Genomic DNA, 72,089 nt, shown 5'->3' with positions numbered 1-72,089 from the left:
ACATAAGATTGGAATGCGTCGTCTCCGAGATAGCAAATAAAGCTTTCATCAGGGGGAGTATAATACACGTTGTACTCTTTTTTCCTTAACCATGATTTTGTCCCAATTGGGTTTTCCTGATAAGGTTTTTAATGAGGCAACACTCAATGCGTATTACAAGATATGTGTACTCTTTTTCCTTCACTAGGCTTTTTCCCACTGGGTTTTCCTAATAAGGTTTTAACGAGGCACATTATCTGTTATGAATACATTGAATTTGTGAATGTCCAACAACTCATCCATGAACCATTTTAGATATACACGAATATGTTTATTACATTCATTTAATATCCTGTAACTCTCAAGTAAATTATACACTATATATACGGTATTTCTAATTCTACAAAAGACATCAATAAGATAGACTTGAATACAACTTGATAGAAGAAAAATTTTATCTATATTTCTTGGCTTATATTACTATAATTTTATAATATTAATCGATAACTATATGATTCGTTTTCTTTAGTTTCACTTTTGTTATTGAGTTTATTGCACTGAGACACAAGTTGGAACTTTGTTAAAGCAATATGTATGATCTAATGTGTTTAAAAAGCCAGATCACAATTTGACGTGACTAATATTTTTTTTTTCTCCATTAGTGTTCCAAATAGATGAGGGTGATATAAATTGTCCTTTAATCACGTTTGTTGCTTTTCACAAATTGCAGAGTATTTCTTGCAAACAAGTATAGTTCTTTCAGCTTTTGTCGATATCCTGGAGGAAGAAAGAATTGGAAAGACAATTGTAAATCTTTGATGATTTAGTGGAGATTCGTCTTCTAATGCTATTTATTAGAAACATATGAATGAAAGAAGAAATGGACTTTACTTATGTCGAGTGTCCTCTACACGTTTCACTGTTTTGATGGGAAGATACATCTTTTTCCATTGGATATATATTCTATCAGAGCTATTCTTTGATATCGAATAGGCTCCATGTGCCACCAACAGCTTTTGTGGTTACAAGATTCTTAGCAAACTCTAGCCTTCAATAGAGCATACTATAATCAGGTTATTCTTATCCAATTTAACCCCTGATAATTGAGGTACTTGAAAACTCTAATGATGATAATTCAGGTAAGTTCGCCGATTTATTTGATCAACTAATGTAGAAGCATACTTTCAGTCCTTATGGATTTGTAGGAGTATTTTTTGGTCTCTCTTTAATTTCCTTTTTGTTGTTAGGTACGTTGGACGACTTTTTGTAAAAGGAAGGACATGATCTTACTGTTACTACTTCTTATTGGACTTATTAATATCTCTGTTACATTTTCTTGATGATGATTTCAATACTTGAATACTTCATTTGGATAACCATTTTTGTAAAAATAATAAACATCTCAACTTGTAGGCTTAAAATCGAAAATCTAAAATATCCAAATGACTAGTCCAAAACCAAACTTAAAAAACCCGATCAAATCCGACATTATTTGGATAATGTTATTTTGTGGCTTGAATTATTTCCTTGTATTTTTAGGAAACTCATAATCCTTATAGGTTTAAGAAAACTCATTATCCTAAGAGATTTGGGAAAGAAAAACCTATAGTGCTTGTCAAATTGGGAAACATAACATAACTCTGCATACATTAAAACATAATGTAGTCACTGTTTAAAGAGCCTCTCTTTCTAGTTAACTGATTGATTCTATATATCATGATCTAAGAAAGAAGAATACCACATATATATAAATCTGCAAGATATGTTGAAATAAAAATGTACTCACTGTTAGCAAAAATTTCATGCAAAAAGCTTCCTTTTTGTACAGATTGTTCAATATTACAGAAAATATAAACACAAAATTGTTTTTGTTTAATACAAGGGGCTGCACCTGATCTCTCTTTTTTTCACAGGTTGCCTACGTACCCCAACTAATCTCCTATGGGGATCAAGCCCGAACGTAGTTCTTTACATTTGTATAATCATTCTAATCAAAATTGATAATTAGCATCCTTCTAGTAGCTTTCTTCTCTTGTTGGATCTGCAATTCAACAGCTTCATTGGTTTCAGCTTTGTACTACTGCAAAAATCATCAATTAATGGATCATTTTTTCCTGCAATTTCTATAAACAAAAGCGGGTTGAGTTCCTTTATCCTTGTTTGCTCACGAACAACAACATTATCATCAGATGAAAGAAATGGATGCTTTAATAGCATATCAGCAGTACATCGCGATCAAGTGACTTACTTATGCTTCATTACAGCTTCATTACATCTCTCCTTTTGCTTATCTATTGTACAGTATCTCAACATAGTTCCAACTAGAAACAAATACATAATGTCCCATTTTCTCATTCATAAGAAATCATCTAACCATGAAAAATGAAAACATGAAAGATGGGAAAAGTAGTTGAAGTAAAGTTTTGGGAAGAACCAAGGGATAAATTGATGATATTTTGATGCCTAGTTGTGAATACTTGTCGACGAATTTTAGGCCTTTGCAGCTACTGGTGCTGCAGCTTTGCTAGCAACGATTTGCTCGTAAAGGTCTCTGATCTTTAATCCGACGATTGTCTGGAAAAAACCTGTTCCATTGTTGCTGCCAGGGAAATCAGCATGTTTCAACATTTGTTGAGTAACTTCACCATAGAATTTGGTGGAGAGACTGCTCAAATGGCTTTCGACATAGATGAGTTCATCTAGTCTGTCAAATTGGCCATCCATTTCCAAGACAGATACCTATTTAACAACAAAAAACAGACAGTGAGAACATGTACTGAGTAATGAAACAGACAATTTTCAGGTTTACAGAAAGGTAACATTCTAGTTGTCTTTGAAGAACCATATTATATGATTGAGGGGTGACAAAAAACAAGCCTTGAGTCGTTGTCTAATTTCACATATGATCGCTGGTAAAAGTCACAATTTTTTTATTATATTAAAGTAACTGAATTTTACTCACTAACCCGAACTTTCACCTAATTGAGGGTTCGATTCATGTAAAGTCATCTTGATGAGGTTTTACCGTTATAGTGGGTAAATTTATTGTTATAGTAGGTAACATTAAGTTACTTTAATGTGAAAATAATAGTTGTGATTTTATTGTTACAACGAGTAAAGTTTAGCGACCTTAATAATATAGTAAAAACGTTTAGTTACTTTAATGTGACAAGAAAATTTTACGACTTTATTGTTATAGTGAATAAATTCAGTGACTATACATGAAACTAACCCCTTTTGATGATCTAGACATATTAAGTGAATCATTAATCTTTCAAGCAAAACTCAAACCTTGTTGCATTTTTTTTTTGTCTTCTTGATATTATACATTATAATCAAGCATTGGGAGGTATATGGCTTGAATCCTTTAAAAATGCCACCCACCCATGTCGAGTCGAATTCTCCAATAATGCATCATATTTGGAAGACTCAACACACAGCCGACAATAATTTTTGAGGATCCGAGCAACACAAAAGGGAGCTAGATAGAGCAACATACCTCATTGCCAAAGTAGGTATCAGGACCATAGGAAAACTTGATGCCAGGGTAAGAACAAGTCAATTTCCTACCACATGGAATCCATGAAATAGTAGAGCCTTCATCAAATAAATAAACTGGATTAAAATACTTCACTCCTTCTTTCATTATCAGTCTAACTCTCAAAACTTTGCCTTCATTATCATCAGGAATTAACTGAGTTGGGAGTACTTCAATAACTGCATCTGCATATTGCTTTTGTGGATCTGCATAACAAATATAACAAAAAATTAATTACCCTTTAATTTACTACGTATTACTCCCTCCGATCCACTTTAATTGACTTTTTAGCTTTTTCTTGTAGTCTACAATATTCGAATTTTTCATATATCAAAAAAGAATTAACTTCTTTTTTCTTAAGTTGTCCTTAAAATAATTGTATCTATTATATTTCCAATGAACAAACTAAAGTTAATATGGTTAACGTTATTGTTAATTAATATTAAAAGGTGAATTCTTTAATATGTGTGAAAACAGCTAAAATATCAATTAAAGTGGATCGGAGAGAGCATGTATTAATCTTCATTCACCAAATAGGTAAATTTAAAATTCAATTTTAAGGGAAATTATGATATACCAATGTAAGCATCAAAATCTGGCTTTCTTGCTTCAATACTAGCCTTAATGCTTTCAAGACTGTGTCCTCTTTCAGCCATATCCCTCTGCATTAATTTACAAGAAACAATTAGATCAAAGGGAGATTACCTCTTTTATTTATTTTTTGAAGCATGTATTCTTGTTGACCCTAAACCTAAACCTTCCCTCAACAAGCTAACAAATCAAACAAATCATTTCACGTACTTGGAGGCGGAGTCAGAATTTGAAGGTTATGATTTCTAATCTTGTTGCCGAATCTTAGCTCATTTTAGTTACTGGGTTCACAATTAAATATTTTTATAAATTTAATAATTTTCTAATACAAATACAGAGTTTAAGCAAAAGCTATTGGATTCATCTGACCCGTAACTACTACACTACCTCCACCCTGTATATGGTTACAGTGGCGGACGCACGTAATGACAAGCGGGTTCAACTAAACCCGCTTCATCAAAAAATAATATTGTGTATATGTATAAATTAGGATTAAAGTTGCGTAAATTTTGTATAAATATTTTATTTGAAACTACTTGATAACTACTATTTTACAACTAAAGTTATGTACTTCTAAGATTGAACCTGCTTGCACAAAATCCTGGGTCCGCCACTGTATGGTTACTGATTTTTAGCCCCTATCACAACGAAGTTACAAAAATATTTATTGTCGGATTAAAGTAACTTGAACTTTACTCACTAAATTATTAAATTATAGAATTATTTTTTGACATGTTAAAGTAATTGAATTATGTGAATTTCTCAAAAATTACGAAACGATTGAAAGGTCAAATTTCCAGCAGCAGATAATTTTTTTTTTGGTGGGGTGGGGTGTTTGGGGGGGGTAATTTAAATACCTATATGAGCCCAAAATTTTGTCACAACAGAAATTGGAGGAAGTGCACGGTTAGCCACTAATTAGAGATATTTTTACTTTTTAGCCACCGTTTAAAATGTATTTATTCTTTAGCCAGTGCTTAATAATTATTTACTCACCCGGACGAAATTATCCTTGTGCTAGACAAGAGTGATGTGTAAATATTAAGGACATGGTGTCCTTAACTTTATGAATGGTGTGTAAATACTAAGGACAAAGTGTCTTATATCTGCACTTTCCGTTAAACTTTAGGACATCATGTCCTTAACTTCATATGTGCAGTGTAAATATTAAGGACGTCATGTCTTTAATATTTACACAACACTCATGAAGAAAGGATAAAAATGTCTTTTCGCATTAAATTTTAATAGAGTAGTGGCTATTTTTGCTCAGCAATAAAAATACTGATAAAAACTAAATACCATGTTAAAAATGGCTATCCCACGCCATTTCTACACAGAAATTGAAGATTCCAAACATGAAGTTACCTGAATCTTCCAAGCAAACTTAACCTCATTGCTGATGTCCAAATAAATACTGAAGTCCAACAGCTCTCTCACTCGCTCGTCAAACCTAATATAAACACCCAAAAAAACAAAGAAAAAGGAATGGATTTATTAATTTTAGCTATAACTTTAACTAGACAAGAAGGAAAATTATGGTTGGCTGATTCTCCAATGCTTAATTGAGGTATTCCAAACCAAACAGCTCTTCACTTTCCAATCAAAGATACTATACGATATTTATCTACTACAATTTTTTTTTTTATTACAAGTTATTTTGGTTCATTAATGAAATGGTTACACTTTCATGCAAAAGCAATGTAATACCACCAAACATTCAAAAATCTATATATTATTATAATGCAGGGCCATAAAAGTCTGACGTGGCACTTTGATCGAGCAGCATTCTCATTTATCTTTTGTTTCAAATAATTGACCATGCTTTTCATTTTAACCTGCGGGAAAAAAGTACCTAACCGTCACGTTTATAATTTTACAAAGATGAAAAGTCACGTCTTTATTTTTGTTAATTGCCCTCCGTCTCTTCTTCTTCCTTTTCCCGGCCAACATTGGTTTTGCTATTTTTTTGTTACCTCACGATACAAATTCATGGTTATCCCTGAGGCAGAGCACAAAAAATAAAAATATATCTAGGCCACTTCTCCGCTCCTGAAGCAGTGTAGCCCGGTGTTCGATTCTTCACTCCCTTTCAATTCTTTGATTTTTTTAAATGTGAACATCTTTGTAAGAGTGACACGATTAGTAGACTGCAATTTATGGAAATTTGAATCCAACATCTTTTTCAAATTGACATGACGAATGCTTACTCCGGCGGCTTGATACAGTCGACATCTCTTCCCCTTATCGCTGCAAAACACCTTAGGCCTGAATGTGGTACCTATATCTACTAAATGCTCTCTTTGAAGTGATTAAATTTAGTGAATTCATCTTACGTCGTTCTCTTCTGAATTAGCAAAAGCTACGGTTTGTTCTTTTACTCTGTACAAAACTTATGTATTTATTTGTTTATCTTTACACAATTATTGGATGTACCAGTCATCTCTACCCTTCATCAATTGAGCAGTTTTGGGTGGGCAAGAATCACCCCCGAGTGATTTCTAACAGAATTTGGGGGCAGTTGAAACTCCAAATTATTGATTTTGCAATGAATAGGTTTGAAGGATTCATTATTTCTGACATATATGACCTATCTATAAAGTAGCTCTTTTGTCCTATTTTTTCCTTTCTATTTAAAATGTCAGTAGCAACTGATAGCTATTCCTCAACAATATAGTAATATTTTCAAACCAAAGTATAACATACGGTTTATTGCAATGTGTTCATGGTATGGTTTGCTTCAGTTCTGATTATATTTGTGGAATATTCATTAAATAATTTAGTTGTGTTGTTATATGCTCCTAGGATTCTACTTTCTTGGTATATATTGAGTGTGATAGACGCTGCCTGCCTATAAATTTTATGCTTGAAATTCTTCTGCGTAACAGATATTAAAAGCAATTGTTGTTGAATTCATAACATTTGGTTCTTTAGAAAACAAAACTTTTATTGTTACCACTATGATCTGTATGTAGTACATGGTTACTGCTACTAAGCATTTTTCACTATAGGGGAGTAGAATTCAAACATGTTAAGCTTCTTATCTTATTAGGTTTCTCCCTCAAGTGTTTCATTCCTCAAAGTATCCTTATCTATGTTTCTTGAAGCTTGATCTTTTAGTGCACTTCATATTAAATCTTGTAATTATTGAATTCTTCTTTTGCTTTTCATGTTCAATCTTTTTTAACTCTGTTATCAAGCTCAACAAGCATAATTCAAAACTTTTCTCTTTTTGTTCCTTTCTTTGTTTTGCTTGGTATTATTTTTAGCAACTACCTTGTGGGCTATGACATATCTAATACTATATCTGACAATACACAAGAAATATAGCAGATATGTTAATACGGAAGCCAATGTTGAAGTGTGTTAAGAGGGACCAAGACAGATACCTCTATTGCTTGCCGCAATTAATAAAATTTTGATAGATTATTCTGATTAATTTCTCTCAGGTACAGGCAATTTGAATGACATTGCCTCATCTCTAGAATATTAAAGACACTTACTCCACTTCTTTCTGTAAGAAGTGGACTAATTTGCCATATTTTCGTCCTCTTTTTATTGGCATAATTAGAAATCCAGTTCTCTTGAAACTAACCGACGTTGCATAACGCATTGGCCAAGAATACCTCTCTTTTCTTTTGGCTTCTTTCGATTCAATTTGTTAACTACATATATTTTCCTATTCCCCATGCCATTTGTCTTTGTTTTGTTAACTGCTTCTTCTTTTCATTAATATTGCGTATTTTCCCTACTCTTTTAACTGTTAAATAGTTATTACTTTCATTTTTGTTAATTATCGTATGTAGTTTTCTCCAATTAATTAATCTGCTTATCCTTTTCAGTATCTAATATTCTCTAATAAAAATGAGTAATCGATGTGTACTAAACTACTAATCCCTATGTCCACGAGAAGATTCATTACTATGTTTTTATACCCTATATATAGACTATAGAGCTTAAGTAACCTGAGCAAGCATGTTGTAAAATCATGAAGCCGCATTACTAATAAGTAATAACAAAGGGTCAAAGCCAGTGCCATCCAAATGTTTCATCAATATCTTAAACGAAAAACGGTTATTCTTTTAGATTATTGCATGATTTCTTAACTATGGCTACTCCTTAACTAGGTAACAGGACTAGCATAATACAGTCAACTTCAGGATATGCTCTCACAGAGTTGTTCGATTTCCACTATCTAATTTTAATTACCATAATTTGTAAACTGAAAAAGATGTTATTTATTTATCTGCAGGTTTTATAGAAAATAATGAATCAAAGCCAAAAAAAGCAAAAGCAAGCCTCATAAAAAAAGAATAGTGCTAAATACGCTACAGAGGCAAAGGAACATGATAAGAAGTGATGCAACATGCAGCCGGAGGGGATGGAAAGCAAAAATAAAAATAAAGATAATTAGAAGCCTACAGAGCCACCATAGGATTATATTCATGAGAGCAAGAAGGGGCCACACTACAGATCCTATAGTCCTGCTCAGGGGCGTATGTACCATAACGGTATGTGTTCAGCCGAATCAATAGCTTTTGTCCAATCTTTATATTTGTCTTCAAAATTCAATGCAGTAACTTCAAAGGGGTATAATCCAAAACCTATAAATTTTAAATTTTGGATTTGTCTCCTGTCTTGCTGAAAAAGGTATGATTAATTTTTTTAAATTTTATTTTGATGTATTTCGATCGAGTTACACTGCTTTTTTACTCATTCTTTTGATTGGACATGTCAAAACAGAGAAAATTAGTGAATGAATGAAGCTTCCCCAAGATCTTCTACCACTTTGCAATAAAGCAAGAGAATACTTCTTTATGTGCTCTATTAATTTTAAGAGAAAGTATACTGAATTCTGATATGGTAAGCTTATTGTGTTTTATAAGTTATTAGAAAAATTGTGATGCTTGATGAGATATTAACAATGTGCAATCCTTCCACAGCCAAGATGAGCTAAATTACTTAGATGGTTTATTTTAGAATTTGCAAAAACTAACTTTGCAAACTTAATTAGTGTTCGAGTTTTTGGAAAGGTGTTTGTTTGATCTGTTTTTGCAAACTTTTTTTAAAAAAATATCTCCAACCTTAGTTTTTGAAATCTTTCAAAATAATTAGCATGAGATGAAGTTTATATTCCCAATGATGGGGAGTTAAACATTAGCGAGATGGCTGAATTCTATTGTGTACATTCAGGTAGCTCCTCTCAGCGAAGTTAGTTATTTTGAAGCAATAAATGGACTTCAACATGGAATGGAATGTCTTCTCTCCGTGGATCTAAGTCGGTCAAACTTATGGTATCACTCATATTGTTTTGGCTTCTTGGATATAATTGTTTGAGAATTGTTTGACACTTCATATGATTCAATACATTCGATCGTTGCGTTATACGAACAAACGTGTAGCTTTATAGTTTGGATTTTTAGAATTATGAAGCCGGCTTAGAGAAAGTTCATCTAAATCAGTTGAGGGAAGTAAAAGCCAAAAAACTCTTTGTACAAACCCTATTGCTATATCAACTTGAAATAGCCGTTTTCTTGTGGCATAATGACTTATTACCTCCTTTGCAATAGCATTATAATATACGCTTCATCATCCTGCTTCTTTTCTGTTGTAGCATGTCATATTCGTATTTTTCTTCTTCATAACTATTCTGTTTAATATGGTTTGCTTTCATATCTGTTCTTTTTTCTACATTTTTCTTAATTTACCTAATGCTAGAATGATTGGTGATTTAGAGTATAGCTATCGCATTTTTAATTGTTATCTTAGTCATGCTTATACATTTTTTCATTGGTGATTGGGACTATCAATAAGACCTATTTAAGTGCTATCAATTTGACTCATGCTTTATGCCCTTGTGCTATATCTTCATCTCCAGCCTTTGTCACCTTTTTTTTACTTATCTTAACCGTTACAAATGGACCACAATTCTATTAATATGAGCCTTTGTTAAATGAATGTAATACACGATCGATTGATAGAACTGACTACAAAATACTAAGCAGCAAAGAGCTTCTTGCAATTAACCAGAGTAAAAGTTTTATATTACATGAACAAGTTCCATTCTAAGCTGATAATACTGCTTGCTGGTGGGATGCCTTCTTGATTGATCAATTATTGTTTTATGCACGAGACTTAGATGGATGATTCCTTCTTTTGATTTGTATTCTGTCAACTTTAAATTTCTTTACTTTTCACTTCATCAGCATGTTTTTTGAATAAATAAAAAATTTTAACAAACAAATATTCTATTATCTAACGCAATAAATATATCAAAATACTTAAATGCCAGTATTAATAACATGTACATAAAAGATTCATGTTAGGCTTCACATGCCTACATATTTATCTTTTGTAAATATGCTAACAAGAAATGCAATTCTACTTCTAATAGAATTATTTATATCTGTGATATGATCAAATATATAAAATATACAATAAAATTTAATCTATTATATTTTAAATAAATTTACAACTACATGAATAGATATAAATTTACTAATTTCATTTACAATCGCGCGAAGCGCGAGTTATATCACTAGTATAGGTATAAAAAAGAGTTTAACAAAGAGTTTAACGTCTATAATTGACTGGTAAAGAGTATTTTATGGTATCAATTCACTTAAAAAGATACCTAGTCGGATACTTGTTTGTTACAATCGCAAAACCATATTGATATTGTAAGAAAAATTTATCTTACGGAAATGTACCCAAAAAAGATACTACTACTATTTATCAACAACTAGCCATTTTAGTTATATTACCAAAAAATAGCCAAAAAAATTATCAATGATATACAACATTCAAAAAACGTAGGCAAAAAAGATTTTTTTCCAATGGGTACTGTTGTGATTCGTTGAAAAAATATAGATAAGATAATATGCAAAATTTAAGGAAGTTTGAAGATGAATTAGACTTGTTTGTGGTCAGAATACATTACCAATAATATATAATATTAAAAACAATTAGGCAATTTTTTAAAATGGGTGTGGTTGGGATTCGTTGAAAATTTATAGATGATGCAATATTCAAAATTTGAACAAGATTGGAGGTGAATTGGACTGGTTTGGTATCAAAATTCGTAATTAAAATCGAGTTAAAAAAATTCTTTTGCGACACATGTATCAAACATTTATCACGCATATATCACACACACAAGTGTGTATATATATATATATATATATATATATATATATATATATATATGTGTGTGTGTGTGTGTGTGTGTGTGTGTGTGTGTGTGTGTGTGTGTGGATATACATGTGATACACATATGATACATAGGTGATACACAAATGATATACAATGTGATACACATATCATCTTTTTTTATGTCCATCTTCTACTTTGAATTTTCAATTCAAACCACCTCAAAACTAGATATACCAAATCATCTCATCCCAAAATTAAGATTCAAACTCCTTAAGATTTATACAATCTATTCCAATAACACTCACTCAAAAGAAAGCAAAAAATTTGAGTCATTTTTTGCTACAAATAGCTAATTGGCTAATATTGGTAGCATTTGACTTATATTGATAATATTTTACGAATTGACTAATTTTTATACTAATTTGCTTATGGGCAGACATAAATGGTAATTTTTCTAAATTAAATTATCAAGAAAATATTTAAGGGCCCAAATGATTGTGGGGGCCCATTATGAGAATGACACAATATTGTTAACTCCATCCTTAAACCATACAACGAGATTGCAAAATATCATTATATCCTTTGACTGATGGAGCATTTATTATATATCTAAATGTGGCGGCTATAGCCACTGGCTTCATCTTTCTTCTAACCTTAATACAACATGGTTAAATCTAACTAACTGGAATATTCACTTTTACTGATCCTTTCTCTTGGTCTAATACAAAGAAGCTTTACGTGTCAATATCATACGAGGATTTAATTTATATACTCGGATAGTTTAGATAACTTTTATAATATCAATGTATCAATAACATGTTGGAGCAGCTAACTCGCTATATTTTTAAGTTGTTAGTCTGTAGTTATCTTTTAAATGATCTTTCACTACTGTAAGAAAATTCTTTTACATTGATGAATTTAATTTATATACACTAAACGTATAAAGAATTTTCATAATGTTAGTGTAGTTTAACTTGTTGTAACAAATAATCTGTCTTATTTTTCAAGTTACTAATATCATTATTTATGTAAAGTTACGTGTAATTATCTTTTTAACTGAGTTTGCACTATCATCAACATATATGAGTTAAATCTATCATGAATTTACCTTATATACCCCCTTATATATACTAACAACACAAAGTACTTTAATCTCATTTCAACATTGCATTATCATTTCCCTTTTTGGGGAAGAGGGAAATGATAATAGAACCTATCATGTAAGGTTGCGTACAATTGAATTTAGTGGTCTGGCTCTTCCTTGGATCCTGCGCATAGCTGAAACTTAGTGCATCAGACTACTTTTTTTTTCTAATGTGTGAATTGTGTGCATGAGTGTGTGCATGTATGATAGAAAATTCCACCTTGAATTATCAACCAAAATCTCAAGAATTTAATAAGTACTTAATTACATGGGGTGTAATCCTTCAATGACAAGAATCTTTGGTGGTTTAATGAGCTCTGGAGGATCAAGAAGACCACTAACATGATTATAAATAGGTTTTTCCACAGCAATTCCACTCTTTAAAGCCTTAACTTGTTCATACATAAGATCAAAATCATTAGCTTTAGGATCAAGAGCAGTGACACCTCTCTCCTTTCTTCCAGTTCTATCAAGTGAGTGATAATCATCTAAACAAATCACAGTTGTCATATCAGAAATTAATGTGTTTGAATCTGGATTTCCACCTTTTGGTGGTTCAGCTGCTCCTCCAAAAACACTTGTTAATCTTCTCATAAATGTACTTTTACCACAGCCAGAATCAGCTGCTAAACCAATGACTACAGTCTTGGTTTCATCAGCTGATGAGCATGTTATAAAAGTGTTGAATTTTCTTGTAGAGTACTTTTTGGTACTTGTTGTGTAGAAAATAACTTGTTTTTGGTGAAATCCTAAGTTGGTTTTTGTTGATGTAGAGATTGAACAAGTTGAATTCAAGGATTGAATTTTGTATACTGTGCTAACTGCCATTTTTCTTTTCTGTTTTTTCTATGTTCTTCTCTTGGTTTCTTGAGAGTTTCCCAAGAGAGATAGAATGGAGTGGACTGTCTGAGTTCAAGTTAAGGTGATATGTAATGAATGAATGGACTTTGATTTTTATGTCTTTGTATTAAGAAAAAGTGTGAGGTACACAAAATGAAAGAAGAAAAGTTCATGGTTATGGTTAGAGAAAGAGATGGAAGTTTTGTTTTGGATAGGAAAGTGTTTTGATTTGATGAGGAAAAGGCTGATGTGTCACTTTTTGTTGCTGTCTATGATCACTATTTACACCCAGTGCACAAAGCATCCTTCATTCACGTAGGGTCCGGTAAAGTGCCACATCTCAAGGGAGTGTGATGTAGGCAGTCTACCCTAATATAAGTATCAGTGGCTAATTCCACGGTTCGAACACGTGACCTAAATGTCAATCAGAGACAACTTTACTATTGCTTCAAGGCTTCCCTTCAATATATAAGTGTAAAACAAGTATATTTCATGCACAAATTTATTATTTCACTATTGTTAAGTGATGTGTATTCTCAATTTATGTTTTAACTATTACGGTTAACTTCTTGTTTGATGTAAATATTGGATGAAGATAAGCTTTTATTGCATGTGACTAGTGACTACCCTTGGTTTTGGACAAGTTTGGAGGTAATTCTCAGGGTGGGAAGTAGAATTTTTCAACATTTTAAAGTATATTATGGTAAATGAAACTTAATCCTCGACAAAAGTTCTTGATTTGTTTTCTTTCTTTTTTTTTCTGTAAAAATGAAGAAATTAATGGTCAGGAGCATGTTATAAAAAAATGTTGCTTCTTTTGCTAGAGTACTTTTTGGTATTAGTGGTGTAGAAAACAATTTGTTTTTGGTGAAATCCTAAGAAGGTTTTTGTTGATGTGGAGATTGAACAAGTTTAATTCAAGGACTGAATGTGTGTGGTACACAACATTTTAAGGCTTAGATTAGTGGTGAAAGCATACCCCATGATAATATGAATTAAGTCTACAACATGAGTTTGAACTCTATTACATACAATTCAGATATTTAAATTGAGAAGGATAAAGAGACGAGCTAATTATCTACCGAATTTTAAATCATACGCCAACTGAGGGTAGGAGATTTCTCTATTACATAAAGAAAAGTGTGAGGCATACAAACTGAAAGATTTCTTGATACTTTATTTTCTTTTTTCCTGTTATAAATTGAAAATTTTAATGGTGACGAGATTGATAGTTTTGTGATAAATAAAGGAATGGAGAAGCTTTGGTTGTGAATTCCTACAATTTGGATATCTGCTATGACAGGTGGCAGCAGGATGATGGCTTGAGGTATGGGAGATATGGACATTGATAAGTAATCTCTGGCACTATATTGGACTATTTGTTTTTTAATTTACTAAAAGAAAATTACAAAACAAATATCACACGGAGATCAGTGTACCCAACTGCATGGCTGTCGTCAGCTCGTGTCATGAGATATTTGGTAGATTATCAGATTGTGTGCACTTTAACTGGATCATTGGATATCTGCTATCATCTATAAGTAAAAATACATCAAATAACTTTTATCTCTATGAGAATTTAAACTCGAGTCGCTATTTGTACTTTTTTCTATCTGTAAATTTAATAAGTCTAATGAAATTCATTTTTAAGGACCAAGAAACTTGTGTTCTTAAAACTATTTATGAAACAAGGAAAGGACTATTAGAATCATAATTGGAAGCAGAAAAAAAAGGTACCCTTGATTCAAGTATTTACCAACTTATATGATGCTTGTCCCTCAAAATTTGGGCAGATTAATAAAAAGCGATTGATTACTCGAATTGGTTCTCGCATCCATGTGCCCAAAGGATGGACGAGTTCAGTTTGAGAAAAAAAAAATTGATACAAGCTCAACATAATGCTAATTGCCAAGCAGAATTCAACCCCAAAGACTACAATACATGCTCAATAAGGCAGAGTAAGTTGATAGAATGCAATGGCAATTACATACATGGGCAATATTATGATATAACAAGAGTTCAAAAGAAATGAAAGTACTTATATCTCTCTCAATTGGAGTAACAATTTGTATGATCCTACAAAACATACAACTCTATCCCGCATACCACAACTCAGCCAAACAATATTTCCAGAGGTAAAGACACAAGCTTAGGTTCCTCGAGGGAAAAAAAACGAAAAAAATGCAGCTGAATTGAGGTCTTGAATCCAAAATCATGCTCACTTGTGCCCGCGAAAGTACAGGTAGACTTTCTGCAGTGACAGTACAGAAACATTGTGAGAAGCAAATGAAATTAACAAAGAAATAGTCAACAGCCAACAACATTTTTCCCCCTTCTAATCAATTGTCAAAGGACATAACTGCACATAATTGCATTGGGATTGGTAACAATTCATACGAGTATGAGCTATTGAACTAAGTTGGAAGCAGATCATTGACAATGTATGCTGGACTTGCACCTATATGAAGAACTTCGATTTGTATTCATGTTGTTTCGAAAAACAATGATGCACAAGTTGCCTGCTGCTGCAGAGAACTACAAATATTGAGTTTTTTTATAAGGACCTACAACTACAAATATTGAGTTTTTAAAGCAAACATCAGAATATGTAATTAAACATTACCAATTCTTGACACTAAGTTTCTTTTTACCCCCAGTTATTGTTGTATAGCAAATTAACTGGAACTAGCATCGTATCACTTTTCATTGTTATCAAGCATCTATAATGTCTAATTATCTAATACATTCAACAAGAGTTCAACAAAAGCCCCACCCTGCCATTTGCTATCTTGAGTTTCTGGATACATTAAACTCCTATACAAGTCGGGGCTTCCACTCCGTCCTAAGACTGATCAAAGAAGAGTGAGGAACCTCTCATTCGTTTTTGGAATTCGACAACAGAAAGGGATTTTACACCAACGACCGACGCCAACCACACACACACCAAAAAGAAGAGATGACCTCTTAATCATAGAAAGAACTCCCAAGAAAACCAACCTTCTCCATCCAGAGGAAATCGACTAGAATATGTTTAATGTGAAACTCTTTTTTCTTTATACTTCCAGATTGAAGTAAATTCCAAGAAACTTTTGGAATCAAACCCACAAGCCAAAGAAAGTTAGCAAGTGAAAAAGAAAAAAAGGTAAAAAGAAAGAAGGCCACTCGGAACAAACACAAAAAGAAGATTGTGGTCAAAGTTTACGAAGTTGATGTGCAGACAGTTGATTTGCAAAATAAGAATGCCAATTCTGTAAATGCTAACCTGCAATACCCACAAGCTTAGCAAAACTTCCAAGCAAAAAAGGCCAAATCCAATCAGATAAAAGATCTGCAAGAAAAGGAGAAGTGAGAACAACATCTTATAAAGAGAAGATCAGAAGCTTGATAAAAAGATATTATCACATAATCATATTTTTCTGTAGTTTCGAGTTTCAGTTATCTATAGAGAGTTCTACCCCTTTTAAATCAGTAAATACAACTACTGCGCGGTACATTACAAGTTAAAATCACTTTAAGGTTCAAGAAATGAAAGGCAGTAAAGTTGAAATCTATTTCAACCTGCTAAACTGATGATCAATGAGAAACCATAGGAAGAATTGCTCCATTTCCCAGTCATTTCCAAATACACAGGAACCAATTACCTTAATTTTGAGAATAAGCATAAAAAGATTGTCAAGCTGGCAAAACGATGAGGTGCTTTGAAGGCTGGTATGTGTTAAAGGAGTGGCAAGACCAAGGGCAAAATGTACATATACAAAGAGGAATAAGAACAAATGACAGGAATTGGTGAGGATCAGAAACAGCAGACTTAGAGGAGCCACTTGGTAATCAAACAGTGACTTGCCTTAAGTGGAATAATATACTTTTACCCTATTTGTTAGCATTTTAAACTGGACTAAATTAATGCTAATTTCTACCTATGTATGTAACTAGAGGCGACTGGCGAGGGATCATATAAGCCTTACAAGGTTTTATCATTTCATAAACATCCCTATATCAAGAAGTAGCAGCATGAGACTGATTCTCATGAAAAATATAATCAAAGAAGCACATAGAAATGTCAATAAATTGGTTCAATCTTTTAATCTCCCCCCCACCCCACCCCCCACCCAAAAAAAAAACAGAGAAGTAGATAACTTACCCCAACCAAGAGATGGTCAGAGAAGACATCAATTGCTGCAAGTATGCCCCTGGAATGAGTTAAAGAGGGAGCAGATATAAATGTCAATGATAATCCAAGAACGTTAAAACTGCTAGCACACCACATTGATTAGGATGCACCAATACTTCACATTTTCCATTTTCACGAACAGAGAAGAGCATCTCTACAATATGAATTTTAGACGAGAAAACAAGATAAACAAGAGAACCAAGAGTTACGTGTGTATGTATACAAGCAAGTGAATTCTACTAATTCCATATCAAGAACACATCTAAAGGAAGGGCAACCAGCAATCTAAGGGACCAGTGTTATAACATCCATCAAATGCAGGATCCATTAGTCATAAAAGTAAGCATGCTCTTCCTTTCAGAGCAGGCAGAGGTTTTTGGGTTTCATATTTCATTATTTATAAGTTTTACAGCACACACACTTCACCATGATAAGAACTCTAAACTTCAACTTTAGATGCCAGTATAATTTTCAACACTTATGTAAAATTTTAAAAATATTGTTGTGGGAAAGGTATATTCATAAAGGTACTAGCTAAGAATTATAACCTCATATACGAAACAGCTTACTAAAAGAAACACATTGACTAAGACTGTTGCATTTCATAGTACATAGTTCATCTCACTAAGAATCATAAAAGCAAAACTTACGTTAAGGATCTTCCATGAAAGAAAATGGGAGGAGCAATAGCAGCAAGTATGCAAAATCCGATGTGGAGCTACACATAAAAATAAATTTTACAGAAACTTAATCCTGGGATATAATTAGAAAACATATTATCACTTTGTCAGCATAACATACCATGTAGAACATGAAAAACCAACCAAATTTTAGTGCACTCTCCGTCCTGCAAATCCGAACATACGTGAGCACAAAATGAATCATCAAAATAGAGCATTGAAAATAGAATAGAACAATAAGAGAAGGAATCCTTTTATACTGTAAGAGGGGACGAATTGACAATAAAAGATTGTATACCTCATCGCATTATAAAGGGGTCTATACCACAAAACATACGAAAGGGGACATCCAAGTAAAGCATATATTACAGCAAGCAAAAAGATTTTGACACCTAGAGAAAGCAAAAACTAAATAAGGTCAGAAGCAACATAATGAACTAAAACAACTAAAAGACAATGTCATAGAAAATGAAACTTACCACCATCTCTTATCCAACAAACAGTGACAGCAATTACATTGAACACAAGGCAAAGCACGATACCTGTAGAAAAGTTCATTACAAAGTACGGAGATGATGAAAGATGAAGACTTGTCCATATAGCACTTGAAAGAAAATGTTACAAGTAGGACAAAGGACAAAAGATAAAGTCTTATGGCCACGAGAAAAGACTTTTCTCCTATCTTTTCCACCAAAGATATAAAAACCTCTTCATAAAACAAAAAATCACGGTTGCCCAATTTGATAAGACCCTTGGCAATAATCACCCCGCACTATCAATTAAAGGAAAAAAGAGCCGAAATTGGTGTAAGATCTTCATGTTAAAAGTCCAATGTTGTGCCAAATAAAAGGACATCGAAAAATGCGAACATTTGCAACACTAATTAAACCCTAAAAAACAAGAATAAGTAACTTCCTAACATACAAACAAACAGTCCTCTACAAGATAAAGTGAACAAAAGTGAAGAGGTGCAAAGAAGAACACCTAGCCAACTTGCAAAAGCCAAATACTGCATCCTTCGAGCATGAACTGGTATTTCATTTGCTATATCGTGATGAATAATTGGAAAAAAGGGCGGCCAGTTCTTATCATTGATCGGAACACCAGCTAAATTGAAGCATAGCAAAAAAATAATAATATCAGCATGTAAGAGAGAAAATGTGCAAGATAATTTCAGCACTCTCCCACAAGTCATATTTACCGCTAGCAACAGCATCTTCTCTTCGTTTTATCTCCTGCAAAACCAGCAGTTCATGAGCGCATGCATAAGCCACAAGATAATATGCAAAGCAAAATAGACTAGAGAATACTAGATAGGTTGAGGGAATTTGCCATGCTTTGAAAAACATGCAGAAAATAAGTAACTCAAACAGGATTTTCAAGAGCATTTCCATACTTAGGAATAGTACATCATTGGGAAACAAAAGGAAATAAAATTCACAAGATTTACATTGCACACAACAATTTTGGCTCAGAATTCAGAATCCAACCGTTTCTCTTCTTTCCAGATCTACTGCCCAAGCTGCTAGTTCCTTTTGCTTTTTCTTGGGATCCTGGTTCACAATTCATGAGAACTGAATCAGAAAATCCAATGCTTCTATGGTGAAATGCAAAGGTATAGCTATAAAATCATTACTTTCATTGAATCCAACGGAATATCAACAGTGGCATCATTTTTTTGGCCAAAACCAAGAGTGCTAGCAATCATTTGAGGAAAGCGTGATTTAGTTGCAGAAGCAGATCCACCATTCTGCAAGAAGAAACAAATGAGAAATGGGAGGAATTTCCTATTTCATTACCATACTGAAAGTCACCAGTCTGTGCATAAGTATAAGTGTGTAACAAATGCACAAATTAAACATGCAAGCGATGCATTCCTAGGCTCAATTAGCTATAAACCAATGTTACAGTTTTATGCACCATAAAGCAATTGGCAGTTCTATGGTAGTCCTACGAAAGATACATTCAATTGCTGTCCTCATATGGAAGCAGGGAGAGAGTAATCCAAAGGAGATTAAAGTCAACCAGACAAGGTAGGGTAATGGCTTTTTTATTAAGTGCATGATAGATGAGATACAAGAAAGTTAGTATCAGATGTTAGGATCAGAGCTAAGGATTAAAGTAAGAAAAAAGGCTAAGCTATTTTTAGATAAAAGTATCCAATGTTAGAAATGTATGAACTAGCACGCCTGAGATAGGAGAGGGCTAAGGACAGGTTAAGTGTATTACGGATAATTCACAACACATGCTGAGAGGAGATAATGAGATCAACGAGACATGGAATGTATGAACTAACACGCCTGAGATAGGAGAGGGCTAAGGACAGGTTAAGTGTATTACGGATAATTCACAGCACATGCTGAGAGGAGATAATGAGATCAACGAGAATGGAGATATTATCTTGATCAAATGTTCAACTCCAATAACGAGGGTAACGTTATATACCTATGTACTTGTGCACAATAGAAATTTAAATACACCAATAGAATTAGACTTGTAAAGTTAAAAATGCCATGAAAAATATGAGGACTAGAAAACTTGTGGTCCCGATGGTATCTCCATGGAAGTTTGGAGGTGCCTTGGAGAGGTTGGAGCAGATAAGCTATTTAATGTTATACTAAAGAGTAGAAGGATGCCAAACGAGTGGGGAAGAAGTATCCTGATTCCAAAATATAAGAAGAAAGGAGATACTCAAAGTCGTGCGAACTATAGTGGCATCAAGCTTATGATTCAAAAAGCTTCTTGCTTTAAAGAACCCCTCATTTACCTTAGAAAAAAATACTTTAGTATTAAAATGAAATGGAGTCCAAGAGCGGAATGGATATGGAGAATGTATAGTCGATCCCAACTAGTTTAGATGGAAGCTGATTGCTATGGAAGCTGATTGCTTGACTAAACTAAGAATTAATTACAAAAAATAAATGACTTTATAAATGAGATTTTTCTATTTTAATGCTTTCTTGAAATATAGATATCCACTTCAATCATTATTAAAATTAATTAAATATAAAGCTAGAATCACTTTGCAATGTATTTAATGTATTCACATAATATTTCACCTCATCCAAACTTAAAATTTGCTGCAATGCAATATAATCTTTACAAAAATGAGAAATATACAGACAAGGATATCCTAATTTGCCATTCCCATGAACGTAGGTAGGACTCAAGGAACAAAAAAAAGAGGATCTTTACGGAAATAGTCGGCCGGATAAACTATTTATTTTTCTAGCCGGTATACACAAATTATACTCTGTTTATACATGATTATACACATATTATACGTATAGTATACGTTTGCTGGCTATTTTTAATTTAACCGATTAAATAGGCAGCTATTTACGCTAATTCTTCACACGCAAAAAATTACTCAAAACAAGAATGCTGCTTTATAACTAAAATTATATTTTTAAACTTGAATTGCACAGATCTAGATCAGGACAAAGGCCTAAACTTAATACCCCACATTGAACACGTACCAAATAAACACCAAAAATTACGCAAAAATAAAAATAGAGAGACTGAAAGATAGTTAGATCCGATCCAATGAGGAAAATGAGGGATTACCGAAAATGGATTAATTTGTGGTTCCTCTTCATCGAAGGGATTTGGATCATTTCCTCTACTCATTGTCTCTTTTACTCTCTACCTTTCAATGCCCATAAAATTTGCAGATAATATTTCCGAAATTGAAGCAAGAATTGTAAAATCCGTATCTGATTCTGTAAATATATATAGTAGTTGTAAAAGAGAGTAAAAGGTGTGGAAAGATAGTGACAGAAGTGTTCAGTAGAGCAGCAATCCCACACGTGTGTTTTCTGATACTTCACCTTTCTCTCCGACTCTTTGTGGGCCAAGGGAGATACTCAATGTGGCATTCTTTGATTGGTCAAGAAATTTTTAAAAGAAAATAAATTTACAATTGTAGTCTAAGTGGGCGTTTGGACATAAGAACGGTAAAAGTGGGAAAAAAATTAAGTAAAAATGGTATTTGAATATTAGAGTTGTGTGTGGATATAAATATAATTTTGGGCTATTTATGAATTTTTATAAGTGATCTGAAGTGAAAAATTTTGAAAAATAATTTTTTGGAGTTTTTCAAATTTTCAAGAAATTCTGAAATTCATCTTCAAGTGAAACAACAACAACAACAACCCAGTATAATCTCACTAGTGGGCTCTGGAGAGGGTAGTTTGTACGCAGACCTTACCTCTACCCTAGGGTAGAAAGGTTATTTCCGATAGACCATCGGCTCCCTCCCTGAACTCTCCACCTTTGCTCTTGGGGTGACTCGAACTCGCAACTTCTTGGTTGGAAGTGGAGGGTGCTTACCACTAGAGCAACTCACTCTTGTCTCATCTTCAAATGAAAATTGAACTGATTTCGAAATAGAGTGAAAAAAATTCAAAATAATATGAATCATTTATGAAAAAATGACACTGTATAGCCGCTGTAAAAATAATAGGCGAAAAAATATATACATTTTGTATATTTTTTGTATATATATACATTATGTATGTTATATACGAAAATCATACAAGTTTTATATACTTTTTCGGCTACCAGATGTAAATAGTTTATGGCGTAGGGATGTTCAAAATCGAACTGAAACCGTTAACTGAACTGAACCGATGGCTTATTGGCTTATTGGTATCAAATTATTGGGGTAATGGATGGTGAACGGATTGAAATTTTATAATTAACGGCTTAACGGTTTGGGGACGGATTACTCAATTTTCTAATCGGGTAAACAGTTAACCCGTTAAGAATTTTCATATTTATACTTTTACCCCTATGTATATAAAGTACTATTGAAATCCTAAATGGCTAAATCTCTAATTTTTATTTTCTAATTCTCAATTATCTGCAGCCACCAGAGGAAGAGAAGTCGTCAGTCTCGTCTCTCTCTTGAACTGAGAAGTCGATAAATCGAAATTTGAATGATTAATACGTGTATTTTGTATGAGTAGTCTTGATGTTATTAAAAATTTGGTTAATACGTGTATGGCAGTATAAGTAGTCTTGAAGACTCTTCAATTCAAAAATACCGTTTGGTTAGATCTTAGATGGTATTAAAATTTTGGTATTTGATTCGAAACTATTTGGTATTGATTAAATGATTGTTCAAAAAATTTCTATTTGGTTTAACCGACAAGCCGCACGATAATCGTCCGATAATTGTTAATCTGATATCAATCCGCCAGTTGTCTTATTGGATGGCTGCGGATTACGACATTTATAATCTGATAACCGTTAAGTCGAACCGTTAAGTGTAATTATCCGCTAGATCCGCCCGATAAGCACCAATATCTGGCCAGAGGCAGATCCACGTGGAGGGGCATGGGGCACGTGAATCCATGCTCCCCTCCCTAGACTGTGTGTCACATTAGTATTTTTCGGATAAACTACTTAATTTTCCATGTGGGAACCCATTGTTAAAAGAGCATTCGGCGTAGTGGCAGATTTGTGCACCATTGGCCCCTAGGGTCTAGTGTTCGAATCCCAGTTCCTTCAAATATCATGCCTTATCTTTCTGTTCTATTTCTTTGTTTTTTCTATGTATTCTTCTATTTTTGGGTTCACCCTTTGATATATCCTTAAATTTCATTTTTACTAGATTCTTCTCTGTGTTTTCTTCATTCTCTTTTTTGGTTCCATCATTGAGTTTCAAAAATAAGTTTAAATTAATTTGAATCTTTTCAATTTCAAATTCCCTCTTTTTTCATTTACCACTCTCTTTTTGATTAGTTATTTAATTTTAATATATCGAGCTTAGTATTTGTAACTATAAATAACGATGTTATCATTGATAGTTCTCCAAGGTAAGAAAACTATTTATTGATATTTGTCTATGGAATGATAAATTTTTGTAATAACAATATTGATTTTTCTTTACTTGTCAAGTTATTGTCAGTTCATGGTAAAATTTTAGAGGACCAAATCAAACGGTGGTCGGGTAGTGGTGCACCCATCATCCTGAAATCCTGGATCCGCATCTGTATCTGGCTCGGGTTAAAAGCGATAATAACCCATTTTCTATGATCAAACGGGCCCTTAATTGGAATAGAAAAAAATACTAATTAGAATAAGAAAAATCCTTACTAGTCGTGACTTACCTTTGTTAGTAAGAGTTTGAATTCACCTAGTAATTTCATTTCCCATTTCTCCTTCCCGCTCTCATATGCATGTAATATTTATAATTAAAAAAAATAGAATAACAAAGAAGAAAAAAAAAAGCAATAACAACTAGAGGCGGATCTAGCTCGTAATCTATGGGTTTACGAGAACCTAATAATTGTGAACTAGTTGTTATTATTACTAGTTTTTGGACACGCGCGTTGCACGTGTACCTCAACAATGAGTAAACAATTTTAAAAAATCATAAAAATATTATTATTTAGTAATATATTTGAGTTATAAACTAAATAAATTAAAAAAGAGTAAGTTGTATGAATGACGGTCTTATTAGTTAGCGTAATAAAGAAAGAAATTCTGCCACATATGCATCCTCAATGCGTTACTGCAATTTCAGTGTATAAGTTATGCATTTTTTTTTTTTTTGGAAAAAGAATGCAAATAGAATATTATTACTATATTCTTGTCAATTGTGCATTATATTTTAAGGAAATGAATAATCCTTCTACCTTTTGTGTTAGATGAGAACACTGAAGAACAAATACCATTATGTTGCTAGTACGACGTCAGAACTTAACCTAGAAAATAACTATTGATTTTGATGAAAATTCAAGCCTGTAGAATTCATGATGGATGACAAAAGTGCATATTGAAGTAGGATTCAAAATATTGAAATTCAATGATATTTGTAAGACACTTTACAACAATATAAAAAAATATTACTTATCCTAAGTAAAAAGATTTAAGTATGGTAGGAAGTAGAGAGTTAGATTCACTTTCTTGTGATTTTTGACTTTACCTCCTATTAATGCCATCCGTTTATGGCTATAACAATAGACAAATAAAGTAATAGAGAGATCAATATTTCCTACTGAAAACAGTAGCAATCATTTCCAAGACTAAATATGCATAGAAAATAATATTGAGTTTCATCGATATGAATACGAAAATATATTCAAGAAGAGGAGCAGATATAAAATAAGCAAGACACTTACAAAAGTACATTAACAAATAAGAAATAAATTTACCTGTGAAGATTAATTTTTTTTTGTGTTCATAAGACGAATATCAACTCAGGCCAATAGGCGGTAGCAAATGACGAACATATATAATGAGTCAAAAGAATAATATTAGTACGAAAAGAAATATTTCATAATTAACCTCATATTTTCTATAATTCAATATGACCATCTACAAAAAATAATCTTATCAAGAAAATATTTTCACATAAATATTGTCTTCCATACCAAACAGGAAAAAGGAAACCAAAAGAATATTTGGGAGGGAAAAACAAAAAAAAAAAACAGAGGAAAAATGAAAAACAAACAAAAGAAAAAGACTGAATCATTCTATGCCCCTATCAATTTTCAATGCTTACTTTTGATATTTGAAAAACATGGTTTACATTTCTATGGTTGCATTTCAGACAATAGACAATAAATGGAAATGTTTTGTACAATAACTGTACGTCTGTACCTATAAACCAAGAAGAACACCTAAAAATTAGCTAGAATCTCAAAATTTACGTTGGAGAAAATATAAAGGTCTAAAGGAGAATGGGATAATGTGGCAATGTAATTATAAAAGGCCAAATTGAAAGAACGGATATACGTAACGTACATGTAAGAATTTCATACGTTTTTTCTTTGGAAAATGAAAAGGTTCTTAATGCATGTATCATAATAATTGCTCTTAATATTTTTAGATAAGTTTTAAAATGTAAAATGGTGTAGCGTATATTTTTGTACATTTATATTGAAGAAGGCAAATAAAATGTTATTTTTAGGTAGAGGGTAAATTAGTCACTTAACTTTTGAGGAATATTCTAATAAAATAATATCACATAAAAGTTTTCATACTTATAATATAGTACGATATATTAATATAAGATTGTTGAACTAGCTGCGCAACTTAAGGTCTTAAAGTTCATATCCAGAGATTGTTATCATGATGGGGTAAGTGCGAACAACACCAAGCCAATTATAACATTATCATCATTGTTAACTGTGAACTACACCGCGAATAAGTTCATCGCATTTGGCTGTGACACATATGCTATTGTTCAGGGTTATTATAACATCAGTGACTCCTGCATAACAGGAAGCATGTCTGTTTACCCGAAAAATGAATAGAGTTAAATTTTTACATAATTTTAATGATACGTGATATAACTTGGTGCAAATTAAAAAAATAAGTAGAAATATATCTAATATTGACTGTAAAAAGAAATAAATATAAACCTAAATTGAGTAAAGAATAATTGATAAATGAACAAGATGAATCAATATCAAAGCCCTCAAAAAGGATAATATTTACTATATGTGTGTAAATCTCAATAGTCTCTGAATGTGAGTGATAGGCCATATGTATATCCCCGTTATGTTTTGATGATCTAACAAACTTACTGTCAAGAGCCAGATAAGGAACCTGTTACACATTCTCAAGACCGTAAGATCGAAAGGTTCATGCTTGGGATATGGCTCAACTCTTTAGAGTCAAAGGAACAACAGAGGGAACAGATAGCTACCGTTTTCCGAAGAAACTGTACAAGTCAACTGCCCCAGCTGTAAAGTTGTTGCCTGCACACGCTACAGTACAGAAACATTGTAGCAGTCAACTTTATGGGGAGTGTCTTTTACCTACCTTGCTTACATCATCCTAGTGATGTCACAAATACATTATTAATATCAAGGAAGGTAAAACAAATGACTTGAACACTTAGAAAATTCACTCAAGCATACTCACTGTGATTGATCATCAAGAAAACGATTCTCAAGTGCATCAAGAACAAAGAACAACACTACTACGGACCAGTTCCCCATATCAAGTTATTGTATGTCCTTAGTTGAGTTGTAACTTTGTAATAGTTCTTCAATTGTAATTCCTACTTAGCTTGTTTAGAAGTATTGCGCAGGAAACCCTTTGTAAATCATAAACCCCTGTGTTTGTGTCTTGGCTAGAATTAGTCGAGTTGTAAAGTCTTTGTAATAGAGTTATTACAAAATGGCTTGTAATAGAGTGTTACAAGTTAGTGAGGGATTAAGAGGTTAATCCTTAGGTTACATAGGTTGTAATCTAAAAGTTACTCAGTAGTGAAGTTGAAATCCTACAAGGGTAGGTCGTGGTTTTTAATCCCGTTGAGCTGGAAATTTTCCACATAAAAACTCTCTGTGTTATTTACTTTCTGTTGTGTTTGCATAATCTGTGGAAACTGATAGAGAACCTGGTTCTCTATAGTATTTGGTGGACCCTCGAATTCTATTAATTGGTATCAGAGCGGGTTTTTTCTATCAGGCTAACACCTAGAAAGGTTCCTCATGGTTGCTCTACCAAACTTTGAAGAAGGTCAGTCTACCTACAGGCCACCAAGGTTCAACGGCCAGTATTATGGATGGTGGAAGACAAGGATGCACGATTTTATCATGGCTGAAGATTCCAAGCTCTGGGACGTCATCTGTGATGGACCCTTCGTTCCCACAAAAACCAGTGGTGACCCTATTGTAACTATTCCCAAAACAAGAAAAGAATTTAATGATGCCGACCGGAAAGCCATAGAGAAGAATTTTCGTGCAAAGAAAATCCTTGTCTGTGGTATTGGTCCTGATGAATACAATAGGATATCGGCATGTCAGTCAGCCAAAGAAATCTGGGAAGCTCTCCAGACAGCTCACGAAAGAACAACACAGGTCAAGCAATCCAAGATCGGCATGCTTATAACTGAATACGAGTTCTTTAGGATGAAAGATGATGAATCCATCCAAGATATGCATACTCGCTTCACCTCTATCATTAATGAGCTCCACTCTCTTGGTGAAATTATTCCAAGAAACAAGCTTGTCAGGAAAATCCTTAGTGTGCTGCCCAGTTCTTGGGAAAGCAAAGTGAACGTTATTACAGAGGCGAAGGACTTGCAGAAGCTGACCATCGATGAACTCGTTGGCAATCTGAGAACATATGAAATGAAGAAAAAGAAGGACAATGAAAGAAGAGAGCCCAAAAGAGAGAAGAACCTGATCCTCAAAACGGACACCAATGATTCAAGTGGTGAGGATGGTGATATGGCTTACTTGACAAAAACATTTCAGAAGATGGTTCGCAGAGATGGAGGCATTCCAAAAAGGGGAGCTCTAGCAAGCCAAAAAACTATGACCTCTGTCATAAGTGTGGAAAGCCAGGACACTTCATCAAGGATTGTCCCCTCCTAAAGCAGGATCAATTCAAGCACAACACAAACAAAGCAACCAAGAGGATCCCGGTTCCTAATAAATGCTTCAAGAGAAAGAATGCCACTGACAATGTTGTGGAACAAGCTTTTGCTACATGGGGAGATTCCTCCAGTGAATCTGAAGAAGAAAATGATCATGGTGATAGTTCAATAATGGCAGTAGAAAGTGAAGCAAATGAGTATGACTCAATCTTTGCCTTGATGGCTCAGTCTGATGATGATGAAGATGACGACGATGATGAGGTAAATTTTTTGGATGTTCAGAGAAATCTGAAATCTTATTCTCCTAAAAAACTCATGTCTTTGGAAAATGTGTTAATTGATACTTATCACAGTCTTATAAATGATAAAGATGCTTTAACTTTGGAATAAAGAGAAGCAGAACAGACCAGAGATGACATAGTAGTCTTTGTAGTTGATTTAAAGGAAGCAAATGAGAACTTGAAGAAAGAGAATGATGCCTTAGATAAAAAAAATTGCAAATACAGAACATGAAAGAGATTATCTAATGGTCGTTGTGGTAGACCTAAAAGAGCCATTGAGTGTGTAAGAAAATAAAAAGAAGTCTTAACTGAGAGGGTTGCTAACATTGAGCATGAGAGAGATGACCTATTAGTGGTGCTAGTGGACTTGAAGGAAATAATTCGGGAACTTAAAATGGAGAGTAGGCCTGAAAATTCTCAAAAGGGAAAGGAAATTGCAAGTGAGGTACACATTAAGCTTGAAAGTGAGTTAAATTCAGTGAAGTCCAGTCTGTGTGTTAAGCTTGAGAAAAACAAACTACTTCATGAGGAACTAGGAAGAGTGAAGAGTGACCTTGAAAAATCACTCAAGTGGACCTGGTCTCTGATGCTATCACTGCCATGTACACCAACAATGGGGGAAACAGGCAGGGGATTGGGTTCCAAAGGGAAAAGATTCCTTACAAGCCTCATAGCAAGTGCGTTATTGTACCTGATAATTGGTTTTGCACTCACTGTGGAAACACTGGGCACTTTAAAGAAAACTGTAAGGCCAGATTTGAGTCACAGCAGAAAAACAAAGTTTTCACTGAAAACGTAACTACTGGTAGAGAACTTTGTCCTTCATATAAAAAACACATGATGCCTGCTTGGACCAAAAGATCCCTCATTCGCCCCTTTCCTCATTACAAGGGACCCAAACTCGTTTAGGTTCCTAAGTCTAACTCCTGATTTTCTTGTGTAGGGAACAATGAAAGGAAGCAGCCTACAATGGTACATGGATAGCGGCTGCTCAAAGCATATGACTGGAAGTACAAATGATTTCCTTTCACTTAAGGCCCTACAAGGAGGGAGTGTATCCTTTTGGAAATGACAAGAAGGGATACATTCTGGGAGTTGGAAGGATTGGGAAGTCTATCTCATACTCAATCGAAAATGTGTACTACGTGAAGGGGTTGAAGTACAGCTTGCTAAGTATTTCCCAGATCTGTGACAAGGGATACAAGGTGGAATTTGTGTCAAAAATATGTACAGTCACAAACCTAGTGACTGGTGAGGTGGTGCTAGTAGCAAAAAGATACAAAAATATATATGTTGCTGATTTTGAGTCTCTGCAGAATGGTGATCTCAACTGTCTAAGTGATGTTGATAATGATGCTGAATTATAGCATAGGAGGCTGGGTCATGCAAGTTTCATGTTGCTGAACAAATTGGTTAGGAAAGACCTGGTTCGCGGTCTACCCAAGTCAAGTTTCAAGTATCACAAAGTGTGTGATGCATGTGTAAAAGGCAAACAAGTCAGATCCTCATTCAAGCCCAAAAGGGAAGTCAGTACCTCAAGGCCACTTGATCTTCTTCACATGGATCTATGTGGACCCATGGGGGTGGCAAGCAGGGGAAAAAAGAAATATATCTTCGTTATAGTTGATGATTACTCCAGATTCACCTAGACTCTGTTTCTCAGAACCAAGGATGAAACCTTTGAAGTGTTTGTTGCCTTCGTAAAAAAAGATTCAAGTGAAGATGGGTAATAATGTAGCTTGTATCAGGTCTGATCATGGAACAATGTTCGATAATGCCAAATTTGATGAGTTACGTACTAAAAATGGTATCACTCACAATTTTGCAGCTCCAAGAACACCTTAACAAAATGGTGTTATGGAGAGGAAGAATAGAACTCTTGAAGACATGGCAAGGACAATGTTGATTGACAGTGGGATTGCAAAGAATTTCTGGGCAGAAGATGTCAATACTGCTTGTTACTTGGAAGAAAGCCCAAGCTGACACATCTAAGGACTTTTGGGTATAAATGTTTTGTCCTCAATAATGGAAAGGAAACTCTTAGAAAATTTGATACCAAAAGTGATGAAGGAATCTTTCTGGGATACTCATCTCAAAGCAAAGCTTACAAAGTATACAACAAAAGGACTCAATGTGTTGAAGAGAGTATACATGTGATCTTTGATGAATCTCACCTCTTATGTGAGAAGGACAGACGTGTTGACCAAGATGGAGAACCTTTATTTGTTCCAGGTGAAGTTATTGACATGGAAAATGGAAAGGCAGACATAACGAGTCATGTCAAGGAATCCGGTGATGATGATGCAACTACATCTCCATCAATTGGAGAGGAACCTGGTCCCACGATCACAATAACTGAAGCTGAAAATAGAGTTATTGATGCAGTCCAAGGTACTCGACTTGCTGAAGTAAGAAGCGGCCAAGAACCTCAGTCAGATATACCTGGCTCTTCTACCAATGAGATTCAGGTACCAAATTGGAAGCACAAAAGCTCACATCCTCTTGACAACATAATCACTCCTCTCGACTCAGGAATTCAGACCAGGTCAAAAGCTAGAAACTCACTCGCCTTCTCAGCCTTTCTTTCTCAAACAGAGCCCAAAAACATCAAAGAAGCTTTGAAAGATGCAGACTGGATCAATGCCATACAAGAAGAGCTGCATCAATTTGAAAGAAACAAAGTGGCACCTGGTTCCTCGACCTGCAGATCAAACCGTTATATGAACCAGATGGGTATTCAGGAACAAACTTGATGAGTTTGGAAACACAACAAGTAATAAGGTAAGTCTTGTAGTTAAAGGCTACAATCACGAAGAAGGGATTAACTATGATAAAACTTTTGCTCTAGTTGCTCGAATGGAAGCTATCAGAATCCTTATAGCCTTTGCATCACATATGGAATTCACACTGTTCCAAATGGAATGCAAAAGTGCATTTCTGAATGGCTTCCTAAAAGAAGAAGTTTATGTCAAGCAACCTCCTAGATTTGAGAGTCACGAGCATCCTGAGCATGTGTTCAAACTGGACAAGGCACTGTATGGGCTAAAGCAGGCTCCCCGGGCTTGGTATGAAAGGTTGTCAAAGTTCCTTCTAGAAAATGGCTTTACATGAGGAAAAATTGACAACACTCTTTTTCTGAAGAAACGAGGGAGGAACCTACTCATTGTTCAAGTATATATTGATGATATCATTTTTCGGAGCCACAATTGACTCTTTTTCTGAAGAGTTTGCAAAACTCATGGGGAGTGAGTTCGAGATGAGTATGATGGGAGAATTAAACTTCTTACTGGGATTTCAAGTGAGGCAATCTCAAAAAGGGACATTGATAAGTCAGCAGAAGTACATTAAGGAGTTGTTGAAAAGGTTTGACATGGAAGCATCAAAATTTATTGACACTCATATTGCCACAGCTACTCGTCTAGACATGGATGAACCTGGTTCTCCTGTTAATCAGACCATGTATAGAGGGATTATAGGGTCACTCTTGTATCTCACTGCAAGCAGACCGGACATTGTGTTTGGTGTGGGTCTTTGCGCAAGATTTCAATCTAATCTAAAGGAATCTCATTTGAAGGCTGCCAAGAGAATATTGAGATATCTCAAAGGAATGCATGACCTGGTTCTCTACTGTCCCGCAGGTGGAAGCTTTAATCTTTTTGGGTATGGTGATGCTGATTATGCAGGATATCTGGTAGATAGGAAACGCACGTCTGGAATGGCACATTTCCTGGGTTCCTATCTAATCTCATGGGGTACAAGGAAGCAAAACTATGTGACACTCTCAACTGCAGAAGCGAAATATGTAGCAGCTGCTTCTTGCTATGCTCAATTGATGTGGATCAAACAGCAGTTGGAAGACTTTGGAGTGTTCTCTAACTGTGTGCCCCTCCTATGTGACAATACAAGTGCACTCAATATGGCCAAAAATCCAGTCCAACATAAGAGAACCAAGCACATTGATGTGCGTCACCACTTCCTCAGAGACAATGTTAAAAATGGGCTCATTTGCATGAAATTCTATAGCACAGAAGATCAGATTGTAGACATATTTACCAAGGCTTTGAGCAGAGAACATTTTGAAAGAAATCTCTTGGTACTGGGGTTGATAAAACCCAACTGGAAAAGTCTAAATCATCTCTATACCGTTACAGGTAGACACGCATGATGATTACAGAGCAAATAGGCAGTGGATGCAGTACACGCTGGTAAAAGGGGCAAAGCTTAAAGATGCAAGATTAGTTAGGGAACTTGGTTCTCCTGACACAGGTTAGTAGCTTCTTTGTTCTCTCATGCATAATTTTGAACAGTTAAAACAAGTGCCACGCCATTAGTGCGTCAGTTTCTTTTCCCTGCTTCTTTTGAACCCAAACGTCTCACCCGTTAATAATCGACTCGACTCCCAAAACTATCGCCCTTTCTTAACTGGTCCCCCATCCATCTTAAATACATTCATCATTGTCACAACTCTTCACGTCAAACTTCAAACTCTCCCTTTTTCTTCCTCTCTTCAAACTACCCATTCCTTTTTATTCAATTCATCACTTCTCACCATGGCTGAAAATTATGAAAACTCGGGTGTTCCAAGTAACACCCCAACTGAGTCCTCACCAGTTAAAATACCAATGTTGGACTCCTCACTCCTCACTACTACTAGCTAAATCCCTAGGACAGAATCACCCCTACTCTTAGTTTCTTCTCCTACCCAATCGAGTTTTGGTTCTCATAGGAGTCACAAAATCTCGACTCCTAAAAATGTTTGTGGATACGAGCTCTCCTCTTGCCTCACCGGAAAATCAGGGTGAAAAGGGTACAGTTGACGAAGAAGAAAATCAGGAAATCTCCAGTCTTCCTTTGGATGAAGGCTCAAATACAGACCAAACTATTGGTTCTGAGAATGCTTCAGTTACTAATCTTGAGCCCACAAGTACAACTCCTTTTTCTTCTGCATTTTCCATGGAGTTACAAGAGAAAGAAGCAATAGAAAACATGTTATCTATAGCTAATGAAGGGGTTATTATCAAAGGAAGTGCAGATGGGTCTGAGGCTCAGGGGGAAGAGTCTAAGATTGTGGTAGAGGGTAGAGAGTTTGTGCATGTTGAACAATCGGCATAGGATAATACTACTGGGGGTACCAAATGAGGGACCTGATCCCTCCTCAGAGGATCCAACTCAGGGGTCCTCTCAATAGGCCCAGTTCAGTATTGATCCTGCTTCCTCCCCTCATTTCGATGCTGAGCCTTTGTCTGTGGTTGTGCCTGAGATGCGATCTGATTCTGAAGAAGTAGTTGGCAAATGTGAAAAGAATTCTGATGATATGGCAATTGCTAGCTTGACTAGGCGTATACCAATGGTTGCTCAAGAGTCTACTCCTAAGAGACCTACTATAAGGTTGCAAAGGAAGGAGGCTCTTGAGTGTGTGCTTAAGAACATCCAAGCTAAGTCAAGGAGAAGAAAATTAGTGAAAGATGGGAAAGCTGTGAATAAGAAGATAGTTTCAGTTGTGAATATGGATGATGAAGTAGAAGAGGAACCTGGTTCCTTGACTAGAAAGCGCTCACAGAAGCATGGTCTCCCCAAGCCTAAAAGGAAATCTTCTGTGTCTGCTAAAAGTCTGAACAAGTCTGATGATGTTGTCACTAGTGAAAATGTGGTGAATGAATCTGGTGATAAGTTAGTAGAAGAGTCTGCTGCTAGGGTGATGGAAGAATTGGGTGAAAAGTCTACGAAGTCTGATGAAAAAGGAAAGAATGTTCGCAAGTCTGCTAAGAGAATAGCTGATACTGATGAGGAACCTAGTTCCTCAAAGAAGGCCAAAGTTGGTGATCCAAGGAGTGATGGGAAAGAGAAGTTGAGGAATCAAAAGGTGCTATAGGGCCACAACACATTTGCCCCTAACATTTTGAAAGAGGCTGGTATGAGACAGTTGGTTGAAATTTGTGAGTTTTAACAGTGGACACATTTGTTCACAAGTGATGCTCCAAAGGTGTATGGGGAGGAAGTTCAAAGTTTTTATGCCGACCTCTTCAAAGTTGAGGATGACATTTGCGTGCTTGTGAATGAAGTTGATATGGTAATGGACTCTGATTTGTTGGGATCTATTCTGGGTGTGCCTGCTAAAGGGTTGTCTAGTATTCAGGGATCTTGTTCTCAAAATTTCAGAAACGCCATCCTGAAGGACTTAGCAGTTTAGTAAGGGGAACGAGTACAGAAGAATGCCCTCCTTCCAGTGTACTAACTGCTATTGAGATGGTGAACAAGGTCTTGCTCCCTCGTGCTGAGAGAAGATCTATCACTTCTCGTGCAGAATTGTTCCTCATGGAAGCACTGGACAACCTCACTACCATCAACCTGCCTGGGATCATGATAGAGCACAGGCAGAAAGTGGCAGATTTTAAAAATGGTAATCATGGGCTACCTTATGTGTTCCTTCTCACTAAGGTCTTTGAGTACTTCAAGGTTCCTCTGGGACAAGCTAAAGTGGCCACTAAGAAGCAAACCTTCTCCAAGTCCACTCTGGAAGAATGTGAGTGCATTGATAGGGCTGGAGGAGTTGGAAGCACTTCTACCATTTCTCAGTTGATCAACGCTCAGAACAGTGCTACTACTAAGATAATGCAGTTGAAATTAAGGAATGTTATTCTTAAGAGTCAGCTTCAGGAGGCACCTGATTCCAGTATCTCTCAAAGTGAAGAAGTTGCCCGGAGAATGCTGAGCTTGAAACAGGAGGAGGACCTGAAAGAGAAACTGCTCTATGAGCAAATGTCGGCGAATGCTTGAATGGATATCGTCCTCCAAACCCTTGCCTCTGCCTCTAAGCCCTCTTCTTCCAGTGCTCCCTAAACAGTGTCCCCTCAATGTCAAGTCTTAAGTATTGGTTTCCTATGATTAGTTTTTTTTTTTTTTTTATGTTTGTGGTATTTGTCTTTGTTGTTCTAAATTGTGGATGGTTGTTAGTAACATTGACTCTGCTCCCTGTTTTCAAATCCAAATTGTTTAATGGAAGCTTTTCCCTTTTTGTTGTATATGCCTTGTATTTATGCTCTGTTTTTAGTCATGTTGTGTGCACACAAGTGGCATAAGTTAACTCAAGCTAGACTTCTTTCTGCTATAAGCCTGTTACTGATCTTTTTATGATGCCAAAAGGTGGAAAAATAATTCAGGGGGAACAGGATGGGAAACAGATTCAGGGGGAATTCAGGAAATGCTGGTTCTTAGGGGGAGCTTGAATTATAAGTTTGTCATCATCAAAAAGGTAAAAATTGATAGGCTATATGTATATTTCTGTTATATTTTGATGATCTAACAAACTTACTGTCAAGAACCAGATAAGTAATCTGTTACACATTCTCAAGACCGTAAGATCAAAAGTTTCCATCTGGGATATGGCTCAACTCTTTAGAGTCAAAGGAATAACAGAGGGAACAAATAGCTACCGTTTCCCGAGAAAACTGCACAAGTCAACTGTCCCAGTTGTAAAGCTGCTGCCTGCACACGCTACAGTACAGAAACAGTGCAACAATCAACTTTATGGGGAGTGTCTTTTACCTACCTTGCTTACATCATCCTAGTGATGTCACAAATGCATTATTAATATCAAGGATGGTAAAACAAATGACTTGAACACTTAGAGAATTCACTCAAGCACACTCACTGTGATTGATCATCAAGAAAATGATTCTCAAGTGCATCAAGAACAAAGAACAACACTACTACGGACCAGTTCCCTACATCAAGTTATTGTATGTCCTTAGTTGAGTTGTAACTTTGTAATAGTTCTTCAATTATAATTCTTACTTAGCTTGTTTAGAAGCATTGCGTAGGAAACCCTTTGTAAATCATAAACCCTTGTGTTTGTGTCTTGGCTAGAGTTAGTCGAGTTATAAAGTCTTTGTAATAGAGTTATTACAAAGTGGCTTGTAATAGAGTGTTACAAGTTAGTGAGGGATTAAGAGGTTAATTCTTTGGTTACATAGGTTGTAATCTGAAAGTTGCTCAATAGTGAAGTTGAAATCCTACGAGGGTAGGTCGTAATTTTTAATCCCGTTGAGATGGGAATTTTCCACGTAAAAACTCTCCGTGTTATTTACTTTCTGTTGTGTTTGCATAATCTGTGGAAACTGATACAGAAACTAGTTCTTTATAGTATTTGGTGGACCCTTGAATCCTATCAGTGAGAGTGTATGGATATATCTCAATCTGTGAATAAGTATCCCTGAATGAATGATAACCACTCTTCATATAGCGGAGGAATCCTACTTTGGATATAATTAAAAATACATAGTGGGGATCCTATGGTAGATTAGTTAATTAGTTTTTCCTTGATTTCCGCCTAGATTCTCTCCCCTAGTACGGCTACAACGGCTCTTTGTCCCTTGGCTCGATCTTGGTAAGTCTCCGTATTGGTCGGTCTCTGGGTCTCGAGCTCGATATTGACTCGAACTCGATATTGATCGGTCTCTAGGTCTCGAGCTCGATACTGACTCAAGCTCGATGTTGATCGATCTCTGAGTCTCGAGCTCGATATTGATCGGTCTCTGGTTCTCGAGCTCGATATTGACTTAATCACGTTATTGATCGATCTATAGGTCTCGAGCTCGATAACCAAACTTCACATCACAACTCGACATTATAATGATGAACTTCAGTCCATTATTCTCCAATCTTGATTAATCACACGAAAGGAAAACTCGATTTTGCCATATACAGATAGTCCCCTCGTTTCTCGGGAAAAGGTGGCGAGAAACGATATGATTTTTCAACCTTCGACTAGATGAATACTGACGTCTGCGATAAGCCCGATAGTGACGTACGTGACAAATGTCCCGTCGGTTCAGTTACCAAGGCATTAAATACACGTCAGTCAATGGTCGGCCATTGTCAATTCTGAACCGTCACTGTGAAATCTATAAATAGTCTCCTTCTTCATCCTTTCAAACTTTTACTTTCAAATCTCTTTAAATTCCAATCTTCATAGTTCTTCGTCTTCCCCAAAGCTTACTATTTCCAAGTTTAAAAATTTCTTTGCTTATTCTTCACCAAACACCAAATTATTTCAATTTCCCATCTTCTTTGTTCTTGAAAATTTAGATGGCTAAGATATCTAAAATCGTTCCTCAGAAAGAGGTTGCTTCATCATCTCGGCCGACCGGTGAGAAATCGATGGTGGATCCACGCCTTGAAGAACTCATTCCCGGGGGATGCGTTATTGATTCTAACTTTAAGGTCGAGAAACCCTCATCGGTTTCTGATATATGTGAGCCGATATCGAGATATATATGCTCGATACCCCAAAGACTTCTTGATTTGGTGAGGAAAGTTTGTGGTTGGGCAAACAAAGAGGTTGTAATACCGGTACCGTAGGAAGTGATCACTACCTACGTGGAAGGGTAATTGAGTGTTTACACTAATCCTTTCATGCCGGGTCCCCTCAATCCGGTCATCATCGACTTCTGCAAGAAGTACCAAGTGACCCTCGGCCAAATACACCCTTCTTTCTAGAGGATTGTAATACTGCTCCATTTCTTTGTGAGCAAGATCGACGGGCTTCCCTTCACCCTCGACCACCTCGTAAGATTATATAGCCCTCGTCTTTACTGAGGTGGGCTGATAAAGCTTCAACGTCGGTCCATCAAGGCATTTACAATGAGTATAGATGAAGATAAAGATCGGGGTTGGATGGGCCAGTTTGTTAGGGTGAATACCTCGGACCTGATCCCGGATGAGAGTATGTCATTTCCCGAGAAATGGAATATAAAACGTAAGTATGATCCCCTGTTTAATTTTTGTTTGTTGTTTTACTTCTTCAACCTTTATCACTATTCTTTTCGATGCAGTCGTTGCTTGGATGTTGGGTGCGGTTCCCCACCTCGAGAGCTGGGTCAGGAGCCTGGTTTCAACATCAAAATTCACCGAGTGTGCATGGCACGATTTGTCAAAGGGTCGGTGGGAGGCTCGTACTCATGGTAAACCTTCTTCTTGGCTCACCGATTACCTTATCGTTCAATCATTTTCTCGGACATAAGTTTTACTTACTTTTCTTTCTTTCTAGGTCTAGGAAAAGATGCGGTTATGAGACCCTCATCAGGTGATGAAGAAGCTTTACCACTTATCTCAAAATCGGAGAAGGTGATTAAGAGGAAAAGGGCCTCGGACTCCGAGGGTCAAAAACCCATGAAGAGAGCGGCTCGATAACCCAAGGTGAACGTAATCCCTTTGACTATGGAGTCAGTCCTGAGTCTAAGGGATGACGAAGAAGAAGAAGAAAGTGATTCCGGGCTAGTGACCCGTGCACGGGCTAGCACCGATATTCAAAATACATCGGTATCGGTGGGAGTTAATATTGCTACGTTCAGGCTCGATGAGGTTGAGGAGGAAGCTTTGACCTAAGTTCTCGAGCCAAGGGGGACCGAGGATGTTTTACCTCGGGGCAAAGAGATCATCGAGGAAGTTGTGGAAGCTGGTGTGCGAACCGAGCTCGAGGCTTCCCGAGACGGAGGCGGTGCCCAAAAAGACATACTCGGGGAAATAGAGATCGGGGATTCCCCCTCTTTTCCTACATTTTCCCAGTCGATGATACCTTGCGCTCAGGATGTGGAGACTTGTCACGGGGAGGGAGCTCATGGAGAGGAGGATCCTTTCCGTGGTTATTTCATCGGGGTAGAAGATGCCACCGGTCTGAGTGAGTTAGAGGTTTCGAAGAAGAGCTCGAGCGAGGTGGGAGCGTCACGAAGCCCAATAGGCCCTGAATCGGGTAAGTTCATACTTTATTTGCCAATTTCCATACTTGTGTTTTTCTTTCCTTGTATAATCCCTTTATTTTGTTTTTGTAGGCTTTTGTACCTTATCACGAGGCTTTTCTCTAATCCCGAGAGGAGCTGAGCCAGTACGAAGCCGAAGTTCGAAGGCCTATTGAGGGGAGAGATGCCTTCAAGTTTCTTAGTGAGCAGAGAGAAGGAGAAGTAAAAAAGACTTCGGGCTGAGCTTGAAGCATCTCAGAAAGAACATGCTGAGTTGGCCGAGCAGGTAAAAATAATCTTTGAATTTAATGATATTGATTCGGGAGTGATGGCTAATAGTTCGATCCCGTAGGTCGAGCAAAAGCTCGACGTGATCAGGGAGCTTCGTGTTGAAGTGGATGTAGTGAAGTCGGAGACCGAGGAATGGAAGAAGAACATGGATCGCCTCGCCTTTGAAAGGGAAACTGCCCAGACTAAACTGGCTTCAGCTGAGGTCCAACTCCGAAGCTTGAAAGAGAAAGCCTTGGTACAAGCTAAGAAAATTGAGGAGTTCCAGTCTCGATTGAGATGAGCAAATTCCGATCAAGAGAAACTGGCCACAGAACTCGTAGTGGCCAGATCATAGGTTGAGAAAACCATGGCCAATGTCGATGCAATGGTTGTCGTTTATCTGTATGATGCCGAAGCTGCTCAGGTTCGAGCAAAGGAGGTTGCTGAAGCTGCTCAGGCTCAAGCAAACTGGGTTGCCGAGCATGCCAAATGCCAGTCTCGAAGGGAGACTCTTGAAGAGATCCATGCTCGTGGCTTCGATCTTACAGCCGAGATCGAGAAAGCTAAGGAGCTCGAAGCCAAAGCCAGAGTGTTGGCCTTTCCTGATGATGATGATACCGGGAATGCGAGCGAATCTGAAAATGAATAGAGCCTCGAGGGCGAAGACGCTCCGGAGAGGGCTAAGTCTTTTAGTATTTTTTGTGTTTCTTATAAGACCGTTTTGGTCTTTTGGAAAGAAATTTGATCGGGCCATGTTGCCCTTGTAAATGATTTTTGACATGTATAAAAAACTTTCTTCCTTTCTTCCTTATAGATTTGTGAAGTTTGTATTCTAAGGCCGGGGTTCAGATAATTTGATCAAAACCGAACTAGTGTAGCCCTTAGGCCTTTTGATCGAGTGAGTGCTTGCTCGAACTCGAAGTAAAAAATAGCCCTTAGGCTTTATGGTCGAGTGAGTGTTTGCTCGAACTCGAAGTAAAGTACAACCCTTAGGCTTGATGGTCGAGTGAGGATGATTTCTCGAACTCGAATTAAGGTAGCCCTTAGGCTTTGTTAGTCAAGTGAGGATTATTTCTCGAACTCAAATTAAGGTAGCCCTTAGGCTTTGTTAGTCGAGTGAGGATGATTTCTCAAACTTGAATTAAGGTAGCCCTTAGGCTTTGTAGACGAGTGAGGATGATTTCTCGAACTCGAATTAAGGTAGCCCTTAGGCTTTATAGTCGAGTGAGGGTGATTACTTGTACTCGAATTAAGGTAGACCTTAGGCTTAGTAGTCGAGTGAGTGTTTGCTCGAACTCGAAGAAATAACAACCCTTAGGCTTTATGGTCGAGTGAGTGTTTGCTCGAACTCGAAGAAAAAATAGCCCTTAGGCTTTAAGGTCGAGTGAGAATTATTTCTTGAACTCGAAGTAAAAGTAGACCTTAGGATTTAAGGCCGATACGAGATCATCTTAACTCGAAGAAACAACAACCCTTAGGCTTTATGGTCGAGTGAGTGTTTGCTCGAACTCGAAGAAAAAACAGCCCTTAGGCTTTAAGGTCGAGTGAGAATGATTTTTCGAACTCGAAGTAAAAGTAGCCCTTAGGTTTTAAGGTCGAGACGAGAGCATCTTCTCGAACTCGTATTAATGTAGCCTTTAGGCAATTGAGTGAGAATGATTTCTTGAACCCGAATTAGGATAGCTCTTAGGCTTTATATAATTCGATCTCGTTGATTTTTCGAATGGCAGTCCCCAATTTATGGGGTAATCATTCGAACTCCGGTCATGGTCGGCTCTTAAGCATATTTACATAATAGATCAAAAATATGAAGTGGAAAAACCTTTCTAAGGTATGAGATTTTGGTAAAGAAGAAATTTCTCTTTATATGTCATCATACATATGTACATATTTTGTGCCGAGACTCGAGCAAACTATGTGGGCATGGTTCATTTGACCATTTGGCCCTTACAAATTTTTCCTGTCGAGACCCTATTTCCATGAAGTAATTTCCTTGCATCGAACTTGATATAGTCGAGGGCAATGCCCCCTAGTATTCGAGATTGATTGTAAAGAGGCCTCGGATACTGTTGAATTGCTCTAAGTTAGCACGCTCGATGGTTGCCTCATTAAAAACCTCGCCGAAAAACCCATTTGGGACAAAATCGGTCTAAGGGAAAAAGAGTGCAACGCGTGCTTTCAGACCTAAAGGTTTTGAGTTGAAGAATCCATTCTTGTTTCTCGTCAAACACCTGCAAGGGTTAGTTTCGAAATACAAATGAACATGAGGGTCGTACCTTAGCAGTAGTATCGATTTAGGTGCGATACCTTCAAATTGCTCGGTAGTCGTTTGCCGTTTATCATACCGAGCCTGTAGGATCCTTTTCCGACGATTCGAGAACCTGATACGGTCCTTCCCAGTTCGGACCTAGTTTACCTTCATTCGAATTTCGGGTGTTGGGGTGACTTTCCTTAGCACCAAGTCCTCGATTTTAGAATGTCAAAGATTGGTCCTTCGATTGTAGTATCTCTCGATTCGCTATTTTTGGGCGGCCAATCGGACGAGAGCATCTTATCGTCTTTCGTCCAACAGTTCTAGGCTCGTATTCATTGACTCGTTATTCGACTCCTCTGTTACATATCAAAACATGATGCTAGGTTCTCCGATCTCGACCGGAATAAGAGCTTCGGTGCCATAAACCAACGAGAATTGTGTTGCTCCGGTACTGGATTTCGATGTTGTGTGGTACGCCCATAGGACCTCGGGTAGTATTTCTCTCCATTTTCCTTTGTCGGTCAATCTCTTCTTAAGATTTTAGATGATGGTTTTGTTGGTCGATTCGTTTTGTCCGTTCCCGCTGGGATGGTAAGGTGTTGATAAGATCCTTTTGATCTTGTGATCCTCGAGAAATTTAGTTACTTTGCTGACGATGAATTATTTTCCATTATCACATACAATCTCGGATGGCATCCCGAATCGACATATGATGTGGTCCCAAATGAAGTCTATCACTTCCATTTCTCTGATTTTCTCGAAAGCCCGTGCTTCAACCCATTTAGATAAATAATCAGTCATAAACAAAATAAACTGAGCCTTACCTGGGGCCGATGGGAGGGGGCCAACGATGTCCATTCCCCATTTCATGAAAAGCTATGGAGATAGGACCTAGTGGAGTAGCTCCCCGAGTTGATGAATCATGGGTGCATGCCTTTGGCATTTGTCGTATTTTTGAACGAATTCCCTTGCATTCTTGCTCATATCGGTCCAATAATACCCTGCTCTGATTACTTTGTGCACCAACGAATCGACAACAGAATGATTTCCGCAAGTGCCTTCGTGAATTTCCCGTAGGATGTAATTGATATCTCTCGGTCCCAAACATATTGCCAATGGTCCATCGAACGTCCTTCTAAACAGCGTTACGTGTTTGGACAAGATGAATCGTGCTGCCTTTGTGCGCATCGCTCTTGATTCCTTTGGATCTGATGGAAGCTTCCCGTTCTTGAAGTACTCTATGTATTTGTTTCTCCAATCCCAGGTTAATCTTGTGGAGTTTATCTTGGCGTGACCTTCTTCGATTACCGATCTCATGAGTTGTACCACAGTCCTCGAGTTGAGTTCGTCATCTTCGACCGATAAGCCTAAGTTTGCAAGAGCGTCGGCCTCGTTGTTATGTTCTCGGGGTACATATTGCAAAGTCCATTCCTTAAATCGACGTAGAGTCACCTATAGTTTATCCAAGTACCTCTGCATTCGGTCTTCTCGGACTTCGAAAGTACCGTTAACTTGGTTTACCACGAGGAGGGAAATACACTTAGCCTCTACGACTTCCGCTCCCAAGCTTCTAGCTAGTTCGAGACCTGCAATCATGGCCTCGTACTCGGCATCATTATTAGTCAATTTTGTAGTTCTAATAGATTGTCTAACTACATTACATGTGTGTGATTTTAGTACAATGCTTAGTCCGGACCCCTTCGCGTTCGAGGCACCGTCCATAAAGAGGGTCCAGACTCCCGAAGAGGTACCCAGTTTTATCAGTAGTTCTTTTTCAATCTCGGGTATGAAGGCCGGTGTAAAGTTAGCCATAAAGTCCGCCAAGATTTGAGATTTGATAGCAGTTCGGGATGGATACTCAATATCGTACCCACCGATTTCTGTGGCCCATTTGGACAATCGACCCGAAAGCTCGAGTTTGTGCAAAATATTTCGAAGAGGATAAGTTGTTACAACATGTATCGAATGACATTGGAAATATAGTTTCAATTTTCTAGAGGCGCTTATTAAAGCAAGTGCTAATTTTTCTAAGTGTGGATATCTAGTTTCGGCCTCTCCTGAGGTTCGACTGACATAATAAATAGGGAATTGCGTACCTCGTTCTTCTAGAACCAGAACTCCACTTACCGCTATCTCCGAGACAACTAAGTACATGTAAAGTTGTTCGTCTATTTTCAGGGTATGAAGCAACAGCAGGTTCGATAAATACCGCTTTAGTTCTTCCAAATTCTGCTGGCATTCCGGAGTCCATGCAAAGTTGCTTTTCTTCTTAAGTAGTGAGAAAAATCGGTGGCTCCTATATGAGGATCTCGAAATGAATCGCGCTAGGGTGGCTATTTGCCCCGTTAGCCTCTGCATGACCTTTACATTATCTACTACCGTGATGTCCTTGATAGCTTTGATTTTGTCGGGGTTGATCTCGATTCCTCGATTGGACACCATGAAACCAAGAAACTTGCCCGAGTCAACCCCGAATGCACATTTTTCGGGGTTGAGCTTCATATTGTACTCCCTCAGTATGTCGAAAGTTTCCTGCAAATGCTTTAAATGATCCTCTGCTCGCAGGGACTTAACTAACATGTCATCAATATAAACTTCCATTGATTTTCCTATTTATTTTTAGAACATTCGATTTACTAGGCGTTGATAAGTTGCACCAGCATTTTTTAGACCGAATGGCATTACGTTATAATAGTAGGTACCGTACTTAGTAATAAACGAGGTCTTTTCCTGATCCTCCGGGCTCATCTGTATCTGGTTGCACCCGGAGTAGGCATCGAGAAAACTGAGAGTCCCGTGGCCGGTCATGGCATCGATCATACGATCGATATTAGGCAAATGAAAAGAATCCTTAGGGCATGCTTTGTTCAGGTCTTTATAATCTATACACATTCTAAGTTTGCTTCCCATTTTAGGGACTACCACCACATTTGCTAGCCATTCGGGGTATTTTACTTCTCGAATGGATCCTATTTTAATAAGTTTGGTTACCTCGTCCTTGATGAAGGCATGTTTGACCTCGGACTGGGGCCTTCTTTTTTGCTTTATCGGATGGAATTTCGAATCCAAGCTTAGCATATGAGTGGTTATTTTCGATAGGATCCCTGTCATGTCAAAATGGGACCAAGCGAAATAGTTCATGTTAGCTATAATAAATTGAATAAGTTCTTTCTTGAGCTCAGGATCTAACCCCTTGCCCAGGTATACCTTTCGCTTAGGCTGATGTTCGATTAGCGTGATTTGCTCCAGTTCTTAAACCGTTGATTTGGTAGCATCATAATCATTGGGGACCACGAAGGATCAAGGGACCCCATAGTCATTATCTTCGCCAGTCTTCTGATTCTCTAATTAGGTCGAGGCTGGCGTTTGTGATTGCTATTTGGTATCCCGTTCCTCCTTCGAATCTGATTCTTTTGTCAATAATAGTGAAGATATCGGAATCACTTCATCGACGACAAACATTTCTTTTGTGGTCGGTTGCTCCCGGTAGACCATTTTGATTCCCTCCGATGTTGGGAATTAGAGAACCTGGTGAAGGGTCGAGGGCACTGCTCTCATGTTGTGGATCCATGGCCTCCCGAACAAGGCATTATATCTCATATCACCCTCGATCACGTGGAACTTCATTTTTTGGATAGTCCCGGCCACGTTTACTGGTAAGATTATCTCGCCCTTAGTAGTTTCACACGCCATATTGAATTCGTTTAGTACTAGGGTTGCGGGTACGACCTGGTCCTGTAGATCGAGTTGCGCTATGACCCTTGATTGAATGATGTTGGTCAAACTATCTGGATCAATTAACACACGCTTAACTTGAGTTTTATTCAAAAGTACAGATATTACCAGCGCATCGTTATGGGGATACATGATTCCTTCTGTGTATTCGTCACTAAAGGACAAGGTTCCTTTAGGTATGTAATCTTGAGTTCGAGACCGCTTCTCTCTTGTAATCGACGTCTTAGTGTGTTTAAGCACCGACCCCTAGGGGATATCGATCCCTCCGATGATCATGTGGATAATATATTGTGGCTCTTCTTGTTCGTTTTGTCTATTGAAATCTCTGTTTTTGAAATGGTTTTTGGCACACTCACTTAAAAATTCTCGAAGATGCCCTTCATTGAATAATCGGGCTACCTCCCCTCTCAACTGCCTGCAATCTTCAGTTCTGTGGCTATTGGTGCCATGATACTTGCACATTTGATTGGGATTTCTTTGGGCTGGATCAAACTGCAGAGGTCGAGGCCACTTAGTATCTTTGATGCATCCGATAGCCGACACGATAGCGGATGCATCGATGTTGAAGTTATATTATGATAAACGTGGTGCTTCCTTAGGTCTGGTAAGCCTGTCGAACCCATTCTTGTTCATCAGCTCCCGAGACCCTTGGCCTTGATCACTTCTCCTTTCGCCTCGTACGGAGTTGCGTGCAGGTTCACTAACCCTATGATCTCCGTTATATGGCCGATATTCCTTTTAATAATGGACCCAGAACCCAACTAGTTGTCTTAGACTCTAATCTTCGATTGATATCGATTGTGTACATCGGCCCAGGTAACAGCCGGGTATTCGATCAAATTCTGATTCAACTGTCGTGAGGCCATCGAGCTTCGTTCGTTCAGTCCTTAAGTGAAAGGTTGAACAGCCCAATCATCCATGACCGGTGGTAGATCTATTCGTTTCGTTTGGAAACGAGATACGAACTCTCTTAGCATCTCGTTATCTTTTTGCCTTACCTTGAAAAGGTCCAACTTCCTAGTCTCGACCTTTATGGCTCCGGCGTGTGCTTTTACGAAAGAATCTGCAAGCATAGCAAAAGAATCGATAGAGTTAGGCGATAAATTATGATACTATATCATTGCCCCCTTTGACAGGGTTTCCTCGAACTTCTTCAATAGTACGGATTCGATCTCGTCGTCTTCTAGATCGTTCCCTTTAATGGCATATGTGTAAGAGTTAGCATGTTTGTTGGGGCCGGTCGTCCCATTATATTTAGGAATTTCGGGCATGCGAAACTTCTTGGGGATCGATTTAGGAGCCGCGCTCGGGGGGAAAGACTTTTGTATGAATTTTTTGGAATCCAACCCTTCAATACCGGTGGTGCCCCCGGGATCTGATCAACCCTGGAGTTATAAGTTTCTACTTTTTGTCATTTGCTTCAATCCTCTTTTCTCCTGACTCAATTCGGTTTGTCAATTCCTCGAACATCTTAATAATTTTGGGATTAGCCCCCGATTCTTGTTCATTTGATCTAACTATAGCTGACCCTGTTTCGTGGATGACTTCTCGGGGTGGACCGGGCTCGACCCTGCTCGGTGCCTGGGTTTGGCTCTGCAACTGAGCTATTGCTACCTGTTGAGCTTGCAATATTTCGAAAAATCATACGCATGCCGATCCCGTCTTCTCCAACATTTTGGGTATTTTGAACTGCAGATCGAGTTCCACCATGAATACTGTTTTCGGGTCAGAACGTTGATTCGCCTCGATGGCCACATGTAAATTAATGTCAATGGGATCTACGGCCCGAGTTCCAACGGGATCGACGAGTGGCCTTTCATCCCCGGTCGTCAGGTCGATAGGTAGGGCCATTAATTGTGAGTTCGTCGTTTTTAACCTGAAATCAAAGACACTTCCAAGAGCAAGTGTAAAATGGTATGTTTTGCAGAGATTCGTACCAAATAACCACTGTTATTCTTAGCCCCACGGTGAGCGCCAAACTGTTTACCCAAAAAACGGATAGAGTTGAATTTATACGTAGTTCTAAGGATACGTGGTATAACTTGGTGCAAATTAGAAAAATAAGTAGAAATATATCTAATATTGACTGTAAAAAGGAATGAATACAAACCCAAATTGAGTAAAGCATAATTGATAAATGAACAAGATGAATCAATATCAAAGCCCCAAAAAGGGATAATATTTATTATATGTGTGTAAATCTCAATAGTCTCTGAATGTGAGAGTGTATGAATATATCTCAATCTATAAATAAGTCTCCCCGAATGAATGATAACTACTCTTCATATAGTGGAGGAATCCTACTTTGGATATAATTAAAAATACATAGTGGGGATCCCATGGTAGATTAGTTAATTAGTTTTTCCTTGATTCCCGCCAGGATTCTCTCCCCTAGTGCGGCTACAACAACTCTTTGTCTCTTGGCTCGATTTTGGTTGGTCTCGGTATTGGTCGGTCTCTGGGTCTTGAACTCGATATTGATCGGTCTCTAAGTCTCGAGTTCGATACTAACTCGAGCTCGATATTGATCGGTCTTTGGGTCTCGAGCTCGATATTGATCGGTCTCTGGATCTCGAGCTCGATATTGACTTGATCTCGTTATTGATCGGTCTCTGGTCTCGAGCTCAACAATCTAACTTCACATCACAACTCGATATTATAATGACGAACCTCGGTCCATCATGCTCTAATCTTGATTAATCACACGAAGGGCAAACTCGATTTTGACTGTATACAATGTCCACGTGCGATAGTATTGAGGATGTTGCTAATGATGGTGAGTGTTTCTGGTGTTGGTTGTTGCCAGACATCCATCCCTATTCCCTAAGGGAGCATGGAACGTCAGCATAACACTAAGCAGCTATTATAATTATACTATAATATGTGAAAGGCAGGCCTAGTGATAGTTGCAGCTTTGCTTTTGTAGTTGAAGAAGCTGCTTTTGACTTTTATAAGAATTACCTTAGCAGTTTGCATAGAAAAAAGAAGCTTCCTCTTGTGCTAGATTGGGTAATTGGTAGACAAGCATGCGAAATGGCTAAGAGAAACTCGACAACATATGCATGTAAGAGTAACAACAGTCAGTGTAAGGGTGGCATGTGGGTCGGGCCCGATCCTAAGTGGGTTTCGTAGTCCTGGTCTTAAGTGAGCCGGTCCTAAGTGGTCCCGGGCTTCGCGGGCTTCTTGTTTTAATCGGTCCGAGACCGGAACCACGAACTAACGGTCTCGGGCCTAAGTGGGCCGGTCCCGGGCCTAAGTGGGCCCAACAAATACTTTTTATTTTTTTTAAAATTTTATAGAAGTTAGAGAAAAAAAATAGTAATAAAAATATCTAAAGCAATTCCTTGTAAATTATATTATAGAATTGTGACCTAAATTTTTTAATTCAAATTTAAAGACAAAAAATATTGTAAGGTGATATTCAAAGCAATGCATTATAATATATATATATACACTATATTATATGTACATCTTATATATAGTACAGTATAGTATAGTATAGTATATATATAAGCTATATTCGAATATAGCTTATATATATACTATACTATACTATACTATACTATATATACATCTTATATATATATATATATATATATATATATATATATATATATATATATATATATATATATATAAAGTCTTGGGATTAAAACAAAGTTGGGGAGTTAAATGGCTATTTTATAAATAGCCAACGACTATTTTGGCAGGTAAAACTGCCATATTTTAAATGCTATAACGGCTATAATATGGCAGATTTTTTTTTAAAAAAAAATTAGCCGTTGGGCCCGGATAGGCCTGTTTAGGACCGCTTGAACAGGCCCACTTCCCAAACGGTCCCGGTCTCGCGGGCCTCGCCTATGGGACCAGCCCACTACCCAGCCCACCTCCCCACGGTCCCGGTCCTATCCGGTTAGGAACGTTTAGGCCCACCGCCCATTTGGGCTTGCGGTCCTGGGTCCGGCCCGGTCCTAACCGGCCCACATGCCACCCTTAAGTGAGTGTTATGATAATTCAAATGGACGGGGGCGGCCCGACCAGTTTTATGGCCTAAAACCAAATTTTATGAGGGGCCTTAACTTTTTTTTTTTAAAAAAAAATATTTATTTATTTGAAGTCTATTTTTCTTGCGTTTCTTAAATACAAAGTTATTAATAATTTTCTTATAATCAATAACTCCTAATAAGTCTTTCTTAATTGACAATATACCTAATCCATTTAATCTTTATCGAGACATTGTTTGTCTTAGGTGAGATTTTATCAATTTTAATTTTGAAATTTTTTTTCCGTTGAAACAACGGAAACAAGAGTTGTTACCATTATTCCATAAGTAATATACGCATTGGAAAATGAATCAAATTTTTTTATTTGACCGAGTGTGTCATTTAAACTGTTATCTTCTAATAATACTATTTTTCTTAATATTTTTAATTTCGAAAATAAATCTAAACCATCAATATCGAATTGATTATTATGCTTTAAGGAACATTCAAGATTAAGGTAATACTTTTTCAAATTTTCATCATCTAGTGATCTTAATTTTAACCGCTAAATAGAAAACCAAATATATTTTCATATGCTTCGAATTGTTCAAATCTATTTTGAAGTGAAAAAAATAGCCTTGTCTATTATGTATAAAGTAATCAATTCCAAAGGACTCTTCTAAAGATTTTGAGATTTTATTATCAAGATTCTCATCAAGTTGTTACTTTCTATATATCATACGTTTCTTACAAAATTCGGGTTCAATATTCATTTCAAGTACAATTTTCTTGGCAGAAATTATAGCAATTGCAAATCCTTCTTCTCTATACTTGTTAAAGAAAGAAATCAAACCTTTTCACTTCAGAGAACATTTAAACTTATACATAGTCTATTAGGTGTAACCAGTGTTTTAAAAGGTATGGGCGTAAGGCGGGGCGTTTTACATATGCCTCGAGGCACGGGGCGTAAGCCCCATATGTATATTTTTAATATTTTATAAAATAATATAATTATAGTAAATATTTATAAACATGTAAAATTGCATAAAAATTGAAGAAAACTATAAATATGTGATATATATATATATATATATATATATGTACTCCATCCCCACAAAAAACTAGTCAAAACAATTTATTATACGCTACTTAGAAGCACAAGTAACTTGAGTCGAAAAAATAAAGTTTTCTACATGGAGGAACAAAAATGATGACTAACCTGCAATTTGAATTTTGAACTTGCTGCTATGAAGGAGAATGGAGTTCTCTTTGTATTTGTAAAAAAAATTAAATATTTGTTGCTTTTGGGAGATATTGGCATATTAGCGCACAAGATAAAAAAAATTAGGAAAGACCATGATTTAGGAAAGGTCTTGACTTTTAAATCTAATAAATTTCAGTTCCTTTTTAAAACTTTTGAGTAATTACCAGACTTTTGAAAATTTAGGTATTATATGAAAGACTTATTCAACAAATTTTGTTTTAATTTGAAAAAGTCTCTGGGGCTTACGCCTCAAACGCCTGGGTGTACGCCTCGAACGCCCGTAAGTACGCCCCGAATTGCTGGGCGTACGCCTCTTGAGACTTTCGCCCCACACCATCGCCTCAGGGCGTTTTTGGTGCGCCTTCCCCCAGGGCTCGCCCCAAAAATACTTTTTAAAATACTGAGTGTAACAAAAAATGGGGGCCCCATAAATGTGGGGCCTAAAACAGTTGCTTTACTTGCTTTATGGAAGGGCCGCCCCTATGTCGAAGGAATTCATAAATTTCAAATTCTATATTCACTAAATTAACAACTATGCTTTAGTTCCAAAAAAATATTTTGAGTCATTGGTTTATTTATTATAAATGTCTTCAGACGTCTTCGGAGGTGCATTCTTTTTCATGGATTTAACTCGCGAAAGATCTTTTTTGACGTTAAAGTTCACACGGAGGACCATTGTTTGCTATATAATACTAATACAATCTCTCTTTGACACTTTGTGTGCAAAGTGAGATACTCAACGTGGCATTCTTTCACTGGTCAAGAAATTTTTAAAAGAAAATAAAATTTAAAATTTGAGATCTAAATTTTGATAGAAAAAAATACTAAACAGATAGTCCGAAAAATAACACCCTTGTCTTGTCTTGAGGGTAGAGAAATTATTTTCAATAGACTCTCGGCTCAAAGAAAGATGAAAAAGAAAAATACTAACAACAAACAGTAACACCATCAAGATAACAAAATAACCGAAGAAAAAGACCAACAAATAATAATAGAAATTTGAAAAAAAATATACAAGACTAACACTAAGCGAAAAGTTATGCTCGAACTATTTTGCATAAATTTTTTCTAAACGTGAACATAAGCGAAATAATGGTATGTACATGTCCTATTTCTGCAGATCTTCCAAGTAAAGAGAAGGAATGGGCCTTATTTCTTGGTCACTCCAAAATGGCAGGAAATTACACCAAATGATGTAGAAAATAAATGGTCTTCATTTTTGTCCCCGTCTGTAAACCTTCAAAAGTGTTTCTCACGGAAAAAATAAAGGGCAATACTTATTAAACTTGAAGTTCTGTTCATGGGACAAACAAAGTCAAAAAATCAAAATCACCCACTTCTAAGGCCATTCTTGTAAATCACCCCTAAAATTGCAGGTGAAATTAAAAAAAAAAAATCAGATTTACAAGTAGTAATTGAAAAATAGCCACAGTTTAAAAAGTAATTGAAATTTAGTCACTTTTTATATAAAGATAAATCTGAATAAATACATTGTTCGAAATCCGAAAAATATTCAAGCATAATATGCTGGAGTTCAAATTTTTATGTGAACTTCCAGCATAACATGCTGGAATTTTATAATGTGCTGGAGTTCCAACAAAATATGCTGGAATTCCAACATAATATGCTGGAAGTTCATACACAGGTGCTCAAATCTCCAGTATATTATGCTGGAACTTTCCGTGTGCTGGAGTTCCAGCATAATATGCTAGAAGTTCATACACGTGTGCTCCAATCTCCAGTATATTATGCTAGAACGTTTCGTATGCCGGAGTTTCAGCATAATATGTTGGAAATTCTTACACAGGTGCTCCAATCTCCAGTATATTATGCTGGAACTTTTCGTGTTGCAGCAAAATAGTGATTATTCTTCAATGACTTTGCAAACGCTGACTCTTTTTCAATTACCGGTTAGAAAACTAGCTAGCCCGTGCTATTTTAACTAAAATTGCTTGGGCAAGTACACATATAGTCATTCTCGGGATATTATTTAGAGATTAACAAGTATTTATTTTGTCCTAAAATTTTTAACTAAAAAACTTAATTTAATGATATTTTTTTACCCGAAAATTTGAACGGAAAAAACTGAAATTCTAAGATGCACCGGTTAATATACGAAATCGGTGACTGTCCCTTTGCTTGCGGGAAAAAGAACCCCTATGCTCTCCAAATTCAAACAACAGCAAGCTCCCTCAAGTGCAGGTTGTACTCCAATGGAAACACAGAGCAAAATCATGGCGAGAGGAGATAGAGACCGACTGAGTGATTTGCCCGACGCAATTGTAATTCACATCCTCTCTATGTTGCCGGAGAGTGACAATAAATTAATTGTGAGAAGCAGCGTATTATCTAAACGATGGAGGTTTCTTTGGAAGGCCGTCCCAATATCACTCGATTTCGACTTCCCCATTTGTGAAAGCGAAAATGACTATCTCTTTTCCCTGGTTTCCATCCATAGAGAGCTTTATTATTGGAGGAATTGCGAGAAAATCCGATCATTTAGGGTCCGGCGCCTTAGGTACGAGGATCGATTTGCTAAAGATATTGATTTATGGGTACATTTTGCAATTAAACTTGCTAATGTTGAAATTTTTGCACTTGGAATTCTCGATACAAATCACCAAAGATATTGAGTTTCCTCAATTTTCATATACAAATACTAAATTGAGGAATTTGGCTTTATGGTACTGTCAACTCAACCCTACTGGTAGTGTAAACTGGAGTAGTCTCGTTTCTCTTTCATTTGGATACCTGAAATTGACTGATGATGTAATGGAAAAGGTATTAGCCGGTTGCCCTAACTTAGAGTGCTTGGATCTAAATGGTGTCAAGGGCATTCATCGTTTGGAAATCAGCTCTGTGAAGCTGAGAGAATTGATCATACAAGATTATGGAAATGATAATCATGATCTTTGGCTCGAAATATTAGCCCCGTATATTCAAAAATTGGATCTTTTGGGGTACTGCAGTGAGATACGCATCCGGCAGAGAAATGTGGATTCACTTGTCACTGCAGTCCTTCTCTTAAATTTTGCTTTTGACAATGTAGAAGGCAACTTGGAGAAGGAGTGTAGATATTTGAAGGAACTTCTTCAGAGTGTTGCCCATGTCGAGAATCTTGAATTGGGTCCATGGTGCATTGAGGTTTATTCATACTCTTCACTATCTTTTTTGTTTTTGGATTTTTTACTTGCTAGTGAATCATCACTTTAGTAACATTAACAGTTCCACTACTTAGGATAATCTGATAATTAAGTTGGTACGTACTAAAGAATTACATTCTCATGGCCAATATGGTTGGACAGTGGCAGCAGATTGAAACAAGACCTTTTCAACAAAATTTGGCTGCTGAACACTGAGAATAAAGAGTTTTGCAATGGACAGAACATGTAAAATTTGGATTGATTTACATTGATTGTACTCTTTAAATCATGTGAATGGGGTTTTCCAAGTGTTTAGAAGTCCATCTTTGAATTTTCAAACCAATCATGAACACTAAGATGTGGCAAAACGCAGTCGTCTAGCCCAAGTTGTTTTATGAATTATTCAACAATTTGCATTTCATTTATTAAGTGTGTCATATTTCCTTGTTTTGACATACTGTGGTTTATGTATATTTTGTTTATAAGTTCCTGTCCGTACTGGAGTTGAAAGGGTGGCAGCCTCCACCATCAAGCTGGAAATTCTTAGAACTTCCAGCCTTACAACAGTTGGACTTCCCTGGACTTTCAGCTTTCTCCCGTGTTCATTGGATCTTGAGACATTGGTCATTGATTGGTGGTGCAATGATGAAGAAAGAGTAAGTTTCCATTAGACCTTTATTTTTGTTACTTCATGTTATCCATATCAAACAACTATTGATGGAAGAAGAAAACGATACTTATTCCAACATATTTCTAATTTTAAGTATTTTAGGAATATAATCATAGTTTTTTAATTTAGACCACCTTAGTGGTATATTTTATAGATAATGATAAAAGGTTACAAAGAGGGGGATTGACTGCCTTACCTCTTCAAAAAAGGTAAGACTTGAACCGGTTCAATCCTCAAGTAAAGAGAAGATTGAGGAGGTTTAATCTTTGACAATAGTGTAGGAGATAAGCCTCTAAGGAGTAAGCAAAAAGAATTTCTGATTAGGAAGACTCCTATTTGCAATGTGAAACATAACTAGCCTACGTACTTAATGAGCTTTACAAGAATAGCTTCTAGCTTGTGGAGACTTGCTACCATGTACACTGTTTTCATAAGACTAATAGCTGCTTGGCCAAGTTTTTAAAATCTAACTTATTTTGAGAAGTATTTTTTTCAAAAGTACTTTTGGTGGGAGACAGTTTGTGTTTGGCTAAATAATTTGAAAATCACTTTTCAACAACAATTAGTGTTTGGCCAAACTTTTAAAAAGTGCTTCTAAGTGTATTTTTCTCAAAAGTGCTTTTGGGGAGAAGCTATTTTTTCCGCTTTTTAAAAAATGCTTCTTCTTCTATTCAAAAGCTTTTTTTTTTAACTTCTAAAAGCTTGGCCAAACACGTCAACTTTGAAAAAAAAATACTCTTTTGGGAAAAATAAGTGCTTTTGGCCTTTGAGAAGCTTGGCCGAACAGGCTATAAAAAAGAGAACAAGTGAAAGGAGTATTCTCAAGTAACATGTGAGCTCACAGAAGGTTCTAACTGGGAGGTTCAACTTGTTGATTATTGGAGGTAAGCTTTGGGCCTTTTTTCCGATTTTGAAGGAAAGGAGTTGCCACTTGTCAACCCTTAAGTGCCCCCTAGCTTCTCTTGGTAGAGTTAAAGCTGAAAAATTTTCTTCTCTGTGTCCAATAGGTGGTTGTTGTCTTAGACTGCTAGTGGTTCATGTTGTGTTCACACTGTTCTATTGTTTTTCTTTGTGCCGGACCTTATCTACTGATTGTTGTTAGTGCTTTGCATCTATTCTCTGGTTTTTACGTTACTGTCATTATTTCTATTGTTTTCTGTCGATAGTACTGGTATATTGTCTCTCTTTTCATCTTCTTGAGTCGTGGGTCTTCCGGAAACAACCTCTCTACTCCATCGGGGGTAGGGGTAAGGTCTGCGTATACTCTACCCTCCCTAGACCCCACTTGTGAGATTTTACTGGGTTGTTGTTGTCCAATAAGTGGCTATATCCAGCTAAAGAATCAGCCACACCATTGCTTCTCTGTGATAGTGTGTCACCCCGACTTTTTCACTTTGAATAAACTCTTTAATCTCTTCTATAATAGGTTCATAGCGCCAAGAAGGTTTTGCAACTCCCTTTTTGACATTCACGATAAGTGAGAGTCAGCTTCCACCCATATGTTTCTACCTAAGTTGCTCGGACACCGGTGCGGATGTTCGATACGGGTGCAGATCTAGAGGTCGAATCCTTCGAGATGTAAATTCTAAGATTCGAGGATACGGATCCTAGTACGGATACGGGTGCCGGGATCCGGCTAAAAATAATTCAAAAAAATAAAATATCTCTAATTTATGAGAAATTTTGTGGAATACTTATGTATCGCTTGTAAAGTATGTATTTCTTTTTTATTCTCAAGTTGTAGATAAGTAAATGATTGATTTCCTAGATAAGGTATGCTATTTTCTTCAATTTTACCCTAGTTTTGGTTCTGATTACGGGAATCAAATTGTATTTCGTCTCGAATTTTTCCGTCCGTCGATCTCCCGGAATACCGTTCCGTAGTCCCAAAGTAAATATGCAGGGAGAACTCCCGAGGAACCGCTTCGTAGTCTCAAAAGTAAATACACCGATCAAACGACAAATACAACAGTTAACAGTAAGATTTCTACGACTATACTGATAAAGAACAATGAAAAAGGCAGGAAAATCAACTAGGCATGCTTCACAGAGTCCAAGTAAGCAGTTAAAGAACGTAGATATGCGATATTAGACTAAACAGGATAGCTACGCATACTGGAATAACTCAATTAAGAATGAAAACAGATTAATACTCATTAAAATGGTATAACTCAAAATAAAAGGAAAACAGGTTGCTGCTCAGTAAAAAAAAATCGGGTTTTACAACAACTAGCCCGTGTACGTACTCGTCATCTCACGTACACGGCGCTCTCATACCACAATAGTTCCAAATTCTAAGGGGTTCCCCCCCCCCCCACACAAAGTTAGGCAAGCCACTTACCTCGAACCAAGCTCAATCAATCGGTAAGAATGCCTTTTCCACGAATATCCGACTCCAAATGGCTCGAATCTAGCCAAAATAATTCGATACAGTCAACAAAAATTTATAGGAATCAATTTCATAAGAAAATACTATATTTTTCAATAAAAATCCGAAATTAACTCAAAAATCGCCTGTGGGGCCCACGTCTCGGAATCAGGCAAAAGTCACAAAATACGAACACTCATCCACTCACGAGTCTAACCATATAAAAATTACTCAAATCCGATACCAATATCTCGATCAAAACCCCAAAATTCGGCCTAAGAACTTTTCTCAATTTTTCTCAATTTTCACTCTAAATCCGAAATTAAATGATGAATTCAAGCATAGATTAGTGGAATATAACCATAAAGGAGTTACGAATCATTACCCACAAACTTCCTCCGAAAATCTCTCCAAATTTCGCCTTCTACCGAGCTCTCAATCAAATTTTATGATATGAACTTAAACCCTCGTTTTTTAACTTTAAATTCTGCCTAGTGGTTCCTTAATCGTGATCGCGGAAAAGGTCTCGCGATTGTGAAGAACAACTTCGCTCCCTTAGAAATTTACTCTACGCGAACGCGTAACACCTCACGCGAATGTGATGCACTAACTGCTCACACCTACGCGATCGCAATTGTCTTCACGCGACCGCGAAGAGTAACACTCAAACTCCACTGCTGCCTCACTTCTTCTTCGCGAACGCGGCCTAGCCCACGCGTTCGCGATGCACTGCCTAATAACCTTACGCGATCGCGTCTTCATCTTCGCGAACACGAAGAGCAATTTTAGCTGACCTCTCAGATGACCTACGCGATCGCGAGATCTCCCTCGCGAATGCGATGAAGAAAAATGTCTGCAATAACACCAGAAAATCTGCCAACTCCCCAAGTCCAAAATGACCCGTTGAGCATCCGAAACACGCCCGAGGCCTCCGGGACCTCAACCAAACCACTAATATATACCCTGTTCTGTGGTTGCATAATGAACCGTAGAGCAGTTCTGCAATCACATAGTCGACCTCAGAATGGCATCCAAAACTGCCCGAGTTCCGTGCTACCACTTTTTCACACAAAAATAACACCATTCCTATGGGATTCATGGGGTTGGGACACACAAACACATTGTTACAATGAAGAACAGCCCCACAATTTGTGCCAAATGTCATGCATTCACCCACTCGAAATTGCCAAAGAATAGAGATAGAAATCATACCTTAGATGTTTAAGATGAGAGATTGCCCTTGAATTGATGTTGCAGGCGAAGGAAAGAGCAGAAGATTTCTTGTCTTCAATGGGTTTGTGAGGGAGGGGGCTTTGTAGTGTTCTTCTTGCGTGAGTGTGTGAGCAGTGAATCTTTGGGCAGTGAAGTTTTGAGCGTGTGTGTGTAATAAGGTTTTGGGATTTAGGTTAGGTTTTAAGGGAGGGGGTTAAAAGAAATAAAGGAATGGGGATTAAAATAAAACCAAGTTTTTCACTTACCTGGCGACGCGAGCTCGCTGCTTTGACTTACCCCTCGCGAGGCGAGCTCAAACGCCAGATACACATTGTTGTACCCCTCGCGAGGCGAGATCCACCGCGATCCTGGGGGCTTCCGGCGTGAGGTATGTCGCTTGGTCCATCAGGCCTTATCCCTTGCGATGCCAGATGTAACGCGAGCTGTAACTCGCCCAAGCCCATGCGAGGCGAGCTATTTCGCCAGCTACACCTCTACTTAACCTTCGCGAGGCGAGCTCCCCCGCCAGGTTTCCTTCAGGCGACGATTAATGTCCTGCTCGACTTGCCCAAAATCACCTGCAACTTGTTAGTACCTAAAAACGAAAGGAAAATTCTAACTACACTAAAAATCAACTACGAATTGGGTTGCCTCCCAACGAGTGCCTTAGTTAACATCGCGGCATGACGAATACAACATTACAATGGGTTGCCTCCTATGAAGTTCCTGATTTAACATCGCGGAACGACGCAGGTAATTGTACTTAAGGCTCGCTCAACCTTGGTGGCTCGAGCAGATGAGTCACCGACACTACTTTTGCATCATCCATGCCCAAATAATATTTTATCTTGTGCCCATTGACTCTAAACATGCGAGAGTCATTTTCCGCAGCAGTCTCTGCGGCACCAGTGGTGTGAATCTCTACCACACGAAATGGTCCTGACCATCTTGACCTTAATTTGCAAGGAAATAACCTCAATCTTGAATTGTATAGCAATACCATATCTCCGAGTTTAAAACTTCGCTCAAGAATATTTTTATCATGCATCATCTTCATTCTCTCCTTGTATAGTCTTGTGCTCTCAAAAGCGTGGTAGCGAAACTCATCAAGCTTATGCAACTCTGTGACTCTACTTGTACCCGCATCTTCTATATCGAGATTCAGCTGCCTCAATTCCCATAAAGCTCTATGCTAAAACTTCACTGGTAAGTAACACGCCTTCCCAATTGGACAAGGATCTATCTTATGTTGAGGAGCAAGTGGCTATTTTAGACAGGCAGGTCAAAAAGCTAAGGTCAAAGAACATTGCTTCCGTGAAGGTTTAGTGGAGGGGACAGTCGGTCGACGAGGCGACTTGGGAGACTGAGTAGGATATGCGCAGCCGTTATCCTCATATTTTCACCACTTCAGGTATGTCTTTATGCTCGTTCGAGGACGAACGATTGTTTTAAGAGGGGAGGATGTAACAACCCAGCCGGTCGTTTTGAGAGTAATAACCCTGGCTCCCTATATACTGTTTCCCCCGTATTTTTTTCTGCCTATGTGACTTGTCGGGAGGTTTTGTTTTTGGTTTCGGAGTGTTTTGGGACACTTAGTCTCTAAAACGGAAGCTTAAGTCTTAGGATTTTGACCGTAGTCGGAACTGTATGAAGACGACTCCGGAATGGAGTTTCATCGGTTACGTTAGCTTCGTTGGATGATTTTGGACTTAGGGGCGTGTCCGGATTGTGTTTTGGAGGTCCGTAGCTCAATTAGGCTTGAAATGGCGAAAGTCGAATTTTTAGAATTTTAGACCGGTAGTGGAAATTTTGATATCGGGGTCGGATTCCGATTCCGGAAGTTAGAGTAGGTCCGTAACGTTGAATATGACTTGTGTGCAAAATTTGGGGTCAATCGGACGTGGTTTGGTTGGTTTCGGCATCGGTTGTCGATTTTGGAAGTTTCTAGTTCATTAAGTTTAGATTGGAGGGTGAATTGTATTTTTAGCGTTGCTTGATGTGATTTGAGGGCTCGATAAGTTCATATGGTGTTTTAGGATTGCCAATCCGTACTGATTTCTATTACTCTGGGGTATACCTTTTCCTTCTGGTAACCACGTTAGACTCACGAACTTATTTCTCGAAATGAGGATGTGACTTTATGACCTATACTCTTTTGTTGCCTCAAGACATGTTACCTCTCCTATTTTCCTTTCCTTATTTATAGACTCTGTAATATTGTCATTTTGTTTCTACCGTTGCCATCCATGTATCACATCTTACTCATATTGCTTTATTAACTCTCTTCTTATTTCCTGCTAACATTTATTCTGAAAACTCCAACAAAACATTCTTTTGCTTTTAACTCCCCTTGCTGCATCTATCGGCCCATCGGGTTGCCTAACATTCTTTCTCTACTTGGGACGGGAGCCACACTAAGATAATATTTATCACTTAAAGGCTTCCAGTGCCTATTTTTGTAGTACTCATAGCTAGCTCTACTATTTTAGAGTGCACAATCTGGGTGTCTCACAAGGAGATCTATTAGCATATTTGCAATATCCTTAGGAAATGTCAACTAACGCAAACAATCCATTCGCCATTTTAGGCTACTCTAACCCAGTCAGATCCTGATATCCCGTCCTTCTCTCAAACCATATTTGTTCGCTCACATAGAGCATAACTAAGATGGGTGTGGCCAATAGTACATACATATATCATTGTTGAAGGTAACTCAAAATGCTTATATTTCTATGCTTGAATTGTAAATACTGATAATCTTCATTACCTGGCCGTCTCGTACCCTTATTCACCTTGCTTCTTTTTCTCATCATGAGCATTATGAAAAATCGAGTTCATTTGACTTAACTCTTCCACAGCTATATCTCTTATCAACCATCTTTCTAGATGTTGGCATCATCGTATTATGAATTAGATAGGGTTTAGGAAATTAAGTTCTTACAACTGAGATCTACCACATGATCTAGAGTAAGAAGAAAGAGTGACAGTCCTAAATGCCCTGTAGCCTCCTGTTTATAAGTGTAGTGCGCAAAATACTCATAAACAAGACTCTACATACACGACTTGTAGACTCCCTATGACAGAACTGCTCTGATACAACTTTTGTCACGAACCAAACTGATGGGCCGCGACAGGCACCCGGTACCTTACTCAACTGAGTACCAACGTAACGTATCTTTCGTATCATTCTATCATAGGTAAATGAACCGGAGTTAAGCATGAGGGAATACAAACTTATACATATGACATTATGGACCCGTGTTTGGATAGGGTCATGCATTGCAGCGGAGTTATGTTAAGGTATGAACCTTGTGTTAGAATCAGGTGATGGTTCTACGGTGTATGATGAATTTTCAGCATTTCGTTGTGACGGTACTTGTTAATCTTGCGGGGCAGTTCTCTCATTTGAGCACATTTGAATTGTTGCGTATTGGTGCACGGATGGCACGCGTTGTGACTCTGAGTATTATTGGTGCGGCATGTCTGTGGAATAGTTATGTTGAATAATAAGGTCATTGGACCTAGTACTATCAGGTTTGATTTTGGTATATTCGGGAGTAGAATATTGAAAGTCGGCTCATAAAGGGATTATGGTTCTGGTTGGGGCAAGAGATCTCCATGACTTGTTGGTCTGATAAAGGGTTACGAGATTCTGCATGTTTCTTTTATTAGCAACAGTGTGTAAATGTAAGATTCGTGTCTTGATAGAAATTTTAAAGGTTGAAAATTAAACTCCAAGGTTTATGGGTTAAGGCTGAATTAATAATTTCCAGTTGCATTGTGTAGTCAAGCCTATGTGGGATAGGGTGATGTGGGTTCACCCCTGGGTACGTGTGTGGTAAGATGAAATGGTGATTTTATGGCTTGGAAACAACTCTTGGCACGTTCGAGGACGAACGTATGTTTAAGTGGGGAGAATGTAACGACCCGACCGGTCGTTTTGAGTATTATAACCTTGCTTCCCCCTTTACTGCTCAAACTGTACCTTACAGTTGTTATGTGACTTGTCGGGGGAATTGGTTTGGGTCTGGTGAGGTTTTGGAATGAATTGGAACACTTAGTTTCAAGGTTTAAAGCTTAAGTTAAAATAGTGACAATCATCGTGCCCTCCAAGTCCCCATACGGGTCCCCTGTGCTATTCCAAAAGAAACATGATGGCAGTTTACGACTCTGTGTGGATTATCGGGCTCTAAACAAAATCACCGTGAAGAACAAGTACCCTATTCCGCTAATGGTGGATTTGTTCGACAGACTGGGTGGTGCGACGGTATTCACCAAAATAGACCTGAGGACGGGTTATTGGCAAGTTTGGATTGTAGAGGGTGATGAACACAAGACGACCTGCGTGACGAGATATGGGTCGTTCGACTTCCTGGTTATGCCATTCGGCTTGACTAATGCGCCAGCCACATTTTGCATCCTAATGAACCAAGTCTTCCGGGAATACATTGACGAATTCTTTGTGGTCTATTTGGATGACATTGTGGTATATAGCCAGACACTGGAAGAACACCTACTGATAACTATTGTTGTAAGCAAACTCCGCAAGTGGCAAAAATTAGTCCCAAGCACCCCCAAACTCTATCACACAAGCACAAAGCATATCCTCCAGTATCTGAATAGTGCGCTCGGACTGTTCGTCCGTCTGAGGGTGAAATGTTGTGCCTAACTCAACCCGAGTACCCAACTCATGCTGTACAGCCCTCCAGAACCGTGATGTAAACTGCGTACCTCGGTCAGAGATGATAGATACTGGTATGCCATGAAGCCTGACGATCTCGCATATATAAATTCGAGCCAACTGCTCGGAAGAATAAGTAGTCATCACAAGAATGAAATGAGCTGACTTGGTCAGCTTGTCTACAATCACTCAAACTGCATCAAACTTCCGTTGAGTCCGTGGAAGCCCAACAACAAAATCCATCGTGATCCGCTCCCATTTCCACTCCAAAATCTCTAACTTCTGAAGCAATCCACCTGGTCGCTGATGCTCATATTTTACCTGCTGGCAATTCAGACACCTAGCCGCATACTCTACTATGTCCTTCATTCTCCTCAACCAGTAATGCCGTCTCAAGTCCTGATACATCTTTGCGGCACCCGGATGAATAGAGTACCGCGAACTATGAGCCTCCTGGAGAATCAACTCACGCAAACCATCTACATTGGGCACACATATCCTGCCCTGCATCCTCAATGCACCATCATCTCCAATAGTGGCCTCCTTAGCATCACCGTGCTGGACCGTGTCCTTAAGGACAAACAGATGGGGGTCATCATACTGACGCTCCCTGATACGATCATAAAGAGAAGACCGAGAGACCACACAAGCCAATACTCGACTCGGCTCAAAAATATTCAATCTCACAAATTGGCCGGCTAACTCTCTGCCCGACGACTCAGAGCATCGGCCACCACATTGGCCTTCCCAGGATGGTACAAAATGATGATGTCATAATCCTTAAGCAGCTCTAGCCACCTCCTCTGATGCAAATTAAGATCCTTCTGCTTGAACAGATGCTGCAAACTCCAGTGATCGGTATAGATCTCACAAGGGACACCGTACAAATAGTGCCTCCAAATCTTCAAGGCATAAACAATGGCTGCTAGCTCAAGGTCGTGGACATGATAATTCTTTTCATGCACCTTCAGCTGTCTGGACGCGTAGGCAATCACCCTACGGTCCTGCATCAACACCGCGCCGAGGCCAACTCGCAACGCATCACAATAAACTGTATAAGACCCCGAACCTGAAGGCAATACCAATACTGGGGCTGTAGTCAAAGTTGTCTTGAGCTTCTGAAAGCTCTCCTCACACTCCTCTGTCCACCTGAACGGAGCACCCTTCTGGGTCAGCCTGGTCATAAGTGCTGCAATAGATGAGAATCCCTCTACAAAGCGACGGTAATACCCCGCCAAATCAAAAAAACTCCAGATCTCTGTAGCTGAGGACGGTCTGGGCCAACTCGACACTGCTTCTATCTTCTTCGGATCCACCTGGATCCCATCACTTGATACTATATGACCCAAGAATGCCACTGAGTCTAGCCAAAATCACACTTTGAAAATTTTGCATATAATTGCTTTTCTCTCAAAGTCTGAAGCGCAGTCCTCAGGTGCTGCTCATGATCCTCCCGACTCCGGGAGTACACCAGAATGTCGTCAATAAACACAATGACGAATGAGTCAAGATAAGGCCGGAACACATCGTGCATCAAGTGCATAAAAGTTGTCGGGGAATTGGTCAGCCCAAAAGACATGACAAGAAACTCATAGTGACTATATCTGGTCCTGAAAGCAGTCTTCGGGATATCTGGCTCTCGAATCTTCAACTGATGATATCCTGAACGTAAGTCAATCTTGGAAAATACTCTGGCACCCTATAACTGATCAAATAAGTCATCAATACGAGGCAATGGGTACCTGTTCTTCACTGTGACTTTGTTCAACTGGCGGTAATCAATACACATCCGCATAGAACCATCTTTCTTCTTCACAAATAAGACTGGAGCTCCCTAAGGTGACACACTAGGCCGAATGAAGCCCTTATCAAGCAACTCTTGTAACTGCTCCTTCAACTCCTTCAACTCAGGAGAAGCCATACGATATGGAGGAATAGAGATGGGCTGAGTGCCCGGCAACAAATCAATGCCAAAATCAATATCTCTGTCGGGCGGCATGCCCGGAAGATCAACTGGAAACACATTTGGAAAGTCCCTCACTACTGGAACTGACTCAACTGTATGGGTATCAATACTGACATCTCTTACATAAGCTAGATACACGTCACACCCCTTCTCAACCATTCGTTGAGCTTTAATAAATAAAATATCTCTGCTGGGAGTATACTCTAAGGTACCTCTCCACTCAAATCGCGGAAATCCTGGCATAGCCAGCGTCACGGTCTTAGCGTGACAATCACGAATAGCATAATGGGGCGACAACCAGTCCATGCCCAAAATAATATCAAAGTCCACCATGCTGAGCAATAATAAATCGGCTCTGGTCTCAAAATCACTAAGAGCAATCAAACACGACCGATACACGCGGTCCACAACAAGAGAATCACCCACAGGAGTAGACACATAAATATGGGAACTCAAAGAATCCTGAGATACGCCCAAATACGGGGTAAAATAAGAGGACACATAAGAATATGTAGAGCCTGGGTCAAATAATACCGATGCATCTCTATGACAGACCAGAACAATACCCGTAATGACAGAATCAGAAGCGACTGCCTCTGTACGAGCAGGAAGGGCATAATATCTGGCCGGGCCTCCCCTATATGGCGACCTCTACCTCCCCGACCTCCACCTTGGGTTGGCTGAGCAGGTGGGGTGGCAGCTGGTGCTGTAATCATAGCCTGAGGACCCGGTGGAGCACGCTGTGCCTGAGAAGTCTGTGGAGGTGCACCCCTCCTAAATCTGGGGCAATCCCTCACCATATAGCGAGTGTCGCCACACTCAAATCAAGCTCTGGGAGGGCGTGGCTGCTGTGACTGGATCGGGTCAGGTCTGCTGGACTAGCTGCTAGGAACACCCCGTGCAGGAGGCACACTAGATACTGGCGGTGCATAATAAGGCTCCTGGGGCACTGGCGGTGCATAATAAGGCTCCTGAGGCCTAGAAGGAGCTGGAACACCACTGGCGGGTGGAAGAGCTGAATGAACGGGGCGACTCACATAACCCCTACCATGGCGAGCTGCTGGGACACGAGCTCCAGAATAATAACTAGTCTCTCGAGACCTCTTGGCCTCCCTCTCCTCTCTATCCCGGGCAAGCGTGCCCTCCAATCTCCTGGCAATACTCACAACCTACTGATAAGAAATATCCATCTCCAACTCCCTGGCCATACTAATCTGGATACTGGGGTGAAGTCCCTCAATAAACCTTCGAACCCTCTCTCGGACTGTGGCAACTAAGGCCGGTGCATGTCGGGCCAAATCACTGAAACGAATTGCATACTCCGACACAGTCATAGCACCCTGGTGCAGCTGCTCAAACTCAGCGCGCCATGAGTCCCTGGGACATTTTCTCTCAAAAACATATCCGAGAACTGAGCCCATGTAAGTGAAGCTGCCTCAGCCGGACTAGTTAACTCATAAGTACGCCACTACTGATAGGTTGCTCCTCTAAGCTGAAAGGTGGTAAAAGAAACCCCACTCGTCTCCGCTACGCCCATCGTACGGAGAATACGATGACACTCCTCCAGAAAACCTTGAGCATCATCTGTAGCCAATCCGCTGAAGGTAGGTGGGTGGTACTTCTTGTACCTCTCAAGTCTGAGCTGCTCCGCCTCAGAAGTTGTTGCCCTAACCTCGGGCTGAGCTGGAGCTACCGACTGCCTTGGTACCATCTCTGGAACCTGGTCAACCTGAACCCGATGCTCTGGAGTACCGGCGACGGGAGTCTGTGCTCCTCCCCCAGCCTGAGATGTGGCAGGAGCAAGTGGAATCAGTCCAGCCTGAGCTAAGGTGCTGAACATGCTCAGAAATTGGGCTAGAGTCTCCTGGAGGGCTGGTGCAGAAACACGTACCTCAGGTATCTGCCCTCCAGCTGGAGCTACTTGGGGCTCCTTTGTAGCAGCTCGTGCGGGTGCGCTCTGGCTACACCACGTGGACGTCCTCGGCTTCTACCCCGGCCCCGGCCTCTCGCGGCTCTAGTAGGGGGCGTGGGTGCCTGGTTATCAGATCCGCTTGTACGTGTCCTCACCATCTGTGAGAGAATAGAATACAAAAGTTTAGAATTTTTTTTTTTTTGAAGTCAACAATTTTTTTTTCTTTGCACGACAAGGAATCAAAGTAGTGAAATTTTCCTAACAGTTCCATAGCCTCCCGAAGATAAGTACAAACGTCTCTGTACCGATCCGCGAGACTCTAATAAACCGGCCTATGACTCACGACACCTACGAACCTAGAGCTCTGATACCAACTTGTCACGACCCAATTTCTCCTCCGTTTGACGTCGTGACGACACCTAGTCTCTACCACTAGGTAAGCCTAACATTTGCGGAATAATGAAATGAAAACATAAATTTAGCAACTAACTGTTCAGAAATAAACATCAAACCCCAAAATCCGGAACATCGTGAATCACAAACTACAGAAGGAATCTAGTGTCTCTATACATCAGAGTCTAACAAAGGAAAAATACAAAAGATAATGGAACATGAAAAAGAGTAGAAGGGGACTCCGAGGTCTGCGGACGCGGCAGATATACCTTAAAGTCTCCAAAGCTGTCTCGGTTCACAGACAATGCGGCTGATATGGAGCACCTGGACCTGCACACGAAAAACATGTGCGGAAGAGTAGCATGAGTACACCACAATCGGTACCCACTAAGTGCCAAGCTTAACCTTGGTAGAGTAGTGACGAGGTCAGGTCCGGGCCCTACTGGAATATGATAATAAAGCAAGGCAAGAATGAAATATCGCAGTAAAATAAGGACTGAATTTAACAAGAAAGAATTCATAGAAAGTAACAACTCAATACAAAGAAATACAACAAGGGATCTCCCGAGATACCGTCCCGTAGTCCCAAAGTAAATATGCCGTACAGGAGGATCTCCCGGAATACTGTTCCATAGTCCCAAAATAAATATGCAATGCAGGGGATCTCCCGGAATACCGTTCTGTAGTCCCAAAGTAAATATGCAGTACATGGGGATCTCCCGGAATACCGTTCCGTAGTCCCAAAGTAAATATTCTGTACAGGGGATCTCCCGTAATATTATTCCGTAGTCCCAAAGTAAATATGCAGTACAGGGGGATCTCCCGAAATACCGTTCTGTAGTTCCAAAGTAAATATGCAGGGAGAACTCCCGAGAAACCGCCTCGTAGTCTCAAAAGTAAATACACCGATCAAACGACAAATAGAACAGTTAACAGTAAGATTTCTACGACTATACTGATAAAGAACAATGAAAAAGGCAGGAAAATCAACTAGGCATGCTTCACAGAGTCTAAGTAAGCAGTTAAAGCACGTAGATATGCGATATTAAACTAAATAGGATAGCTACGCATACTGGAATAACTCAATTAAGAATGAAAACAGATTAATACTCATTAAAATGGTATAACTCAAAATAAAAGGAAAACAGGTTGCTGCTCAGTAAAAAAAAATCGGGTTTTACAACAACTAGCCCGTGTACGTACTCGTCATCTCACGTACACGGCGCTCTCATACCACAATAGTTCCAAATTCTAAGGGGGTTTCCCCCACACAAAGTTAGGCAAGCCACTTACCTCGAACCAAGCTCAATCAATCGGTAAGAATGCCTTTTTCACGAATATCCGACTCCAAATGGCTCGAATCTAGCCAAAATAATTCGATACAGTTAACAAAAATTTATAGGAATCAATTTCATAAGAAAATACTATATTTTTCAATAAAAATCCAAAATTAACTCAAAAATCGCCCGTGGGGCCCACGTCTCGGAATCGGGCAAAAGTCACAAAATACGAACACTCATCCACTCACGAGTCTAACCATATAAAAATTACTCAAATCCGATACCAATATCTCGATCAAAACCCCAAAATTCGGCCTAAGAACTTTTCTCAAATTTTCTCAATCTTTTCACCCCAAATCCAAAATTAAATGATGAATTCAAGCATAGATTAGGGGAATATAACCATAAAGGAGTTAGAAATCATTACCCACAAACTTCCTCCGAAAATCTCTCCAAATTTCACTTTCTACCGAGCTCTCCATCAAATTTTGTGATATGAACTTAAACCTTCATTTTTGAACTTTAAATTCTGCCCAGTGGTTCCTTAATCGTGATCGCGGAAAAGGCATCGCGATTGCGAAGAACAACTTCGCTCCCTCAGAAATTTACTCTACGCGAACGCGTAACACCTCACGCGAACGCGATGCACTAACTGCTCACACCTACGCGATCGCAATTGTCTTCATGCGACCGCGAAGGGTAACACTCAAACTCCACTGCTACCTCAATTCTTCTTCGCGAACGCGACCTAGCCCACGCCTTCGCGGTGCACTGCCTGATAACCTTACAAGATCGCGTCTTCATCTTCGCGAACACGAAGAGCAATTTTAGCTGACCTCTCAGATGACTTACGCGATCGCGAGATCTCCCTCGCGAACGCGATGAAGAAAAATGTCTGCAATAATACCAAAAATTCGACTTTCGCCATTTCAAGCCTAATTGAGCTACGGACCTCCAAAACTCAATCCGGACACGCCCCTAAGTCCAAAATCACCCAACAGAGCTAACGGAACCGACGAAACTCCATTCCGGAGTCGTCTTCATACAATTCCGACTACGGTCATGAAAAGAGGGAAGATGCGCACCTGCGAGGAATTTCTGCAGGTGCGAAAGCCGCATGTGCGGTACTCCTTCCAGAGGTGCGAAAAACCTGTCTGGGCAGAACCTTAAAACAGACGAAAACGTAGTCCATTTCTTTCTATTTTTCATCCATTGTTGGGCCATTTCAGAGCTTTTGAGAAGCGGGTTTCACCTAGCAATTGAAAGGTAAGTTAATTCTACACCCTTTGAGTTAAATACATAGATTATAGGTCGATTATAACTAGTAAATCTTAGAAATCAAAGATTTAGATGAAAAACCTAGATTTTTATAAAAGTGAGATTTTAACCACGAAAATAGTCATGGAATTGGGTAGAAATTATATATTTAAATTCTTGAGATTATGGGTAACATTTTTATCCAAAAATTTCCAGAATCCGAGCACGTGGGCCCGGGGTGAATTTTAGTAATTTTATCATTTTGGATAAGGTAATTTATTTAATAGATAAATTTCGATTCATTTAGCATATATTAATTATTTTGTATAATATTTGGATAGTTTTGGATTTTCGGCGTCGAATCGAGAATTCAACGCGACGTGGTAATCGGAAAGTGGACTTTGAGACGAGGTAAATCTCTTGTCTAATCTTGTGAGGGGAAAATTATCCCATAGGGATTAAATTAAATAAAACGGGGGCTACGTACGCACGAGGTGACGAGAGTCCGTGCGTAGCTACTATTAATGCTAAAGTCCAGGTAGTTTAGGACTCAAAGCATGAATTACTTGTATAAATTGTATTCTTTATTAATTAAATTATTTGATCTGTATATTATGAATTATTATGAAAAGTAGTAAAAGATGAAATTTTCATATGCTCAATTTTTGTTTAGATTAAATAAATTGTTAAAAGAAATTGTTCATCCTCTCAAATTTATCATATAATAAACATACTCGCATTCCCGGAGGTACATAAGAAAATTGTCCTCCTTTCTTGTGGAGCGGGCCGAACGCCTCGGCAGGATAGATGCATCTATGGATCGTTCCGCACGTCCCTCGGCAGTGTACACGACACTCTGGATCGGGCCCTACGTCCTCGGCAGAAATCGTGCTTAATAATAATAATTATACGATACTTTAATTGTTATTTAAGCTTGCGAAGCTAATTAATAAATTGGAGAATCCTTGAAATTTAATGAATTATTATTCCTGCTTGTTAAGGAATTAATTGTTATTCCTGTAAATGAGATTAATTGATAAATTAAAAATTATTTGAATTGAAGGAATTTAATTAATATATTGAGAATTGTTGCATTTGAAGAAATTTGATTATTTTTGCTGGTTAAATAAATTATTGTAAATTCTGTGAATCATACCGAGTCAGATATTCTAGTTTTATTTCAATTATTATTATTGACCCATAGTGAGTGTCAAAGTCGGCTATCTCGTCTTTACCACTTTGAGATTAGACTTGATACTTACTGGGTACACGTTATTTTTGTACTCATATTGCACTTGCTGTACATTTTATTGTGCAGGTACATATATTATAGCGGCCTTATGGGCCCAGAGGTATGGTTAATAATTGTGGGGCCATAGGTGAGTTGCATTCTATATTACGATCCGCAGCTAATAGAGTGTCCTTCAGAGTTATTATATTTTCCTGTCTAATTTGTATTCTGGAAATATGCTGTATTTTATTTCTAATTCCCTAGTAAATACTCATGCACATGTGACACCGGGTTTTGGGAATGGTTGCGAATTATTTAGAAATTTAGTTGCTAAAAATATTTATCATTTACTCTATGAGTTTTATCTTTACTATTTCATTGAAGAAATTTTTATTTCAAAAATACTAAAATGGGTAACTAAGTTAATTGATTTTGGTTAGCTTGCCTGACAGTGGTGTCCGGCGCCATACGGCCTTTTTAGATTTTGGGTAGTGACGACATGGTATCAGAGCACTAGGTTCACATAGGTTTCACGTGTCATGAGCAAGTCTAGTAAAGTCTTGCGGATCGGTACGGAGACGTCTGTGCTTATCTTCGAGAGGCTATATGGCTGTTAGGAATACTTTCCTTTTTGATTCTTCATCGTGCGATTCGATTCCTTTGAGGCTTATGCCTTCATTTCCTTCCTATTCAATCTTATGCGACGTAAAGCGCTTGTTATAACTTGGGGATCGAGGAAATTTTTAATGGTAATAGAGATGTAGTGACGGATGTTTATCCCTGTGTAATTAATTGGTCTATTGTCGTCGCCTTGCGGAAGACCGCTCTATCATTTCAGTTCAGTATCAATACTACCTAAGGTTTTGAGATTTGGCATTGATTGTTATGACGATTCATGCGTTGTTATCGCATAGTGTTTATGTAATGGTAAAATGCTTGTCTATGTGTCAGGGCAGTAAACGACTTGAAAGAAGGTTTTTCTGAGTACAAGATTCAGAGGTTCCATGTTTTAATTCCAG

The 72,089-nt window shown here is 38.0% G+C and overlaps 3 protein-coding genes and 1 pseudogene across 6 annotated transcripts; 2 read left to right on the top strand and 2 right to left on the bottom strand.

Annotated features, from left to right (window-relative positions):
- Positions 1-2,164: 2,164 nt before the first annotated feature.
- LOC104102899 (phosphoribulokinase, chloroplastic-like) lies at positions 2,165-13,329 on the bottom strand. The gene is made up of 5 exons (XM_009610747.4): positions 12,670-13,329; positions 5,474-5,558; positions 4,095-4,179; positions 3,479-3,723; positions 2,165-2,718 (listed from the first exon to the last, which is right to left on the bottom strand). The coding sequence occupies exons 1-5, from the start codon at positions 13,227-13,229 to the stop codon at positions 2,470-2,472; spliced, it is 1,224 nt and encodes a 407-aa protein (XP_009609042.1). The 5' UTR covers positions 13,230-13,329; the 3' UTR covers positions 2,165-2,469.
- A 1,830-nt stretch (positions 13,330-15,159) lies between these two features.
- Positions 15,160-21,912, bottom strand: LOC104102898 (secretory carrier-associated membrane protein 4-like). 4 transcript variants are annotated; one of them, XM_009610746.4, is made up of 12 exons: positions 21,660-21,912; positions 19,729-19,842; positions 19,583-19,645; positions 19,294-19,327; positions 19,077-19,199; positions 18,572-18,634; positions 18,391-18,484; positions 18,214-18,259; positions 18,063-18,130; positions 17,383-17,431; positions 16,504-16,569; positions 15,160-15,492 (listed from the first exon to the last, which is right to left on the bottom strand). In XM_009610746.4, exons 1-12 carry the CDS (start codon positions 21,720-21,722, stop codon positions 15,460-15,462), a joined length of 816 nt encoding a protein of 271 aa, XP_009609041.1. In that variant the 5' UTR covers positions 21,723-21,912; the 3' UTR covers positions 15,160-15,459. The 4 variants fall into 4 exon arrangements, with proteins under 4 accessions (XP_009609041.1, XP_070047829.1, XP_070047831.1 ...); XM_070191728.1 differs by lacking the exon at positions 21,660-21,912 and adding an exon at positions 20,631-20,769; XM_070191730.1 differs by lacking the exon at positions 21,660-21,912 and adding an exon at positions 20,538-20,651.
- Positions 21,913-25,667: 3,755 nt separating this feature from the next.
- LOC138902237 (wall-associated receptor kinase 2-like) lies at positions 25,668-48,842 on the top strand (annotated as a pseudogene).
- A 4,252-nt stretch (positions 48,843-53,094) lies between these two features.
- LOC104102897 (F-box protein At5g03100-like) lies at positions 53,095-56,571 on the top strand. Its single transcript, XM_009610745.4, has 3 exons — positions 53,095-54,101; positions 54,587-54,756; positions 56,197-56,571. The coding sequence occupies exons 1-3, from the start codon at positions 53,382-53,384 to the stop codon at positions 56,249-56,251; spliced, it is 945 nt and encodes a 314-aa protein (XP_009609040.1). The 5' UTR covers positions 53,095-53,381; the 3' UTR covers positions 56,252-56,571.
- Positions 56,572-72,089: the final 15,518 nt, after the last annotated feature.

Source organism: Nicotiana tomentosiformis, chromosome 12 (assembly GCF_000390325.3).
Source record: "Nicotiana tomentosiformis chromosome 12, ASM39032v3, whole genome shotgun sequence".
Lineage (NCBI taxonomy): Eukaryota > Viridiplantae > Streptophyta > Magnoliopsida > Solanales > Solanaceae > Nicotiana > Nicotiana tomentosiformis.
This window is presented reverse-complemented; position numbering and strand designations above follow the sequence as displayed.

Bases quoted from the DNA above. Each gene is read 5' to 3' on its own strand.
- LOC104102899 (XM_009610747.4), bottom strand. From the start codon at position 13,229: ATGGCAGTTAGCACAGTATACAAAATTCAATCCTTGAATTCAACTTGT. The intron at 5,559-12,669 runs GTAATTAAGTAC...TGTTTATATTAG, and splicing joins ATTGAAGGATTACACCCCAT to GTTTGACGAGCGAGTGAGAG. The intron at 4,180-5,473 runs GTAACTTCATGT...AAATTAATGCAG, and splicing joins AGTTTGCTTGGAAGATTCAG to AGGGATATGGCTGAAAGAGG.
- LOC104102898 (XM_009610746.4), bottom strand. From the start codon at position 21,722: ATGAGTAGAGGAAATGATCCAAATCCCTTCGATGAAGAGGAACCACAA. The intron at 19,646-19,728 runs GTAATGATTTTA...ATTGTGAACCAG, and splicing joins TTCCGTTGGATTCAATGAAA to GATCCCAAGAAAAAGCAAAA. The intron at 16,570-17,382 runs GTAAGTTATCTA...CTTTTCTTGCAG, and splicing joins CTGACCATCTCTTGGTTGGG to ATCTTTTATCTGATTGGATT.
- LOC104102897 (XM_009610745.4), top strand. From the start codon at position 53,382: ATGACTATCTCTTTTCCCTGGTTTCCATCCATAGAGAGCTTTATTATT. The intron at 54,102-54,586 runs GTTTATTCATAC...TTTGTTTATAAG, and splicing joins TGGGTCCATGGTGCATTGAG to TTCCTGTCCGTACTGGAGTT. The intron at 54,757-56,196 runs GTAAGTTTCCAT...CTTCTATAATAG, and splicing joins GGTGCAATGATGAAGAAAGA to GTTCATAGCGCCAAGAAGGT.